The sequence below is a fragment of the Scleropages formosus genome, chromosome 23 (assembly GCF_900964775.1).
Source record: "Scleropages formosus chromosome 23, fSclFor1.1, whole genome shotgun sequence".
NCBI classification, from domain to species: domain Eukaryota; kingdom Metazoa; phylum Chordata; class Actinopteri; order Osteoglossiformes; family Osteoglossidae; genus Scleropages; species Scleropages formosus.
This window is the reverse complement of record NC_041828.1, coordinates 11,924,047-11,981,870: the sequence shown is the minus strand read 5'-3', so window position 1 is coordinate 11,981,870 and position 57,824 is coordinate 11,924,047. Positions and strand designations below refer to the sequence as shown.

At 42.0% G+C, this 57,824-nt stretch overlaps 3 protein-coding genes across 5 annotated transcripts; all 3 read right to left on the bottom strand.

Moving 5' to 3' along the window:
* Positions 1 to 8,961: 8,961 nt before the first annotated feature.
* med30 (mediator complex subunit 30) lies at positions 8,962 to 28,301 on the bottom strand. The gene is made up of 5 exons (XM_018731929.2): positions 28,206 to 28,301; positions 26,139 to 26,372; positions 25,756 to 25,914; positions 22,711 to 22,818; positions 8,962 to 11,005 (listed from the first exon to the last, which is right to left on the bottom strand). The coding sequence occupies exons 2-5, from the start codon at positions 26,352 to 26,354 to the stop codon at positions 10,910 to 10,912; spliced, it is 579 nt and encodes a 192-aa protein (XP_018587445.1). The 5' UTR covers positions 26,355 to 26,372; positions 28,206 to 28,301; the 3' UTR covers positions 8,962 to 10,909.
* A 3,024-nt stretch (positions 28,302 to 31,325) lies between these two features.
* Positions 31,326 to 37,241, bottom strand: LOC108922027 (zinc transporter 8-like). 3 transcript variants are annotated; one of them, XM_018731852.2, is made up of 8 exons: positions 36,748 to 37,241; positions 34,386 to 34,543; positions 34,049 to 34,195; positions 33,713 to 33,866; positions 33,140 to 33,383; positions 32,512 to 32,617; positions 31,947 to 32,081; positions 31,326 to 31,677 (listed from the first exon to the last, which is right to left on the bottom strand). In XM_018731852.2, the coding sequence occupies exons 1-8, from the start codon at positions 36,822 to 36,824 to the stop codon at positions 31,532 to 31,534; spliced, it is 1,167 nt and encodes a 388-aa protein (XP_018587368.2). In that variant the 5' UTR covers positions 36,825 to 37,241; the 3' UTR covers positions 31,326 to 31,531. The 3 variants fall into 3 exon arrangements, with proteins under 3 accessions (XP_018587368.2, XP_018587369.2, XP_018587370.2); XM_018731853.2 differs by lacking the exon at positions 36,748 to 37,241 and adding an exon at positions 36,090 to 36,207; XM_018731854.2 differs by lacking the exon at positions 36,748 to 37,241 and adding an exon at positions 34,679 to 34,749.
* Positions 37,242 to 51,293: 14,052 nt separating this feature from the next.
* aard (alanine and arginine rich domain containing protein) lies at positions 51,294 to 53,457 on the bottom strand. Its single transcript, XM_018731861.1, has 2 exons — positions 52,809 to 53,457; positions 51,294 to 52,388 (listed from the first exon to the last, which is right to left on the bottom strand). Exons 1-2 carry the CDS (start codon positions 53,025 to 53,027, stop codon positions 52,263 to 52,265), a joined length of 345 nt encoding a protein of 114 aa, XP_018587377.1. The 5' UTR covers positions 53,028 to 53,457; the 3' UTR covers positions 51,294 to 52,262.
* Between the last annotated feature and the right edge of the window lie 4,367 nt (positions 53,458 to 57,824).

Below are 57,824 nucleotides of genomic sequence, written 5' to 3'. Positions count from 1 at the left end.
CTACAGTATTGGGGGTTGAATCGTGTGTGTGACACTTTGTATTTGGCAGTTGTAAAATCTGAGATTTTCTTTGATAAATCTGAGGCAGTTACAAAACTAAAATTTCTTGACACATTCTTCAGAGGCATTTGAATATTTCTTTTGTCATTTTTCTTAAAAAAAATTGTTTTTCATAATTAAAAAGAAATGTACTCATTTTAGTAGATGAACAAAGCGGTTTTGTTTAGTTAAATATATTTGACATTTTTCCCAATCTATTAGTTCTTTTTAAATTACAGTCCAGTTATCTATGGTAACTGAAAGCGCATTAATTGAATCGCATAGCCACTAACTCATAAGACGTTCTCAAGTTTAGTCCCAATGCATTTGTCGTCATCCGGGGGTCCCGAAAAACTAACTTGCAGGAGATCGGTTAAATGGAATGTTCTACCGCCTTAAGACCAAACATCAACATTCTGTAGAGACAATGTACTTCTATGTGAAAATCAATTGCTGGAATGCACTACATTAGAAGGTTTGAACATCATTGACATACATATCTTACATTTCTTTTATGTGCAATCCTGTGGTCTAAAAATGTCTTTTTTTTTTTTTTTTTTTTTTTTAACTGGAATGGACGGCTGGAAGTGATTGCAACCACAGCTTATCATTGTCCTGGAGTTTTAGAAAAAACAAAACCATAGTCTCCAGTTCCCATTTAATGGTATCTGTGCTTTGCAGTGAGTGTAGGAGAGGGAGAGGGGGCTGCTGCTCTAAAGAGACTAATGGTAGATGGAAGAGCTGAGAGAGCAGACCGTCTACCTGCACGGGGGGGGGGGGTGGACTCGTTGCTCCCAACCTCCCGGCTGCAACGGTAGAACTGACCTGGACGCAGGTGCCAGCACCCTGCAGTTAACCCTACGCCCAAAACTTATCCTTCGCCTCCAGTGGAAGGCAAGGCTTCTCCTCTTGCTAGAAACATCCATCCATCCATCCATTCACTCATCCATCCATCCGACGCCAATCACTGCGTGCTCTAATCTACACGTGACTATTCTCATGACGGCATCATTGCTCTTTATTTTTCTGTGGTTTATTCATCAATGTCCAGGGAATGGCGCTTACACAAAGGGTAGTGGGGTTGGGGGGTGGGTGACGGGGCCACAGGCTTTTGTTACAATCCTTGATGAATCGAAAAAATGTAAGAGCGAGGGCTTTGTAAGTCTTGGCTCAGACAAGTACTTGAATGTCTGATGACTTGAAGGAGCGCCGTGTAAAGTGGCCTTTTTTGAAGGAGGCTGAACTTTAGTGTCAACCAGCTTTGAGCCAAAGTCAAGTGAAAAAACACAAAACAAAAAAAGCGCTGTTTTTACTGTCATCACCATGACAGAATCTGGAACATGCAAATTTGTTAAACCTCATTTAACTAGAAAGATCAAAACTTGGTCTTGGTGTGTTCTGTACCACAAAAAAACACTACTCATGTTTCAAGCATCACTAAAGAATAGTGACCCACATCAAGTAAGAGTACAGTTATTATTCATTAAAACTGGAATTATATTTATTCAGATTACAGTAGTCTCTCAGATGTTACAGAACCCATACTGCAATCGAGGGGTTTGTAAAAATGTCTGAGAATGTGAAAGTCTATTAAAGTTGATGCACATCAGTTATTAATGTTTCATTATTTCAAATTAATTCAGAAATGTGCTTTTCTTTGCATATAAAATGAGAGCCACAACATGAGTTTAACTGAGCTACTGAGAAATTTTCTTTATGAATAGTTTCAGAATTATATTGGGAAGTAAATGACAAACACTGCACTTCAGCTTGACCCCTCAGGATGTAAAGTAAATAATTTAACTTGACGTCTGGGTGCTCCAGGTTTAGTTTAGTGCAACGTCTCGCAGCAAACCAATAAAACGAGCTCTGGAACTGGATTAAGACATGTTGTCTCACAACTGGTTAACAGTGAAGTGCAGTCCTCCTTTAAATCACCATAGTTTCAGTAAAATCCAGCCTTTATAGCTGTAATTCTTCATTTAAATATTTGAAGCATCTCATATCAGAAGTTCCAGTCCTGCACAGTGATTTAGTACCTGAACTACAAAAGAAATTCAGAAAGCCTTGTTATTACTGTACATAGACTTGTATATTTATTTTCACATGGAACGAAACATAACAAGCGTGTATACGTACTATATGATTACTGAAAGCAATCTGGGGACTACTTGGAAGAGGGTAAAACTTGTGAAACAAAGAAGAGCATATCTTATTTTGTAAAAGATGTACATTTGTCACTTTTTTAAATTAACGATTTGTTTTCGTAGTTTCCGCATACAAATACGACATGCTAGACTCGTCACCGCCTCTGAACACGACCCATGCAGGTTGCGCTCAGGAGAGGTGAGGAAAGTCATATATTCAGAATAAATGGCAGTTTTGCTGCCTCCTGATGCTCTTCACCAGGGTATACTATTCATGTAGTAGTGTCACCAAAGATGATTGTCCTGAGAACATGTTCCTGCTATAACATATACAGTGTTATCAGTTATACTGCCAAGAAGACCACCTGCATTCATTTTTTTGGTCTGTTTGTGTTTTTTTTTTATTTTTTTGGGGGGGGTGGTGGTGTCACATGACCACTCCTGCGGTTGCCCTAATGAATGGTCTAGCGTTCAGTCGCATGTGTGCTGGGTCATACTGTCTTTCCCTTCTGCTTTCTACACAAGGTGATGTCCACCAAAGCCTGCCTGGGGTCCCTATGCTGATGGAAACGGCTACGTCCACTCGCAATCCACTGGTGTAAAAACGGCGTAATCTTGGCTGCTCTGGAGTAAACATTTTCTCAATGCGTGAAAGATTTAAAGGTATTATTGTAAGCATCCCAATGCAGGTATGAAAGATCTGGTTGGTTGAAATGTCAGATGCTCGTGATCAACTTGTAAATATGGTTATAAAAAGGAACAAAGCTCCTGTAAATTAACAAATACTTTGTGTCCTGACTTGCATCGCTTCCTCATCAGAATGGTGTATTTACATGTGGAGGGTCCCTTCGCATATTCAGGCAGGAACGCATGGATTCTGTTTTTTCTAGAATGATGTTTTTGTTTTGTTTTGGGAAGGAAGGGATGTGGCTGGAGGTCTTTTTTCTGTGAATGTGCCTTTAATGAAAGCCACTTCTGCGTTAGTTTGTAGTCTTGACACAAAGCTCCTCTCCCTCTGCTCAAATTAAAAGGAAAAATGAGATGAGTCCCAGAACACGTAACGGTGACTTGATTTATCTTGTCTAACACTGGAGTTCTACTACTTTGACAGGCAACATTTCTGCCCGTTTTCTTAGAATATGTTCTGTGGAATCTGTGGAACAGACAGTAAAACCTGCATGATGACTTTTTTTCTGGGGGGGTTAGGGTTAGGGCACTAATTGCAGTGACCTATCACACAGAATTTTGGTATTTTAACTTGTTTCTCTCCTCCCCATCCCCCCCCAAGTTCATTATCTGTTGTAATTAATAAATGACTTTTATAGTGGTAATAAAGAGAAATAGGAAAATTCCAATTTTGTAAGAATGATTTTATAAAAAAAATAAATCATATTTGTTAATAAACATGTTGTGGCATTGCTTTGTGTGCTCCTGCTAAGATCCCTGTTTGAAGTGCGTAAACAAATGAATTGCCTACAAAGAAATGGGTTTAGTACCAACAAGCTTAGCTAATTTAAGGTCCAAACCAGTGGTATGTTTTCAGCTTGGTTCCTATGATATTGCCACCATCCTGACAAATCTCCATTCCGTAGGCCTGGAGCATATTTTATAGTTTTTATCATGGAAATTAATTTTCATGGAGTCTTGTCAGCAACAGGCTGACACACACACACACACCAATCAGCCACAACATTAAAACCACCTGCCTAATATTGTATCCGTCCCCCTTGTGCCGTCAAAACAGCTCTGACCCGCCGAGGCGCTTTCGGCGGCGGACAAGGGTCAGCATGGACACTCTGACCGGTCTGCGATGCACTGTGTGTTGTGACACCTTTCTATCATGGCCAGCATTAAGGTTTTTAGGGTTAGGCTCCAGTTCACTGCAGCTCAGCTTGGGATAAGTGGTTTCAAACTGTGCGCGTGTGTACTTTAATGATGTACAAAACCCTTACTGTAGTGCTGAAATTTTTCGCTTGCTTGGAAATCTAAAATATGTTCTTTCCCACTGACACTAATGTACATGCTGTCTGAAGCCACTTGTCCAAAAGGGTCGCAGCGAACCGGAGGCAAACCCGACAACACGGGGCGTAAGGCTAGAGGGGACACGCCCAGGACAGGACGCCAGTCCATCGCAAGACACCCCAAGCGGGACCCAGCCAAACCCGTCGCGCCACCACATCCCCTGCCACTAATGCGGAAGACATTAAATAACCATCTAAAACATTTTTGTGAAACATCTAAGTGCCTAAGACTTTTGCACAGTATTGTACATCCAGGTCTCCTATAGACTCTCCAGAGGTGCACTGTGACCATTATTATACTGTAACCGTTTTAATAAAACTAGTACCACTATGCTACCAGCTTTTGCGGCCTTGCGGGCAGAAGGTTCGCGGTTGGAAGCGCGTGCGGCTACCCTGAGGTAAGCTGGCGTCTCGAACACACCGTGCCACACTTGGCCTTGCAGGAATAGCTCCGCAGCACTGTGACCCTGACTCGAGCAAGCGCTTCAGGAAACCGAGTGACTACTTTTACAGTATGTAGTGTGTAAATGTAATGTACATGTAAATTATGTAGTACTGCACAGCACTGATGGAAGGGACTACAGTATCGTATGTAGAGTACCATTACATTATAAACTGTGGTAATGAGGCAAAGAGCAAAGGAGCTGGAACTTTACTCTTTTGGCGAATTCCGTCCACTCCCATGATACCGAATGGGCTTTTGATTTGATTCTGGGGGAGCAGAAGAGAGCTTTATGACTAAGGAGTACGGAAATAAAGTTCCTCGCAGACTGGCGTCATGTCCAGAGAGTGTGTGTGTGCCGTTTGCCTCGCGCCCTGTGTTTCCGGGTTAGGTTCCGGCCGGCCGCGACCCCGCTCGGGACAACGACAAGGCCAGGGGTTGTAGACATTGGTTGGTTCCTTGCGTAAAATGTAGAAAAGTAACTTTGAAACAACTGTAACCCGAGTAGTGATGTCTTCCGCATCTCGTAGTATTCGGGTCCACGAGCCCGCCGCTCCTCGTGACACGTGTTTGCTGCACCCGCACATGTGTAGCACAAGGTGCGCGTGGGCAGTGCTGCTCGCGTGCCGGCGCCCTCCGCGGGGAAGCCCCCTGTCTTCGCGCGCGCGGTGGTGTCTGAGGTAAATGTACATAACGGAAAAAAAAAACCCTTCGTTAGTGACAGGTTACATTATAGGACTTACCCGTTGAGACGGTGGCGCAGCAGGTTTAACCGTGTCTTCCTCTCTGGTAGTAGGTCTCGGGTTCGAATTCCGCTTGGGGTGCCTTGCGACGACGGCCTGGTGCCCCGTCCTTCCTGGGTGTGTCCCCTCCAGTCTTGAGCCTGTGTTCCCGGGTTAGGCTCCGGCTCGCCGCAACCCTGCTCGGGAGAAGCGGTTTCAGGCAGTGTGTGTGATTGTAAAAAATAATTGAACAGAAATTAAAGGAAGCAAGTTCATCGGTTGTACAAGTACGGAATTGTTGGCATAAGGGCCACACCTAGTATTAGAGAAAGTATTGGGTTGCAGTTAAAATTTTTAAATACTTTTTCGAGGGAACTGTGTTGCGTACAGTTGACCGTGACTTCAGGTTTTCCTTTAAATATTTCTCAGTAGCCTAGTAGTAGTGGTTAAATTAAAGTATAAGCAAATGCAGTAACTTAATGTGGCGAAAGCTGAAGGCTCGCGCTGTTCACTGAGCAGGTGATCTCATTAACTAATCAGTGAATAATGAGCAAGTGAGACGTGCGGAACTAAGTGTTCGACGGGTTTCAACGACTGCATCATCTTGACAAGGTAAGACTAGCGCTGCCTTGCAACGTTTCTATATGTCATATGGGCAGGTTGTTCTGGTGTAAAAGTGTTTCGTTTTCCTCAGTTCAGGACTCGCAGAAGCTCCACTTACTCACTGTCCTACGTTCGTACTGTTTTGCGATTCTCAAGTCTTCAACAAAAGCAACAGAATTCTGTTATTCATCATGGATGGATAAACTTGTGAGAATCAATGCAGGGGACTGAACTTAAATCGTGTAAACATGTACGTAATTTTAATCTGTGCTGTAAGATTCGGAAGGTAGTAGTTATGGCAGTGTTGCAGCTCTTGCATTTCTGGACAGCCTTATTTTTATGATGAGGGGTTAATGTTTTATTTTCAGTTTAATTCCATACGTCTCGTTAGCAAATTTTATTTATTCGTTCCTGCACTTGAATGGCAAACCAGAGAGTGGAATGTCTTCCTGTTGGGCTTCTGGTGCTTTTCTTACAGTATACGTGCACAAAACTGTATGACTCACATTTATGATCAAAATGCAGTGTGTCCCCTACTTAGACATTTAAGAACAAACTTTCTGCCATTAAACTTTTTTGACAAGTATCTAGTTTTTTAAATAAAGCTAGCATACAATTCACATAGCATGCCAAAGCTTCAACTCATGTAGTGATACAGTAATTACAACTGGGAAGTCTGCCTTCTGTTTGTCAGCACAGAGACCTTTGCTCTGTTTCCATCCAAGGTACGTGTTGCTGATATTTACACTTATTCATTTAGCAAATGCTTTTTTTCCCCAAAGTGATGCACAACTCAAACAAAAGTGCATTTCAAAAAATACATGTACAGATAGACATGATTCTTAAAGTACAGTCATGGAATCCAATACCCCAGTTTTTGCTGGTACACATCACATACTTTGCTGCATATAGAATTGTACAATGAATCACAAGCCTGTGACCGGCTTCATGTTACATTCGACTAACACCTATCCAGGTAACAAAGGGATTTGGTAGCAGTTAAATTTGAAGTATCCAGTGTATTTATTAAGGCAATATTAATTTAACTTTACTCCATACAGCTTGTATATGAACTTCTGAATTCATTACATCCACATCACCCCTGTACAGGTATTTATCTGCAAAGGTATTTCAAAACTTTTCACACCAAGTCATCATTGCTATTTAAAGTCATACTAGTTCACCCACATACTGAGTTAGAACTGGCCTTTTATACACAGCTTATACTATAGTCTGTTTTGCTGTTTAATGAAAAATAAATTGAACACTGTGTAGAGGAAATAATACTTAAATTGGAATCATCCAGTAAGGACTACTTTTAAAATACTTTACTGTAAATTTGATTGGTCTCATTGATTTGTTGGAAATTAGAGTGCTGAAAAGGCTGAATCCCCTGTCCCTCCAGCTTTTAAAGTGACATGAGGGGGGTAGTCTGAACAAAAAACTGACATAAGGAACTATGGAATACCTACAGTATTGGTAGTGTAATATACTTTCTGTTGGGGAAACTTAGTTTTGCAGTTTGCTCTGTTGTAACAATTTGGCAGGAGGAAATACTTTAGTTTTTCTTCTTAGCAACCTTAAGATACAAATCTGATCATTACTTTTAGTGTCAGTGCAGAAGGTTATGAATACTTCATTGATAGACCTTGTTCTGTGTGAACAAGATGTCTAATTTATTTGAAACTTAGCATTTTTCAGCAAAATCTGGGCTGTTATCAAAACTTTCCTTTGCATCATTATTTCCTCTTATTTTAACATATGCTGTATTTTATAAAATCCAAATATTTGGTGTTTTGATAATGATACAAAAACAAATCATTTGTCTTATAAATGGCTGACCTTGGTCATGGAATAAATCCAGTGTATTCTTGTTTATGCTGTTTACTGGTTAATTGCAGTTATTGTGCCAATGAGATATCACTTCAGTTCATGTTTCAGGTGCTTAGTAAAGTCATCTCTGCAGGATTGTAGACCTCCAAAACGAGAGCTGGCCATCTGTAACTTAACTCATCAAATGCTTATTCAAAACAGTGGCTCAGTATATATGGATCATCAACAACCTTCCTTGATCAGTTGAATTCCATGTTTATACGTGGGTGGCCAGGAAGCGCTGTGCTGGTACTCAGATGCTTTTCTCTGGCTGCGTGACCTTATGTTTGAATCTTTGCACAAGTTGCAGTAGTGTGTAATTCTCATTATTAAGTACATATCAGCTTCACAAAGCTGTTTGTGAGTGCACTGAATCATCATCAGTTGTTGTTGCATAGTTCTGTGGTGAAGGAGGGATCTCAAATGGCGTGGTGAATTCCAGTGTAAACCCAGATGCCCCAGAAGCTGGAAGAATATTCCAGCCCATACCCTACTTTGCAGCTATTGTATGACTCTATATCTGAATAACTACTCTTTTTTTTTTTTTTTTTTTTTTTTTTTGGTATGAGGTGATGGAGATTACTGCATTTAAACTTCAGACTTGTTTTGTGGATACAAATTAAACCTGGCATTGTATTAAACTGGTGTCAATGGGTATTACAACTGATATTGTTTAGAACTGAGTATTTTAAAAGCATGTGTCAGTTGTTTTAATTGCAGTGATGAAGTAAAATGGGTGCATTTTCATGTCACACTTTGATCAGAATAAGGACCAGAGAATGTTTATTGCTATTGCATGTAGATATTTTAATGTTTCATTCAAATGAGTAACACACAAAATAAGAATGGAAAACAAAACACTCCCCTTTAATTAAAAAAAAAAAGGGGGAAAAAAGAAAAAGTAAATTCAGTAGATTATCTTCTTCCTTTACCAGTCATTGTTGTGCATCATTGTTTGGCTTAATCCAAGGACAGTAGGTCTCTTGTCTCTCTTGAATTTCAATGCAGCCTGACCACTCCACTGTCCTCTATCCACTTTCCTCAAGATCTCTCCCTTGGCTGCTGCCAGAGTGCCTTAAGGTGTTTCCAAGAATTACAAATGAACCTTTAATCCCCCGTTCAAGAGACCTCAATTACCTCTGTATTACCTTTATTTTTGATCTGAGAAACAAAACTTTGAATGGAATATTTTAGTTCTTTGTTTAAATGATTTATGCATTTATATATGAAATTAATGTTTTATTAGTTCAGGATTCTTGTACTCACCTTAAAATTATTTCTAATTTAAGTAGGCCAATGGACATTAATTGTAAATTACATTAGATTGAAATTTTTTAGGTCTTCTGCTGAGACCCAAGCCTCTTTTCCCCATCCAGCAGCTAAACCTCTTTCGAAGTTACGTAGGTCTCTTAGATCTATGGTAGATGTCAGTATATACAACTAAATCCGTTTAACACTTTTATACAAGGTCCTAAATACGCTGGGATTTCATCAATGACAGGAGGCTACAAGTGTTTACAAGGTCTGATTTTGATGTACTATCCCCAATACGTACAGTATGCTTTTGAAAGAAGACTTTTCTCAAGCAATGAAGGGCCTCCTTTCTTCAGGTTTCAGGAAGCTCTATACATGATCTGTGTACATCAATGAGGAAGTGGTGTAACAAGAAAACGGTCACTTCAAATGAGAACTTCCCAAGTAGAAAAAGCTTTTTCTAGCATTTCATAATTGATTTTCCATTCCTTCATGTACATTGAAACCTCACTCTTCTTTGCCCTTTTATGGCAAAGGGCATACTCTTTGTAAAAATATAATTCACTTGATCATGGAAGTTATGTAATAATTATTAATAATATCCATGTTGGATGTACAGCAGTACCCAGTGGTAGAAATTGCCGTTGTTGGAAAAAGCTTTGTCTCAGGGAACTCTAAAAAGTGCACAGTGCTGTGCTTTAATTCACCCATCTTCATGAGTTAACCAGGGAAGTGAAAATACTGCATTAAATGTAAAAATTCATATTAATGCTTAAATGGCTTACATGATGGCATTTGCAACATGTTGATGCTATACATCACACACTTAATCTGAATGCCCCTTCAATAAAAACTGTCTGCTTTTACAAAGTGTAACCTCTGAAATGTATGAACAAATGAATACCTTTGCATTTTAAACTCTTCTGAAACAAAATAATTTAGCTTTCAATACATAAGCCTCTTCCATTTAGCCAGCTTTACAATATATTATCCAATATATAAATAATAAAACTACTCTAGTAGCAAAGAGCACTTAAGATTTAAGGTTGCAAATTCACTGCACTGAATACATTAAATTCAAAGTCACTGCATTGTATTTTGTTGCATATATTTCCTTGCATGCTTTATATATAATTGAATAGACTTGATGCGTATTGTAAAATATGTTGTCTAGGATTGCAGGCCCCTTCTAAAAAGTTGTCAAGTCCAAAATTAGGTTCTTTTGCATTTATGTTACAATGATGAAACCATCTACAGGGAATTCTGTTAGTGGGGTTTTTTTTTTTTTTTTTTTTTTTTTTTTAACCTGGGGGATGGTTATCTTATCACTTACTGATATGAATAAGGTGGTAGAATATTTCTGCCAACATACATCATGTTGACTGCCCTGGGGAAATTTGATCCGATGACAAATGGACACTTAGTGGGATTTCCATCCCGGATTACTGTTATGCAGACATTTTCACAGACTAATGCCATGGAAAAATGAAAGAAGGTAAAGGACATTCTACACTAGATTTGATGTGATGCTGTAAACTGTGTATTTGAGGTTATGCACGACACTTAATATTTTGACACAAAATCTTAACTAAAAGATAGTTTGCTATTGTTAAAACATAACTGTCCCCCTTAATTCTTTTGACAGGCTACCCTTCTCCATTCTTACATAAATGTCATACACTGCAAAACTCTTCCCCTAAAGTGCTGCTTATGGGTCACAGGGCTACTGAAATCCTGAATGACAGCTGTGGTCTCCTTGCTGCCAGCCGTGTGAGTGTGCTCGAGTGTGTAGGCATTGTAGGGAATGGCTCAGTTCCTCATGGCAAGCATGGAGTTTATCTCCCAGATGAGATTCCGAAGCTGGTCCATTATTTGCTTCAGCTGTTGGTTCTTCTGTTTTAGCTTCTGCAATAAACACAACACACTGGAAATGAACATATTTACTTCAGGATTATCACCCACACCTCTGAAGTCCCCCCCAAACAGTTTGGTCAATATTTATGACATCTGTATTAGTATTTTTTCTGTGCATTGTAGCCACAGTCAGGTCTCCTAAACTCCTCAGGTGCTACTGAGGTTGCGTTCTTACAGACCCCATGCTTTATCATCAGGGACTTAAACATTCAGCTTGTGTTTATAATCTTTCAGCAAAGACAATCAAGTCTGGCCTCAGACTAAAATGTTTGTTGCTTGCAACATACTTAGCTATGGGATTTTCTTTCTAAAAAAAAGTAATTTTCTTGCCTGTTCCTCTGCTCATCTCAAATTCACATTTGCTGTTTACAGTAGTTCTTTATTTCACAGTTTATTCGTGCATAAATAACAATGTCTGCTCCAAGGCATTGTCCCCTAGTCTACTGTTATGTTTGTTTTAGCTGCAATATTATTAGAGTGCTGTGGTCATGCCCATCTCCCCATGGAGCAGTGGAGAAAAGGATACTGCACTTGGTATGTTACTTTGACGGATGATGAGTAATGGTGTTAGAAGAAACAATATTACACGGGCTAGCAGATATGGCAGTCACTCATTCATAGTGGTATCTACTGGGAATTAAATATAACATGGAAGTCATAAAGTTGTTAAACCCAAAATTTATTCCATTAAAGGGAAAAACTTGTTTTGAGTGTAGAGAGAAGTGAAGCTGTGTGGTTAATTCAGAATTTTTCATATACCTTCTTCTATAGACTGGTGTCAGAGAAACAGTTACTGAAAACTGAAGGATGGAGCTATCATGTGTAATGTACTAAACTTTCCTTTAGTCACGCCCCAAAATATGCCCATTTGTGATGAAAATTGGACTTTACTGTGAGTTTCATTTAATATCCTTATTTTGACTTGGGAGATGTTTCTTTGCATTTAAACGGACCAAATTTGGTTTGTGAGTATCCCAACCCCTCAGTGAAGCAATACTTTTAGTTACTTCTTCATTTAGCACATATTTTCTGTTACTTTGCAATGCTAAATACACTGCATTCCCTGTTAAAATTCACATATACCAGAGTACTCAGTACCAGAGCGTTGTGATGTGCGCCCAACACACACTGTACAATTAAGTTGTCATCAGTACACCTCAAATGCATGTCTCTGGGAGGAAATGAAAGGTAAACGTGGAAATTCCACACATACTAGGCCAAGGTAAAACCCATGTGGAATTTTGCATCTCGGGCACTGTGAGGCAACACGTAAACTTGTTTGGTGAATGTAAATTCATTGGCATTGTTTTCTTTTTTTGTTCATTAAAGGTTGAATTCATACATCAACGTTTTGAGTTTGTTGTGTGTTTGTGAGCATTTACATTTTATAAAAAAAAACAGGAAAGGAGCACAGGTAGACAGCCATACAGCATTATGGAGTAATGATGAGGAGACTGCCTTGCGTGTTTAAGATGAGTTTACTACAGTAACTGTTCATTTGAATGACATTTGATATTTTATCATAGATGGATGTCAATTTTGGAGCTCAGCAACACAAACTTTTACCATGGAAAATGACATTATGAGAATTTGCACTTTTCAGGAGCACATGATCTTCCTGAGGGATAACTGATACACTGAACAATGTTTACCAGAGAGGAATGTCTTTTTTTGCTGTGCAAGACCTGTCCTTGCTTGTTATGTAGTAATTTTTACAACTCCCATTTGCTTTGACAGATGCCCATATACTGCCTACTGTAATATCAAAATGTTAATCAGACACCTAAAGACAAGTGTAAGATTAAAGCAGTACACAGCCCTCACACCACCAAGGCCCTCTGACCCCGAATGCATGAAACCTCAGATTCCAGTAACCTTTTCTCTGCAAGACCACATTTTTGGTTAACTAAGAGTCATAGTATTGTAATGTTTTCTTCTATCCTAATTTTAAATCTTTTTGATGTCTATATACCCTGTATGATGTGACGGGGTTGTTTGAACTAAATTTGACATGACTGGATGGCCGACCTGTGAACAGTAAATGCTGAGCTGCCATAATCGCTTCAGCTCCTTAAGTGTTCTTTATCCAGAATAAACTTGCAATAAATAAGCAATTCTGTTTGGCTTGAGATTGGTTCTAAACAATTTCAGATTTAATCTGGTTCCTACTAACCCTGTATAGCACATTCGTGAATTTGTACGTGTCAATTCAAAGTGCACCTTTTGCATCGTTTAACTGACCTTTTCTAAACCTAATGAACACCTTGGTTGTAATAATCATTCTGGGTACCTGTGCAGAATGTATTTTTATTTATTCAAAAATCCCTTATAAGTAAAAATTCAGTTATGGATACTCCACCAATAAAATGCAAAGGCAGCAGAAGTAGTTGAGCTCTGCTCTGAGTTATGCTTCTCAACACTTACTAATTGGAAACAGAAATATAAAAACTACTTTTATATAGCTCCTCTGCCAAATAAATGAATTGAAACACAAATGGTACACATAATAAAGAGCAAGTAATCAAACAAAAATTGAATGGAAGGAGTGAGAAGTGGCTTGGAGCAAAGTGTAGCACAGAGCTGGGGCCATTTGAATTGTTGGGAGCTTTGGGCTTGCAGATGGGGAAAAATTCACCGTACAATCATGTGCCGCTTAATGGACTGCATATATGACAGTGGTTCCATAAGATTATAATGAAGCTGAAAAATTCTTATCGACTAGTGATGTCATAGCCGTCACAGCGCAACGTGTTACTCACGTGTTCGTGGTGGTTCAGGTGTAAACAAACCTACTGTGCTGCCAGTCATTTGAAAGTATAGCACATAAAACTATACAGTGCATAATACTTGATAATGATAAACGTTACTGGTTTATGTATTTACTATACTGTACTTTGTTATTTTACAGTACTCTTTTCTACTTTAAAAAAGTTTACTGTAAAACAGTACTGTGTTACGCCAGCAGCAGCATCTTAAATGTCGTGATTACCGCATCGCTTGACTGCATCGAGGCTATACCATCTAGGTTTGTATAAGTACACTCTATGATCTTCGCACGACGACAAAATCGCCTAACGACGCATTTCTCGGCATGCATCCCCGTCGTGAAGCAACTCATGTCTGTAACTGCCTCCTGACTTACACCTAAAACACTTCAATAAAGCATCAAACAGTTGAGATCAGGTGTAAACCAGCATGCCCTGCAGCTCTCTAGGTTTGGGGTTAAAACCTTTGCTATAATATATACTGTTAGTTGTTCTTCCTAGCTAAGTCAGGTGATTATGGTGGTTGTTGTCTCCTGGATTGCATAGGTAACTTTGCACTGGTACTAGAAGAGGTTCTGAATGTTAATGTGAAGTTTATCAATACACTGGATGTCTCCTCTTCATAGTGAACAGTTTCTCTACAGTTTATGCACCATTTGAAGTCATAAGGGACACTCTCTCACTTGTACACATTGTAAATTGTGGAGCAGCTCCTGAAGAGGCAACAAAAATGAAAGCCGACTGTCATAACACACGGCCCCACTCGGGATTCCGCTTGGCTAATCTGCAGTGCTCTGCCACTGGCAACTCGTCTTTCCTTTCATTCCCATGGATCTGGCTGAGAATTACAAGTGTTAGTGTCTGTGAGTGAAGCAACGTGATTAGGGAGATGTTGGGTGGGGGGTGCAGGGGTGCATTCATAATCCTGCTAAAGTGTCACCTGCATCATCCTTCACCTACCTCTCCGTCATGAGGTTTATTCTGTGTGTGCCCCCTCCCACATGTTAGCAGCCACTGAAGCAGACATTACTGAGTTCTTGCCATGAAATGTTGTCTGAGATGTGTTGCTGAGCAGAGGCCATCAACTGACTGCTTAGCACCACTGTCATCTGTAAGTAATATGAATGCCAGTGGTGCTAAGCATTTAAAATCTGTTTTTAAGGTGTTCATAACATTATAAATAGTGTTCTGTAGACAGGCCTTATGTTTATATAATAAAATCCTTATCTACCCAGAGGCCACCATTACTAACATTATATAGACCTCAGTGGCTTCCACATGGTTGTGATAAATCGCACAGTTGGTGCCAAAGACTAATTTATCCAATGTCTGTCCAACCATTAGTCTGCCTAGGACATCATGCACCCAAAGACCCTCTCAGCAAAGTAGCAAGAGGAAGATTGATTGCTTCTTTGTGAGAAGGTCAAGGTTTTGACACTGGCAAAGGAAATGAGGCAAGGAGCAGGGTTTCAATGATGTCCCCCTGTGAGTGTGCACAACCCTAAGAGAGTAATGGTCCTTTTCAGAAACTTCATCAACACAGTAATTAGAGAGGATGCAATCAAAAACACTGTCAAATTTCCATAATTAAAAAAATAACATACGTTATCAATACGCAATTTACAATTTCTAGTGACATCGGGTACTTGTCCTTATGAATCTGCAAGCCAGTTATCCAGGCTTATGGACTCCTTCATGCACTCACGAGAACTGTAAAGGTGGAAACAAAAAGGTAAATGGGGGCCCCTGTAAGAAGTCAGTGTCCAAATGCTAGTTCGTAATGCTGGTTCAGTGATTCCCCCCTCCCCGATTACTCCCTCTTTAAGGATAATTCTAAGTTGTTTAAGAAGCGTATTAATGTCTGTCTGTACTGTGGTCCTTTTACATGCTTTTAAGCTTCTGCAATTTGGAATTGGGGAAAAAAGATCATGTTGTATAACAACCATACTTGTTCATCAAAAAGTGAACAGGTATATGTACTTTGCCTTGTAGATTATCTTTATTATGAAGTGGGGGGGGGGGGGGACATTCCTTTACAACCCTACATATGTTTTAAGACCTTTTTAATATAACACCCTTCCTACTGAACTAATTTGTTGATTGTCAGTATATTATATACGTTTAGAGCACATCATTAACAAAGGCATATTCATATTATTTCAGGAAATATTTATACACACACACACACACATTTTCAGAACCGCTTGTCCCATACGGGGTCGCGGGGAACCAGAGCCTACCCGGTAATGCAGGGCGTAAGGCCGGAGGGGGAGGGGACACACCCAGGACGGGACGCCAGTCCGTCGTAAGGTACCCCAAGCGGGACTCGAACCCCAGACCCACTGGAGAGCAGGACTGTGGTTCAACCCACTGCGCCACCGCACCCCATATTTATTTATTTATTTTTATATATATATATATATGAGTGTGTATATATTATATAAAATGTAACAATTTGACAGTTGTTTTAAATTAAACAGATATAGATAGCTACAGCTACTCCACATGTTGATTCCATCAGCTTGTTTACACGAGAATCCATTTAAACCATTTTTAATTTATACTTTCTTAAGGTAGCAAGGACAAGCACAAGGACAACCTGTTACCACAAACCTTCGTTCACAGATCGAATATAAAGCAGCTTTGAATCCCAAGATTTCTTAGAACAGGTGAGCTAGAGTACAAGGGCTGTGTGAGATTGGTGAGCTGACCACAGGCACTCATATTCATTTGTGGAAAGCCAATTTCTTCAGGAAAACAAGCTGAGAAAACGCTGGCAAACAAAACCTACGCTCACTTCTAAACAAACTTTCACAAAATTGGGTCTTTTTTTGGTAACTACTTGAGACTGACCTGTGTACATTGCTGAGGAATCCAAAATCTGTTATGAAATTTATGAAGAACAGCTGTACTGTCAGTTCATTCAGGTGAGTCCACATTACTGCCCCAAAATACATTAAATCGGCATGCAGTCACTGATCAGTGCTGTGATTCTCTGCTTTAAGAATGCATCAGCAGAACTAAGATAAAACCAGTGGCAACAGAGAATTCACAGAAGTAAAATGCAAATACTTCATCACCTTATCAAAATATTGCAAATGGAAATTGCTTTAATCTCTTTAACTGAGGTATCTTAAGATATCTTGATGGCTTCAGTACAATTTCAGCTTGCATTTTGTATGTGCTTGATATAATTTAAATGTGTATATATAAAAGGTTTTCTTAAAGGTTTCTGTTTAACATATATTGACAATTCTGTCACAGCTCAGTGTCACTTGGGGGGGGAATCCAAACTGCTTGAACTAAATATCATATTGGGGTCAGACCACTTATTGTTTCGTTTTATTTTTTAGATACTTCTTTTTTCAAAGAGCTATATTAACTGCAAAGATTGTCTAAAAAATTTGGCAGGACTGAAATGGCCTTGAATCAAATGGTTTTTAGTGTGCTTGGAATCAGTTAATCACCACTTCCAGTTGTATTTACTGTTAAACACTGGCCAAATTAGTATTGTATTAAGCTGCTCCCAGTTGGAACGTAGCAGTCAATTAGCAATAGAAGGAGCAATCATTTTATGTTTAATACTTAATATGTAATTATTCTGTTTAAAAATAACAACCTGCATTCCTAAAATGTCTCTGAGAAAAAAAAACTGTGAATTTAGAGGTTCCAAGGAAATTCTACACTCTTGCAGACTATAGTCATGTTTCATGAATATATTTTTCTGAGACGTAAAAGGGCTGCTGTATCACTCTGCTGTTGGCACTTTTCTCGCCACTTTTACATTTTCTCATGCAAATTTTCTTTAAAAAAAAAAAAAAAAAAAAGTGAAATTACTGCATTATCCTTGTGAAAACCAAACTGTCAGTGTTCAAGATCAGTAAACGGCTCTCCTGTTAGACCAAACTGTGATTTTAAAGAATAAATAATAAATATATCAAAAATACTGTGAGTTGAAAAGTCCAAGAAATCTTCAAAGCAACATTTTGGGCCCTGGATTGAAATGTTTTCATAACTGTGAAGGCAAAGCAATAGATGCCCAAGAGCTGGGGAATTAAGTGTATTAGATAAAACCAAAGCCACTGTGATCATGTAGGAAGGGAATGGGGCATGTGTGGAGTGGGTGGGGCTTCGAGACTTGGAGAGTGCCGCTGTACTGGCTGAACCCCTCTGCGTGTCAACACGAGTGAGCCTACAACGCTTTCATCTCCCCATCATCGTTCTAGGTTTAAAAATGTCAGGTTCCACTTTTCATTTGTACTGACAAAGCACAGACATAAGAAAATTTGAGAAGAGCCTATCGAATTCTGCTTGAAAGTGCTGCATGACTCCGAAGCTTTTATTTTGATTGTTCTGCAAGAGGAAAAAGCTGCTGTTTTGTCAGTTTAGTGCATTTCATGCCATCATTTCAATTTAACTCCAAAAACTTTTCTGTTCGTTAGAAGCCTTCGGATTTTTTTTCACAAGGCTACATTATGCTTGCGTCTAATGGCCTTTTGTTATTTGGAAACATTCGTGGGCCTGCTTTCACAAGGGATGCCCCCTGTACTGTGTCCCCTGTAGTTTCCACTGTGCACTTTGTACATGTGCTGCAGAACACATTTACAAATTTAAACCCCACAATCCAGGGAAAAGGGGGGCTTTTGCTGTACACTGACGGTGGTGTTGACACACTTTTCAATTTTCCCAGTCTAACCAGCCCCAACCCGTCTGTCTGGGATCGCAACCAAACTGTCTTTCACTTCCAAACATGACTGGTTCAATGGGCTCAGCACAGGAAAATGGCCATGAATATGGATGGTGTGTGGGGGGGCCCTCGAACCCACATCCCTTTCGGAAAGTGATTAAGAATTTGCTGTTTATAATCATGCCACCAAAAAGCCACAGCCGAAGCCTGGGCTCCTGATAGCAGTAACTACACTACCACAGTAATCAATTATGCATGTGGCCCAACTAGGAAGGCTAATTTGAAATTATAAACATTCCTTTCTTTAATTTCTCACTTTTTCAGTTGAATAAATAGGATGCATGCTGTAATTAACAGTGTATTAAAATGCAAGGAGGGAATGATGAGGAGAGCTTGGCAGAATTTATAACATTGAAGAACTCCTTTTTTTTTCCTTTAAATTTTTTTTCCTTAATGGGCTGTGGCAGGAATTTATTCACACTCAGACTGGTATTAAATCAAAACTATGACCCTTCTGCTAATCAAGTACTACAACCCTGGCACAGTGGCTTATTAATAAATCCAAGAGGTACTTGGTTTAATCGCCAAGCAAGTAATTGTGCGAATGACTCAGGTGCACAGCAATCAGAGCTTCAATCCAGGGGCAGGTATTCGGAGAGCGAATATTGCGTCAGGTTGAATTCAAGGAAGCGGACGGGACTGAAGTAAGCCTGCATAGATAACACTGCCTCATAGGAAGATGTTATTGTAAGAATTTAGCAACCCGACATAAGGTTTAGTGTCACACCCACAAAGGAACAACAAAGGGCTGACTTTCTTGTGTGTTGCGGTTTACAATACGTTGAGAAACATTAATACAGAAGAATAGCATTTCAGTGTAATTACATATATGCTGTACCCACTGTACTGTAGCACACTAATTACAACATGTTCAGTGACAAAGGAGTGTGTGAGCAGTGAAATTTCCAGAACAGCATTCTGATCCTCCCTCCCTTCATTACAATGTGCTCATTCATTGCGTAGAATTATGCATAATGCTTGTCCTTGTTTTACATTAAAAGGAATAATGCCTAGTACAAAGCAAATTCTTAAAACTGTTCTTTGGCAAGTTAAAACAGTCACCATTGTACAAGTAAGTGATTATACAAATTAAACCCTTATTTTAACTTTCTACTGTGCTGTTTTTAGTGCTTAATTAGTTATATACAACGATCAGCCACAATATTAAAATCACCTGCCTGAGATTGTATAGGTCCCCTTCGTACCACCAAAACAGTTCTGACCCATCGAGGCATGGACCCCACAAGACCTCTGAAGGTATCCTGTAGTATCTGGCACCAAGACATTAGCAGCATATTCTTTATTCCTCTAAGTTGCGAGGTGGGGCCTCCATGGATCGGATTTGTTTTTCTAGTACATCCCACAGATGCTCAATCAGATTGAGATCTGGGGAATCTGGAGGCTAAGTCGACACCTTGAACTCTTTGTCATGTTCCTCAAACCATTCCTGACCAATTTTTGCAGTGTGGCAGGGCGCATTATCCTGCTGAAAGAAGCCACTGCCATCAGGGAATACCATTGCCATGAAGGGGTGGACATGGTCTGCAACAATCTTGAGGTAGGTGGTACATATCAAAGTAACATCCACATGAATGCCAGGTCCCAAGGTTTCCCAGCAGAACACTGGCCAGAGCATCACACTGCCTCTGCCAGCTGGCCTTCTTCCCATAGTGCTACCCTGGTGCCATCTCTTCCCCAGGTAAACGACAAACACACACCTGGCCATCCACATGATCTAAAAGAAAACATGATTCATCTAGACCAGGCCACCTTCTTCCATTGCTCCATGGTTCAGTTCTGATGCTCACATGCCCATTGTAGGCGCTTTCGGCAGTGGACAGAGGTCAGCATGGATACTCCGACTGGTCTGCGGCTACGCGGCAAACTGCGATGCACTGTGTTGTGACACCTTTCTATCATAGCTAGCATTAAAGTTTTTTTTTTTTTAGCAATTTATGCTACAGTAGCTCTTCTGTGGGATCGGACCAGACGGGCTAGCGTGCACTCCCCACGCGCATCAGTGAGCCTTGGGTGCCCATGACCCTGTTGCCAGTTCACTGGTTGTCCTTCCTTGGACCACTTTTGCTAAGTACTAACCACTGCATACCGGGAACACCCCACAAGACCTGCCGTTTTGGAGATGCTCTGACCCAGTCGTCTAGCCATCATAATTTGGCCCTTGTCAAAATCGCTCAGATCCTTACGCTTGCCCCTTTTCCCGCTTCCAGCACATCAAATTCAAGAACTGAATGTTCGCTTGCTGCCTAATATATCCCACCCCTTGACGGGTGCCATTGTAAAAAGATAATGTTATTCACTTGACCTGGCAGTGGTTTTAATGTGGCTGATTGGTGTATATTTCTGTTATATGCACACATCATGTAACAGCTTGATTATAATCCCCAGCCTTGCCCGAACAACATTAAAAAAAAACGTTCATGTATATTACTAGTTATATTTCAAAAACAATAAAAAGGTCACGGGTTCAAATCACACCTCCACCTGTGGTAGCCTTGAGCAAGGGTACTTACCTGAAATTGCCGCAGTAAAATTACCCAGCTGTAAAAATGAGTAAATAACTGTAGGTTGCGTACCATTGTGAGTTGCTTTGGAGAGAAGCCTCAAGTAAATGAATCAATGTAAGTGGTATACAAAAATGACACAAAACTATGAAATGCAAAGAAATCAATATTCCAGCTAAACAACTGGGCAACGTGAAAACACAGTGCCTTACCAAACAACAGATTCTGAATAAATAACTGATGTATATAAGAAATTGGTGACAGTGAAGCTCACAATTATTCATTTCCTGTAAATATGCAATATCATCACTTCAGCCCACATTGAGGATGCATTCAACCCAGCAGGAAGGGGAAAGGAAATCTGTTTTGGTCTAGGGACAGCACCCCCATACAGCAGGGAAAACTTATTAATCTGTGTAGAGAATGTAGTGCAACAAGCTGCAAAATGCTATATCGGTTGTCCTGAGTCAGTGGGTGTCTCCTGAATAAAAGCACTTTTTTCTGAATCACAAATGTGCTGAAAAACAAAAAGAACTGGACCCCCTGATAACAGGGCATTTTAAAGAGGCTTGTCAACGTTATATAGCATTTCAGGTAAGGACATAAAGGTGATGATTAGCAGATGAAAAATGACTGAAATTCCAGAAAACTTTAACACAATTAAACGGCCGATGTTTCCACCATGACTGATCCTTTTGTGAAGTTCTGGAATTGAATGCATTACTTTTTTATGTGTGAAAGACTTCACGTGTTTAGCAGAGAAAACAGAACAGAAGCTTCCTGAAAATCTTTTTTCTTCACATTTGTGATTTTTATTATGAAGCAGTAGTCATTTACTAGTACATTGTTCTGTATCAGCTAGAAGCCCTTAGTAATAAGATGTGTATTTTGAAATGGCTAAGGTTTTGGCAAATGGCTGTGCCCAGAGCATTGCTATATATATAATTCAGATGAGGCACAGTTAAGTAGTGGAGCAAAACAGAGCAGAGCCACAGCTGTGCATCCATATGTGCGAGAAATGCTGCGTGTCCATCAGTGACACACTTCACATTACAGCTCAGTGTCCCTTTACGCTTCACGCAGAGAGGCCAGAGCAAACCATAATCATATCTGGCTGCACAACTGCAGCAGATGCTGTCCAGTTCCTAAACATCTGTTCTCAGCATTTGGATTTACCACTGCAGTTCCAGATGTGTCAGCAATTCCCCCCCTCCCCTTTTCCATTTCTTTTGATTTGAATATGTAGCTAGGCAGTTGAGGCTCAGATTATTGTATTTTGTGAGCCACGGTCCCAGGGACCAGCCTGGTCTGTGACGGAAAGGATTCTTCCAAATGTGTTCCTTCGATTCAGACTGTGTAGTGTCTGACTGTGCCAAGTTCTGACTTCAGCATTAGAAATTCACATTTGCATGGGGCAAAAGGGAAAAAAGGGGCAGGATGGGATGGGGTAGAGTCTTAAGAGTGAGACCAACCGTGTGAAACAAATCCCAGGGCTCTATCCCTGTCAAGGATACAGAGCTCCAGTCCCAGGCAGATAAATACAGCGTTCTTCACTGAGTAACCTTGAGCCATATGTATGCTTTTTAATGAGTATCTTTGTATTCAGGCGTTAAACAAGCATACAAGCGAAGAGTAAACAAACTCTAGACTCTCTCTTTTTACCTTGTTGACCTCCAGCACCTCCCTCCTTTCCTCACCGGCATAGCGCATCTGATTGGCCAAATGATCATCATGTTTGGAGACCTCCTGCTCTGCGTACGGGATGAGTTGCTATAATAGAAAAATGTGCAAGAAATATTTTAAACGTGCTGGAAAACTATGTGCAATTACACCTCGTGTTATAAACATCAGAGTTAAGACTTTTCAATGATATGAACATTTCCCAGTTTACTGTTAATTACATTTTCTTCACCGCTTTACTTTCTAAAGTTTCTCTGTTGTGCAGTGAAAATGGCCACCATTAGACGGCAGTGAAATGCTCTCAAACTCCAAATAGCACCATGAAGGAAATGGGTGCAGTGTCTGAGCTGTACAGGTGTAATTTCACACAGCGTGTTTTTATGTATTAATGGCTGTATTCAAGATTTGCACAAAATACTCAGCAAATAAATGTAGGAATGTGTCTGTTACATTTTTTATTACCGATTATTATGTTTTCTGACTGGAAAGGGAAAAATGACTAGACATTGACAGACATATTCATGTTTCTCTTCCTCATGGCCACTTTTATAGAAGGTGAAATTAAGGTGAAACACTTTATAGTTTCTTCTATTTCAATGCAGCAGATTGTCCTTTGTTTCATTCTCATCTGCCACATGCAACATTTTGCATGTGTAAAGCAGAACAACATAGTGAAGAGGAGGTTGTTCAGTTTTTATTTTATTTTCAGGCATATTAGGTCTAAGATGAAACAAACTGGTGTCTAGTTTACACTGTACCGTTTCTAACATACAGGGAAACTGACCCTGCATTTTATGAGCTGCTGATGAAAATATAATGTTGTACAGCTAATTTAATAATAGCTTTAAGTTTTTAACAGAACCTAAGCCACTTCTCATCCCAACTTTTTATGTGCAAGTGGAATCTGGTGAGTGATCTGGTTTTATTTTTCACTTTAAACTCTGTGTGGCTCACCAGGTTGCTGCAGAGAGGTTACATTATAAAACATGCGAACTGTAACTGAAGTTGTCTATCAAAATGCATCCATCATACGACACTTGACAGAAGCCAGTGACAGCATCTGACAGTAAATGCTGCATGGAGATTCTTCTTGGGGGACCCAGAAGCTCCTGGTCCTGAATGGCACTAAAAGTAAGCAACCTGTCAGTCATACTGTACACAAATGCGTTCTTTTAACCCAAATGTTGTTAAACTATTGTTGTTTTGTATAAATTCCCCACTTCAAGCAAACGGTCACCAATGCTAGTTACATTTTTTTTTTTAAATGGTGATACTATTCTTCAAGTTCCCAGCATCCTATTTTTAAAGTGTCAAAGAGAAATGTGTGACACTTCATAAAATCTCCCCAGCCTGTCCTTGCAAAAGTGACATTAAACCGACAGTCCAATCCTATCCCGCCTCTCCGGCTCAACGCCATCAGCCGCCAGCAGATCCTTGAATTGCTTTTGCTTTGAATCACACTGACACCTGCTGGTGTGGCTGATGTCTTCAGGCTCATACGCCACTTTCTGCTTTAGGACTCGCATCTCTCTGTTACATGCTGAAAACAATTATCATTAATGTTAGTTCCGCATTTCCTATGGATTTCCTTATGTTCAAAAAAGTATTAATGTACTTAAAGTATTCATTACTGGAGCAGACTCTTCTGTCTAAATAGACAACAGGTCAAAGCAACTATTAGATACTTGCAGTACTCCTGCTATCAGGATGTAACAATCTACGACACTACTAAATAGGTTCTGATGTATCGCTACTGCTATGAGGAGTTTGCATTCTGCTTGGCTGAACTACACTGTATCCAAATGCCACAACAGAGAACTGAGCCACTCGGCCAAGATGGTGGGAGCTTAGTTGGGCATATGTGCAAAACCACAGGGTCTTGATTTGCTATTGTTTACAAGAGAAAACACATACTCAAGGCTGTATCAACTTTACGCTAATTTTGGCAAAACTCAAAGCACATAAGAGGGAAGCTCATTTTCAGTGTAAAGCCAAACAAGGGAAATACTGAATCTGAAAAGCTGGAAGTTTCTCTTGGCAGCCAGAAGGGAAAATGAGCTCCACAGAATCGAGCTTGTGACTCATGACCTCATCTCTCCTGCTTATAGACGAATGTGGTTCCCTGATAGAAAAAGAACGGTGCAGATATTTTCTCCAGGTTCCCTAGGAAAATAAATGAAATGACTTGGTCATTTTTCAGCGTGGGAAATGCCCAAAGCACTTAGGAGTCTGTCACTGCCTCCTTGGAAAATGCTGACATCAGTAACTTTACCAGCTGTTCACTTACCAACACTGAGGCTAACAAGGCAACTGTGAGGTAATGCTGGCTGGCTCACTCATCTGATTTCTCTCCCTGAACAGCTTCCATACCTTCCCGAGACCCATCATTTATTTTGTCCACCGCACAGGACACATTGTAAGTGTTTCTCCAAAGCTTTACATGCTACAGTACTACACTATCTTAACGCACCTTAAGGATATTGTGTGATTTTAAGGGATACCGTGTTTCAGGGTGCAGTTTGGAAAAGTTCCTATAAAATCCTAGAAATAATATATTCAAAACCTTCTGGGTTTCAGATAGATATTCATAGAATGACACAAGTACTGGGAGTGCATGTCTCATCATTTGTGACATCTGATCAATATTCTTCAGACAAACACAAACTGTTACAGCAACCATTTTTTATGCTGAAAGAAAATTCTTTGGATTTCCAAAAAAAGAACATTTGAACAAAATGCCAAATAGCAGGAAAAGGAAACTTTACCTCCATAAAGCAACTACAAAAACCCCAGGAACTGGTGACAATTCCTGTATCTGAAGCCCCTTGAAATCCACACTTTAGCCTGCCCCCCCTGCCTTTTTTTTTTTTCTCTTTTTTAAAAAAAAAAAAAAAAAAAAAAAAAGGGAGAAATTTTTTTAGGAGATGAGACATCTTATGTGGAAATGCATCACTGACCTTAACCTGTTGAGACAACACATTTTGTAAGTGTCAGAGTGCAAGTGTGTATGCCTGCTTTTCGACTAACCTCGGTAGGCACAGGGTCCAGGCCAGCGCAATTCTCATTGCACTTGTCGTAGACCAGGCGCAACTTTCGGAAAAGCACAGACAGCTGCCTGAGGTGTTCCTGCAGCTTGCCCAGTCTGTCCTGGTGCGTGTTGGGGTGGTACGTCACCCCGTTTGGCAGCTGTGGAAGAGTAAGAAAATTGCAGTGCAGGGAACCTGAAAACGGTTTCTGTGTTAGCTATGTTTCAAGGTCCGCTCGGCTTTAGACTCCCTACCACGGCAAGATGTCTGGTTGTGCAGACCGGACAGCAGAAATGTGTAAAATTTGTGCATTTAAAAATCCAAAATCACAATGCAAGTTTATTCACCGAGTCATGGGGAAAGATCACAGCTCCTTCGCTCTACCTGCATATTCCTGAGCAGCTGAAAGATCTCCATTGTCCTGAAGACAATGTCTTGCACGGTCTCCTGGCCAATCCGGCACAGCGATGCCGTATTGACCTCCCGCGCCGCTTGTGCCTGCTGGCCAGGGAAAGGAGCCGATGTCATGCAGGCTCCAGCAATGGGAGGCGTAGTCATGGAGACGGCCAAGGAATTTCTCTGCTGGAAACTACCCTGCATAGGTACCGAGCAGCATTCCTGAACACACAAAGGCAAAGGGAGTGGAGCACTGATTCACACATTTGACTTACAGGTGTAGGTGACATCAACAAATTAATTTGCTCTTACAAATACAGCTCTAAAAGCCTGTACAACAGGGAAATAAAAAGTTTGTTGGAGAAGTTGCACACTATGCATATACTGTAAAAGCTGTATATTACGTGTTGGCTTGTGGCATTCTTTTCTAGTAACCATTATTCACACTGACAGTTTGACATTTTAAGTCAACAAGTGGTATAGTAGTTAGTTGTCACCTTGCAACTCAAAAGTTGCCAGTTTGAATCCCAGTCCTGCTGTAGTGCCCTTGATTTAAGGTTTTTACCCTAAACTGATGCAAAAAGAAAACCCTACTGTACAAACGGACAAATCATTTGAAAATTGACTATCATGTTAGAGACGTCAGCTAAATGAAGCTGACTAATAAGTCAAGTGCCTTTACCACTATACTACTGGGACTAAGTTTATTTATTCATTTATTGGAAATGGTATTTTGAAATTCAGAGAAGAGTTTGGACCACAAGTTGACAGATCTGAAGGTGTTTTTAGCGGCATGTGTAGTTTCCAGTATCCGATATTCTCAAAATCCTACGTTTCGACAAATAAAATGATATAATCATTGATTTGCAAGTTTTTTTAAAAAATGAGCTATGTTTTGTTACACATTTCTGTGACTTGTAAAATGTTTAATTTTTGCAGGTCGTTTGCTTTCCTTTATATATATATAGAGGGTTAACAGAATTTTAGTAAATAACGAGACATGTCACATGATCATCAATTGATGCATTTCAAACTCCCACATTTTGACATGCCCGCCGCAGTTGATCTTTCACAACAGCAGAAAATGTTTAGTACATGAGAACAACTCCAGTAAGTTATATTCTAGAAGCGGGTCGGGTGTAACTAATAATTCTCTCCAAACAAAGACTAGAGAGCTGTAATGTGCTGTACAGTTACACTATACGTTATTAGCCATTTCAAATATAAGCCGAAATGTTAGAAATGTTTAAAAAGTCAACCTTTTGTTTAACTTCATTAATGTCGTTCATCATCGCAGGACTTAATTCGTTTTTGTCCCCTTTTTTTTTTTTTTTTTTTTTTTTTTTTTTTTTTTTACGGGTAGTGGGCCTCTCTGCTGCGTTTCGGTGAGGGGATCATGATGAAGTAGCTTTCCAAGAGTCCAAGACTGAGGTAAAAATGTGGACGGACAGGTGTTCGTTCCGGACCCAGCGAGCACACGGGCCTCTCGAAGGTCAACGCTGCAGCCACGAACGCACGACACGCTTCTTTCCATTTTATTTCCGTTCTGTTACCCACCCGCGCAGGCAGTGAAAATGTAAATCATGTCGCCTCAGCCGGACATCACGGCAGAAGGAGCTCGATGGAGACGACGTGTCGTCGTCCCCCTAACACACACACACACACAGCCTAGTCCGCTTCCATAAGAAAAAACGTCCCGTTAAAATTACTGACATGCCGTTTTTTTCTTACTACCTGAGAGAAACGGATATAAAATAAAAATGCCCCCCTAACTATCGTTCTGTGTATTCACGAGATCATGCAGTAAAAAAAAAATACACATTAATCGTATCTCGACAACTAACGAAGCAGCTGCCAGCTGGTGACTCACGCGGTGTGCGGACTAGTACTACTACTACTAGTCTACGCGGTGGACTGTTTTCGCTGTACACAGACAGTGCATTATGATTACGATATTTTTTTTCTCATCAGTACAGTGAAATGAATTGTAATTTCAGTGCGTTCGCCAGTAAACGGACCACGAACGAACGTGTCCCACTAACGGTCACTCGTTACCTGGACGCGTGCGACAGTCGCGCGGGCTCCGGGTCTCGACTGTTAGCGTCCCTGTCACTACTGTATGCGTCTCGTGCTTTCACTGCGTCCCGAGATCTCGGCCTACCGCGCACAATATCGCGAAGCTGGACCTCAGACTTTTGTACCGTAAACATAGCAAAAAGGGCGCGCACTTAAATGCTTTCGTCCCGTAGCGCTGTCCACACATGGTATTTTTCTATCTTGATCCAGCTTTGTGTTCAAGTGGGCTCATAGTACAGTACGATCATTTTAAAGTACTCTACAGTGGCGTCCCGAGGTGAGACATAATTCCCTCCTCTTCCTGACTTTACGGTGCCTGTCGATGGCGTCTTTAGAATAGACAAAGCGACATCTGGTGCTGAAAGTTATGAACTACGAATAATCCGATGTTTAATAAACAGTCGTGGAAAACTTGACTTTGTCTTTCATTTTCAGTTGTTTGTTGCTTATCTGGAGCTTTTATTGCATAGTCGAAGAGTATGAAGGAGTGTTACATATTTATAAAGCTGCTTATTTTTTATCTAAATCAGGTTTTTCAGGAACCATACTTAATCTTTTGTTAACCACAAACAACAGTTTGAGATGTTTTAACTTGTAATTACTTCTAACTTGTAATTGTCGTAAACTTTTTCTGAATCTGAACCTAATTTAAGTAGCAAATTGACCAGAGCACCCTAGTCTAGTGTTTTAGAATACATTTTAGTGTTTGCCTTCCTTCTTGCAAAGGTACTTTGAGTGGCAGACAATAAAATCGTAGTGGTGACGATGATGATGATGATGATCATCATCATCATCATAATATTGGATAGCATGATGGTGCAGAAGGTAGAACAGGTGCCATGCTACATCTGGATCTTGGATATAGGCTCAAATCTGGATCAGCCTGTATGGAGTTTGTTTTCCCCCATTTTCAGAGGTTTCCTAAAGGTCCTCTGGTTTCCTCCCACAGTCCAAAGACATGGGTTTCTGATGAACTGATAAATCTAAAATGCCATGAATACGTGTATGTGTGAATGAGAGTGTGTGATTACCCTGTGTCCAGGATGTACCCTGCCTCACACCCTAGGCTCTGGACCACCATAATATTACCTTAGACAAGAAGTGATGGATGGATGGATGGATGGATGGATGGATGGATAATGAATAGTATGTCTGGCTTAGCGGCTTCTCTTATTATATATTTAAACTGACTGTTATACGCTCAAGATGGATTTCACTGCATCTTATGGCCTTAAATATTTAAGTAAGAAGCTTCTATGATTAGTGAAATAAAGTGATACAATCATGTTTCTTTCGCTCTCTGAAATGGTCAGTTTAAGTCAAGTCACTCTTTAACATCTTCCCAGCTGTTACACAATGAGTTGTTCTCGGTCTGTGATGGTCTAAACCTGGGGCCAGCATGTGCGTATCACACAGTGCATCATGTGATTTTTTTTTTTTTTTTTTTTTCCCCCCCAAAAAATGGAAAGCCTACTTCAGCCCAGAAGTAAAATATTCCTCCAGCGCACTAACATGTATCACATGACAACATGTTTTTATGTTGAGTCTCAATTAAGAGTGTCAATTCCGAGCTCAAAAAATCACCTCCTGTTCCAACTTTTGCATAGTTAGAGAGGCACAGGGGACCAAGCTCAAATCTCAGTGGTGGAAGTATAAAGCATGTAATACCTCCATACGGGAGTATCACTTTGAGTTGTATTATCTGCAGCGTCCATTGAGCCAGAGCTTTAATTAAAAGGGCCATTATCTTCTTCCTGGGTCAAGGGGAACAGGTGTGGTTATCCCCCTCCCTAGGTACGCTCTCAGCTGCGACTCAGACGCAACAAGGCCATCTTTACCTGCTTATTTGCCTTTGAAAGTGGGGAAGATAAAGGACTGAGATGGAGATATGATGACGTTATTATGTCTTACGCATGAAATAATATTTGCTGAGTGCCCCCCCCATTGAACCCTGCTCTCATGTAACACATTCCTGTGAGAATTACAACAGTGTTAACTGCAAGAGTAGTAGCAGCAGGATCAAGGGCTTAGCTATGTGTCAGTGGAGTGGAGTGCAGTGCAGTGCTGCCTGGAGGGGGATGGGAGGCATGGGGATACCACAATAGCAGCTGGAGTCCTGCAACACAAGAGGCCTGTATCACATGTACACAATACATATGTGCCTATTTACAAGCCTTTGTCTGACTGTCTCAGAAGACAGAATAGCAGTGAGAGGCGGCGAGGGCTAACAGGGCTTGCGCGTCTCAAGATACACAAATTCCAAGCTGATGGCCCACTAACACCATTGCGACTTTGGTTTTTATTGTATAGTTGGTTTTAGCCTCTAGACAGGAGGTGCACTTTGATTCTCTGCTTTGTCAAACGCTGGAGTCCTGTATGTGCAGTTTCCATAGTGTCAGGTTTGCTGTTATAAGCACACCAGTGAAAAATGAGCCAAAAGAAAACTTATCAAGAAAAACAGCCTGAGGTCCCTCATACTAGGAAGCGCACACAGAATATGAATATTTTCATCATGCGCAGCACCACTGAGAAGTTTGTGTACACTTGCTGGAAGCAGGTTTTTTATGAGGTGGTCAACTTTCCCACACATTTCATGTGTTAACAACCAAAATACTTGGGTGCCTAAATTCACAGCCATGCATACTTAATGCCGACAGTTCATATTTACATCAAACTTTCATGGACTACAGACCATTAAAGTGGGAAGTGAACATTTTTGAAGGTGGCTCAATATTCTTTGTGTCTTCCTAGATAAGACCTCTTACACAAAACTGAAGTATCACAAAAACTATATCATCCTATTTTTTTTTTTTTTTAATAATACCACATGGAAAGTCATACAGTACAGTAAAAATATCAAGTGCAGCTATGTTTTACCTTGTCACATCTTGTACTTCCATTACACAAGCAGTTATTTTCTATCATTCTTAAAGCATTACACCATTTAAAGTGTACTTTCAGTGTTTAATGTTTCAATACCAAATATAAAATAAATCTTATTTTCAGTTATAAAATTCAATTTGAGATACTTTCTCACAGCAACAATGCATAATGGCCGAACACCACCATCATGCTTTAGTTGACTGAGGTTTATGTTATAAAGAAAGCCCGTATTCTAAAGCGGAGCAGCTGTGCTGACAAACGAAATGAGGAACCAGCAGCACATTCACATCCCCAGAAAGGGAAGCTACCCCAAGGTTCATTTCTTAAAAAGGAATTGCAATGGGAGGTATGAGCACTCAGAGCAGGTGGATCCTGGCCTGCAGCTCTCTGCTTCTGGGTCGGGTTTTTCTTCTGGGGAGGAGCTACTGCTTGGGAGTCTCACAGAGGCTACAGCCTGGCCTCTGGTCAGACTGCTGCTCCAGCTGGATGGTGACAGAGTGGAAGCTGTAGATTGTGAAGCAGGCCTGGGTGATCTCCTTCAGCATAGACTGGGAATCTACAGCATCTCCTATGTGGAGAGAGGCATACAGATCAGGTGAACCATCCATCCACTGTCAGTGACTGCCTGTACATTATAGGGTTGCAGCAGTGCAGAGCCTATCCCGAAAATATAGGGTATAAGGCACCTTGGAGAGGATGCCAGTCCACTGCAGGACAATTTCATACTCTCAAGTCCTTTCGAGCTCATGTTTAATCACAAACCATATACAAAAGCAAAAGACAAATGTGAACAAAAAGAACAATGTTGGTGTAGTGAAAACTTCAGTGCTTCCTTACCGACAGCCACGTGTGCAGAGAGCACAGCCTGGTTCATAGTCAGAGCCCAGATGTGCAAGCTGTGCACCGCTTCGACACCCTTCACTGCAAGAATCTTGTCCCTCACATCACTGTACCTCACCCCAGCAGGTACCCCTGTACGTCAACAAAAACAAGACATTAGGAACAGCAAATCTGCACACTCTGTCATACCAGCTGAGGAATACTATCATTAAAAATGCATCTTATCTCTCAAAAAAAAAAATCTTTCCATGGCTTGTGTTAAATTTCATCTGGAGATTCTCTAAAGTGTGTTTTGTGTTACAGTTAGAACTTGGCACTTCTAATTCTGGGCTCATATTTCAGATACATTTAACTCCTTAATCAGACCCAGAAAAACTGGAGTGACTCATTTTTTGTCATGGTTGACCCACAGATTGCGCTAGAAATAGTGTAAACATCATGTGACGTTCCTGTAGCAGAAAACGTAGCCTTGCTGCTCATTGTACAAAGTGACACATACAATAAAACTGTAATCATGAGAGGTAGCTCACTGCAACATCAAATGCAAAAAGTGTAGGCTTACCTTCCATTAAAACTAGTAGGATGTCCCTCATAATGGTGAGCGTGGTAGCCAGCACAAAAATGGAGAAGAGGAATGTGCAGATAGGGTCTGCTATCTTGTATTCAGGCTAAAGGGGAAAAAATACTATATTAATTTGCTCTTTATTCACTTGCTATTTTGTGTAGAGGTCATGGTCTTTCTTCATAACACATGATGTATATATGGCTATAGTATATTGTATGTAGGGCTCATCATCAGCAGATTACAAATGAATAGGATCAGGGCTTTGTGTATTGGCTTCAACCAATAATGGCAATGTTTCTACAATCAGTTGCAAGCTGCACACAGTAACAGGTGGCACACATGGACTCAAAGACGAAAAGGAGAGACAGAAGGCATTGTCAAACAAGGCTTCAGTGCAATGATTCCATCTCTGCTGTGTTGATGGACAACAAGTACTAGGTTCCCTAATGCTTCACATGTGTATCTTAACTCCAGTGTTAGTGGTCTTTACTGGACCTACTCACTCATCTGGAACATTAGCAGGTCCTCTGATGTGTTTTCAAGGCATCTACAATAGAGCTTCAAATTCTGAAAGGATTACGAATACTACTAGAACACTTCCCAGTCAGCTTGCTAACCAACTGACCTTGAAGAAGATGATGGCGGCACTGATCAGCACGCTGACACTCTGCAACAGGTCTCCCACCACGTGCACAAAGGCTGCCCGTACGCTGGCGTTGGCCTGAGGCTGCCCCCTTGTAGACCCCCGTGTATGCGAGCCATGCCCATGGCTGTGGCCGTGACCGTGGCTGTGGCTGTGACCATGACCGTGAGAGCTCAGGCCCCCATGGCTGTGCCCATGCCCTGACTGGTGCAAGATGACAGCCATTCTGTACAGAAAATGAAGAACTTTCATTCAAAATGTTTTGTCTATTTTCATCACACAGCAGCATGTCTGTACATGTCTGTATATTTTACCATCAAGGTGATTAAAAGGTTCCCAAAAACCACAGAGCGTTTTGATACTGTGCACAGAACAGCTAACGGCACTCTTTGTGGCCCAGACATATTTGTTTTTGTTCCTCTTATGGAGTCCTGTAGTTTAGACTGTAATCTGAGATTCAAAACACTGAAAACAACCTTCTCAAGTTAAAACTGAGAATAAACTATTGTAAATGTGATATAATTATTGAGAGCCATGAAGTGAAATGATGCTCACATGATGTTGGCGATGACCGCACAGCCTGAAGTGATTAACATGACAGTGCCTTCGATACTATAGTCATCATCAATGAGTCGCTTAACAGCGAGGTACACCAGCACGCCCGTAACCAGCCAGATGGTGAAGACTGACAACAGCGCACCTAAGATTTCTGTGGTAAATGAAGAAGGTAAATGAGCGACAGGGAATCATGATTCGATACGCTGCGTTTTTTGCTACACGTTGTTCCCCCAGGTGATCTGTGTGGGCGTGACAAGTCATCCAGTGCAGAAGAACTTGAGCAGAACAGAATTACAAGGTGAATTTAAACAATGCCACAGCAGCCTAATTCACCTGCCCGGTGCCAGCCATAGCTGAGTGCATATGTGGGACGCCTGGAGGACAGCCACAGGGAGCACAGGCTGATGATGAAGCTGGTGAAGTCCACCATCAAGTGGGCAGCATCCGTCATCACCGCTAAGCTGCCTGCAAAGTACCCACCTGGGGACAGAGGGAAGAGTGTCTGTAAAAAGCTATGGAAACAGAGATGGCATGTGGGAGAAGAAAATAACTGAGCTTGTGTCAAATACAAACAATATTGCCCCCCCTCCTGATGATAGAGAAAGAGTTTTTGTTTTTTTTTTTCAGTGGATTGCAAAATAGCTTGATGGTGAGACTTGCTGTTGGATACCAAGGATTTCCCCGATCATGAAGACCAGGCAGACAGCAGCCACAATGTAGAGTCTCTTCCTGGCTTGCTGCTTTTCCAGCTCCCTGTCCTCAAGTGCACGGCTGTTGTCATGACAATGGTTGCCACCGTTTTTCTTCCCTGTTTCATCCATCAACACACTGCGAAAGAAAAAGGGGGACAGATGGTAAGAATTCAGGAAGTAGTGAACTAGGCTGCCAAATTAACAAAAATCCTGACTAATAAGCAATAAATAATAAGCTTATTGGGGAAAAAAGCAGTCTGGAACCACAAACCTCCAGTTCTTTGCTTCCTTCAGCAGAGGTGAATGGTTTTACCAAGGTAATTCACGTCCACATTTAATAAGGCAGTTTAAGTCTCATGAAATTTTACTCTCTTGCTGCTGGGGGTAAAAATGGATTTAATTGCTTGAACAACAACAAGAACAAAAAGTATTTCATCATTGACTCGTCAAATGGCAGAGGCACGTAAGGGTCTCGTCTTCATTCTCTCACAAAGATTCCTTTACATGTGTCTTCAGCCGTTTCCCACGTATTTCTCCCAACTACAACAATGCTGTAGTTTTACACATCCGGGGTGGCTAAGAAGCCGTGCGTGTGTGCCCGTGTCCGTAGATGACTGCTGCAGATGCGTTTCCACCCCCTTCCCCCGTGATTGTGCCAAGGGACATTTCTTCTGAAGAGTCATTGATCTTGGAGCCATAAGATGTTCAAACATATGACCCTTTTTCTTGCTTCCAGTCAAACAATGGATTCCCTCAAAGTGCTGAATAAGTATGTGTTCCGCAAATAAATCTCATAATTGACCTACGTTTGGCAACGTGCTAAAAATGTACCACTGAGGATATGCTTTACAAAAAACAGTAACATTGTATAAATATTGACATACAATAAATAGTTATGCCATACAGTGTAAAAATTATTATTGTAAATAATTAGCCTAAAAGTAAGAACTCTGCATGGACGTTATACATGATGAAAAGCTGTAGAACTTTTATTATTATTGGTTAAGAATTTCCGAATTCTCGAGAATCGCGGAGATAAATTCAACACGTGAAATCCGCCTGGTTCCCGACCAACACCGCAGAGCGGGAGAGTGTCGCGTGCTCCAGAATTCCGCGTGCCGCGAGCCTCGTCTCGGGAGGGTGGAGGCCTCTCGAGCGCATCACACGGCGCGCGCGCGCGCGCTGCGCAGGGTCGTGCGGAGAGCGGCCGAATCGATCGCCTCAGTTGTGCACTCAGGCAAGGGGCGCGTGCAGTGCCGTGTGTAACGGCAGCGGGAAACGATGCCGTGAAGAAAAAGATCTGGTTAAATTATCTCTTATCTCGGCAAAATATGTTCTTTAAAGGCCGTAAAAAATAAAACCCGTGCAATACAAGTTAAACAGTTACACGCGAGAGCAGTATCTGCGACTTTTTTTTAAAAGGGAACAGCATGATAAATGACATTGTTGTAAACAAGTGTGAAATAAAGTTCTATGAACTCTTGTCACAATTTCAGACATGCAATTAAATGGAGGAATTCGCCGGAGACGGGGGGATACAGTTTGATGCACAAACAGTTATTCTTATGCAATACCTTTCAAATTATAACACACACTGGCCGTAACTTAGTTATTTCAGGACTTACTCAAAAATCCGATCCATATCCCCCCCGCCCCATTCAACTTTTTTTTACAGTTCTCACTTTTTAAGAGAAGAGAGTGTTTGCAACACATCCCCTGTCTTCAATCCATAGCCAAGGTGAAAAATGATCCGTCTGTGTTATGAAAATAAGAGGAGCCGCAAAAGGGAACCGTTGCGGATTATTGACTGTTTCTGGGGGTCCTGTAATATCCTGCGCACCACGCGCTGGAAAACACCTCAGCAGAACCCCGTTACGTAACGAGACGGTTGGTTGTAGATACGCTTGCCTGCTAGACGCCGGACGGAGAGACCCCGCTGGCGGCTGCGCTGCGCTGCGCAGTGCAACTCAGTCCAACTCAGCCCAACTCAGTCAGTCCAGCTGAGTAGTTAAACTGACCCCCAGCACGAGGGAGGCGGTCAGGGCGAGAATTCCAGAAAAATCTCGGGGAAACACTGCCTTTATTAATTGTATCACTAAGTAATGTACCGAATAACGTATTCCATTACATCTTTATAATTTGATTGAACCAAAATACACAGTCCATAATGCTGAAGTCAGACACACCCGCTTTAAGTTTAAAATTGATTGTAATACAGGTCGTTTTAGACCCAGTCATGGAAGAGCGGGAGTTATGAATATGAATGTTACTGTTAACAAGCGTTCAGTTACACGAACCAAGGCGCAGCCCTAACTAAGAAACACATGATGGATGTTTTACCTGGACATGGTGATGGTGTACATCCTGGGCTCTTCGTCGGACACCAGATGAATTTTCTCCGAGTCCTTTTTGAACATCTTGGGAGAAACTTAGTTAGAACAACTATACAGCGGAGCTCGGCTTCTTGTGCAGCCCGTACTTTTACACGTTAAATAACTCCTGAATACGTCTTGGCTTGTTCTGAAGAATGAGCAGTTATAATGATGTTGTACGTGTATTTTTAGGAATGAAACGGTATAGAGGATGCGTCACTCCGTGTGAGAAGGAAGTGCTGAGCGCGCCGTCTTCTAGTTACTCTGCTGTGTGTGTGGAGCGTCGCAGCGCTGCTGCCTAGTGGACCTTTTTCTCTCATATGTTGTGAAACGGACGAGCCGACACTCTTGAAGCCGTGTGACTCCGCACCGTGTGCAAACTTTTAGGCCGCTTGCAGCACCTTGTTCAACTAGTATTAGACAGTGGAACGGGAGGGAGGGAGGCAGGGAGACCGCCATGGAGCGCTCTGTGTGTGTGTATGTGTGTGTGTGTGTGTCTGACGAGATGGGTTACGGAACGTCCCCGCCTTCGCTGAGGTCACGCAGCGTTTTCTAGCTGTATTTTCATTTAAAAAGTACATAATAATAAACAATTATAGAAATTGGAAAAATGTGTTCCGTTTACTCACGATGAATTCATCTTATGTGAATTTAAGTTGTCGGTCTATTGCGGTGCCATCGGATTTGAGACTAATGTGGAAGAGAAAACATTTTTAATTCTGTTTGTTTTGAAGCGTAATATGGCGAGAACATTACAAGAAATAAGCGCTTAAAGTAAATACTACAGACAGCCCAGACTGATGATGGGGAACATTGGGGCCTCATCATGGCTCCTGGGCTGCCCGGGCGATGAGGCGTTGGAGACACACGGATGACAGAGATGCACAGGCCTACTGATGCAACTGATCTTTTTTTTTGGTTATTCCTGCTTCTTTGCAGACTCTGTGATGAGGCACAATAAGGCTGTAAGATCATTTATTTCTGCAAAGTTTCTCTCCGGATTATGTTAGCTAGGAGGAGGCTTCCTCAGTTCTATCAAGCTCCATCTTCTCTCGTGCCGGATGATCGGGTCGTTTTTCGCTCTCAGACTTTCTATGACAACACAATTCCCAGTGCGTACAGAAGAAATAAACTAGAGAATATCAGAGCAGACGAAGGCGCCCTATTCCGCTTGGTACTGAAGCCACCACTGAACTCCTCAAATTTTTAGGCTTCCAGAAAAGTTGATCACACAGCTTATGACTGATAGATCGTATGACAGAATGTGTCTGTGAAGCTCATCAGTTTCTTATAATCCTACTCATACTTCTTCAGACAGCGTTGTATCCTCCCGTTACTGTCAGTCCGCAGATCTTCTGAAACGGATAAATAGAGGAGTTCTTCCTTGTGCTCGGAAAGGGCCGTCCACATAGGGCAGTCCTTCAGGTCCAGATTCTGTCAACGGTCCTGTTGGTGACACCAGTATGCTCCTAGCAGGCACCGACACACACTCTCACTCCCTCACCCTTGTCAAGCTTTGTCCAAAGTTCTTTTACTATCGTACATTCGTCGGTAACCGGTGACAGGTGTCGAGTGTATCCGTCGATATTTGGATAAAGTGTTATGCAGCTACTCGTGTGATGAACATTGGTTCATATGGTGGAAAGAAACAAACTAACTGTACTTAAGAATCACACGTCTGTATCTAAGTGTCTCTTTCTGCTAATGTAATGAACACATTGTATTTTCTACGAGATGTACGTCGCTTTGGAGAAAAGCATCCGCTAACCGGATAAATTTAAACGTACATTGTTCCTCACCTTTTAGGGCACAGTGGTGCACAGTCACATAGAACAGCAATGTGCAGACTAAGTAAAATAATTAAACGGTACAAAAAGGAAACATGTTTATAATATGGCAGATAATGAAATATACACATACAGTACAGAGAGAGAGCGATAATAGATACATACAGAGACAAACAACTGATACATGCACACATATGCATTGATTTTGTCAATTTGAGTTCTTAAATAGCAGCTCATTTCACTGAAGCTGTCAGTGACTTGAAGAAAAATAATAGGCTGATAAGACTGAATGGTTGATTGATTGATTGATTCTCTGACCTGATCAGAGGTTTTCGGTTAAGATTTAACTCACAAGGGGCTGAACTGTGACTTGTAACTGCCATGAATAATTTATCCTTTCTTACTACCAGATCATTTCTTTGTATCATGTTACTTGTAAATTCCAGTAGTAATTGTCTGGTTTTCTGTTGATGTGTTGTTTACAGTAAAACGAATCCAGACGTAAAGTGTTTTTAAAACAGCAACAACAACAAAAAAAGGTTAAACCCAATAAATAATAAAAAAATGTAAAAAAAACTTTTTTTATACAGTAATGCATTTTAAATAACCAGAAAAACTTGTATATGAACATGTTTACCAGTAGAAGTAAATATTTAAAACCTTCAGGAAAGTCATGAGAAAAGATGTTGAAATGGAAACGATTGTTCTTTCGTCAACATTAGAGAATTAGACAAGTGTCTTGTGTAGGATATCAGAGCATAGATTCTATGTCTTGTCTCCTGACATCCTCATACCTGTACATGTACTCAAAAACAAAAAAAGACTGTTTATGCTTTTAGTTGTGAGTCTTTTTCCTGTAACTCACTGGACAGCTTCTCTTCATTAATAAAGCTCAAGTTGCATGGTCTCCATAATACCCTCATTGAATCAACAAATTGATGATTAGTTATTCTCAAGTAGGATTTAATTTTAAACACTGAAAACATCCTACAACCTCTGCACTACATTATACACTTCTGAGGCAATCTTTGCAGTATTGAGCATTGCTTATTAAGGTCTGATTCAAGGGGTTAAAATATATCCCATTGTCCATAGCCATATTTATAACACTAGGTGACACGATAAACTGGGAAGCTGGCCATGTATTTTGTCCTACATTCATCCGTAATGGTTTCTCTTTACCCTTGACTCAACTAATCCTCTTTCCGAAAACTCACAAGAACGTGTCCATGCGGCACACGTTACACTGTAGGTTTTGTATCTTTTTATTGTATGAATTTATTTATTTATTTGTAATAGAGCACTCTTCTTAGCAGAATGACGCAGAGCGCTGAACAATAGATATAAAGCAGACAGTCGCAGAAATAGTGATGACGTATGGCTGGGGTGAACAAGTACGTCAGCTGGCTGCTGAGGAGAGGAGAGCAAAAAAGTCCGAACTAATACAGAGGGGACAGAAATAAACCTGTGGGAGTCCCAGTGCCAATGACTGCCCACCCCTTCTGGACATTGTGCTTACAGAAGACCTGTGTAGATATGTCTGTAGCTAAAGGACCAGTGTGGCAGCCAGCACTGCTAGATTCAGCTCATGGTCCAGTCCCTGGCAGCTGATCCAGTGAGAGCAGCGAATGGTCTTTTCTTCCCGTCTTCCGGTCATACATTGGTACGCCGGTTTGGCCGTGGGCTTCCCAGGTGACTCAGTGGTTCCCAAGGGTGTCACGATGCTCTGGGAGAAATAAGAGGAGACAGGACAACTGGTGAGCACTGCATCGATAGGCACCTACTGGGTTTGAAAATAATTTCTAACCTTTATTTGAAAAGAGCAACGGGGGGTATCTTTCACAGAAGCAGGCAGCGTGTCCCGTAGTTTTGCTGCCCTGTACTCGAAACTTTGCCGCCTCCCATTTTCAGAGGGATCTGTGGAACTGCAAACAGATCGGCCCTTTGTGCACAAAACACACACAGTCTGGTGTGTAGTAGGAGAGGAGATCAGGAAGGTAAGATACAGATGGACCCGTCAATGCCTTGTAGGTGATGAATATATTTATGAAGCAAAGTTCCTGGATGCATGTCTCTACTCATCTTTGTATTTTAGATCTGTCTGAGAAAGACTTTGCAATTGCTGCTCAACCTGGCATAGTTTGAATTCTTGATGTCACTTCTTTATTCTCTTATTCATCTGTGACTTGTTCTCAGACCCAGAGTCTGTTATTGCACCATTAATATTCACACGGTACGTTTCCTGGTCCTCCTTGCCTTCATGTAGAAACTCAGTGTGCGGTGACACATACTGTATCTGTTCCTTCTTCTGAACAGTAAAATTGTCATCAGAGGTCAACTGCAGCTTGTGCTGCTTTTCCTTATTTCATTTTATTCAGCTGGGCCATTGGTGCTCACATTACATTTTCCTTCTCACCATCTGTTCCATTTCAGTCCACAGAGCACTTTTCTCTGACTGTCGCGCATTCTTGTCGTATTCTGGATGTTCAAATGCTGCTGTGCCTTTCTGCTGCGAACTGGTGTTTGTTGTGTGTATACAGTACATACAGTATGTGGGTGAACATGTGTCTCATTGCTCTGTGATGGACAGGTGCCCTGTCCAGGGTGTACCCTCCCTTGTGCTCTCGAGTTTTTGCACTTGCTCCTTTCACCTTTAATTATACTATGGAATGGAAAACAAACATTTGAACTTGACTTTAGCTGGATACCTAGGAATTCATACAGGGGTTAAACAGCACTTCCAGCGATAACCTTCTGCACTTCATAGTAAGAATACTAGAGCTTGAAAGTTAAATTTATCACCTGCTAAATAAGGTCATGGTATAAGTGGAATGAACCCATCTCTGTTCCTCCCTTGACCTGCCTTGAAAACCACCCGAGTGGTCACTACGGATCAGGTTTGACTCGGCACCTTGCACGCATGCATAAGTGGAATGAACCGATACAGGTTGTGCAACTATTAGCAAACAGATTGCTAAAGCCCTGGGGTTCGGTTGTGTTCTTTAAAGCCATTATGTGATTCAATTTTACCTGAATGAACAACCTCATCAATTCACCAAGTCAGTATTTTGTTTACTAGAGTCCTTTTTTTATCCAGGTGGCAAATATTACATTTACATTTATATTTACTTACTTAGTAGATGCTTTTCTCCAAAGCGACTTCCAATGAACTCTATGTAGTGTTATGAGCCCACACACCTTATTCACCATGGTGACTTACACTGCTAGATACACTTACATCAGTGGAACACACTCTCTCTGTCACTCACACACTATGGAGGAACCTGAAGAGCATGTCTTCGAACTGTGGGAGGAAACGGAGCACCCGGAGGAAACCCACGCAGACACGGGAAGAACATGCAAACTCCACACAGACTGAGCAGGGATCGAACCCACATCCTCTCGCACCACCCAGGCGTTGTGAGATAGCAGCGCTACTCTTGACCTGAGTAATGAAAGTTCTGTGTGGCAAGTGAGGATGCCACACCAGTGTACACCAGCCTCTGCAGCTGTTTACCATGCCTATTACCATGCCTTTCTAACAAATGCACCTAGGTAGAATAAACAAGCATCTAATTGCTAGGGGTTCCCACAGCCTGCCTATCGGACCACTACTTCACAGTGAGACGGGGCTGAAGAAATGAAAATGACCAAAATCACAGATCTTAAGATCTCATTGATTTTAATATGAGATCATCTCAAATTTGAGTTTGTCCTTTATTTTGACTTTTCCCTGAACCTCGTTCCGGTCCCCCGTTTGTACAAATAAAGCCTGCTATTGAGTCCAAGCATCATCCTGCGAGAAGGATCAAGGATTTACACTTGATATCCCTTTTACGACACCTCTGTGTGTCACACTCTTTCCAGGAGTGACCTCACATTCCAAAACAGGTGTGCTCTCTTTGCTTTGGCACACCAACGTGCTGACACGAAACTGAGGATCTGAACATGGCTTTGTGTACTAGGGACTATCCTATATTAGGTGTCAAGGGATGAAGGGAACAGAGTAAAACCAAAGAAAGGTCTTCACCTCATCTTTTGTAGTATGTTTAAGAGTTTCCTGAAAGCTGAACCTCATAGCAGTTAACGTAGTTCATTGTTTCCTCACATAGTGGTCATGTGAAATCCTGAATGGGATGTCTGTCACTCCTGGATAAGGTTTCACAGAACTAAGCTGGAGGTGTTTTTATCAACGAACGTAATGTCACAGGAAAAGAAAGAAAAGCTGTTTTTTAAATCTGAAACAACCCTTTTTTTGAATTCGTGAAATTTACTCATCAACGATATTTTTGTAGAAAAAAGAAGCAGAATCACAGACGTCATATTGTATATATATATATATATATATATATATATATATATATATATATATGTATATGGGCTCTGGTGTGTATTAGAACCCTAAGACAGTGGTTCTCAGATCTGGACCTGGATTTGTCCAGTGTATCCTGGTTTTTGTTTGAACTGACCTTGTAATAAGTGTCGACTGCATTAATTATTATATTTCCGTCACAAATTCTATAAAACTGAAAGCAAAGGGTGAAAACAGGTTCTAATTTTTTCGATTTGCAGGATATAGCAAGTGTAAAAATGTGCCAATGTCTTCGCTGTAAAGGCTCTTCAGAAACATTTATAAACTGTACTGAAAACTTTTGAAGCATTTTAAATCTAGATATTCAGAGCAATACCTCCACTATGGTTGGTGCTTACAGACAATAAGTAACAGGTTTCCAGGACAGCAGGATGCCTGGACATAAACTTGTTGGTTCAAGTCCCACTTCACTGCCCACTCCCTGCATGGCCCTTCATAAAGGAACTTTGAACTTCTACAATAAGAATAACTCCTTTATAAACGAGTCAGTCATTGTGAACGTGTTTTGGGGGAAAAGCTTCTACTGGGAAACAAACTGAGAAAACCTGCTGAACTGAACTGAGCTATAGCAACTATCTAAGCCTGTTTCACTTTGTTGAAATATAAAGTTTAGGATATCCCTCCATTTTGGGTGATCATCAGGGCAAATTTTTATTCACTGTTTTCAACAGAAAAATAATGAAGTAAGAATTTTTTAAAGATTTTTTTTTTGCTTTTTGTATTATTTATGTGTCACTGCTGAAGCCAGGAGAGGTAGGGATTGGACCCAAGTGCGGGTGCGTTCATAGGGACAGGCAAAAACAGAGGTGGTGGACAGGTGTGGGTTTTCGAGGCGCGGACGTTGTTTCCGGGGGCGAAGCAAAATTCAGTAACCAGAAGATCAAGCCAGGGTCAGAAACCAGGAGAGTCAAACACGAAACAGGGAACTGGGTACAGGGAGAAGAACGCTGAATGTCACAAAGCCACACAGGGAGGCGTTTGCTAGATTCTGCACCCGGTACCAGGACGGCACCTCCTTTATACCTGGCTGGGCTGATTGGCGTTGCCGTTGTGCTTGCAGGTGTGGGCTGACATTATGATTATGCTTACACCAGAGAACACAAAGAATTACTGCTAAAGCTCTGCAAAACACTTTCATTGGGGTTTATGGAATAAATGAGGGGCCACGAGGTGGAGCCAAAGTACATGATACAAACTGTACCTTCAGAGTTTGCTTAAAGAGTGTGTGTGTGTGTGTGTGTGTGTGTGTGTGTCCGTGTCCGTCCAGTGCAGGATCCTGGTTGTCCAGAGCGTATCCAAGAGACTCAGGGCATGAGGTACAGGTCACCCTGGATAGGATGCCAGTCCATTGCAGGACAGTATTACATCATGGTAAAAATGAAAGAGTAAGTTAAATTAATCTTTGCTTCATGCATGGCCTTCCTGTGAAATCTTTTATTTCATTGTTTCACCCTTTAGTTTTGCTTGGCCACCAGGGCACAGACTTTTGGGGCAGAAGAATGACTTTTTAGGAAAAACGAGGGAAGCTTTGCATGTTCTGTGCTGGGTTCCTATTTTGTTTAATTCTGTTTTATTTTATTGTTCAAATGACAAGAACATTAAAAATCCTATAATCATTCCAAAATGATGTCAAGATGTTAAATTGGTTTTGAATTCACACATAAGTAAACGTGTTATAATGAGTGGACATTAATTTTTACAGGATGGTCAAAAATCGGTTGTCTTCTAAAAATTCAAAATGCATATATATACAGTACATAGAAATAGTGATGACCAAGCAATCCTAGAGCAAGAAGAAGAGGTGATAATGTAAATGGAGTTAAAAGCAGCAGAACACAGCTGAAGTGAGGAATAAGAATAAACTCCGGGATTATAAATATCTATAGTGTATGGCGTGTCCCTGGATCCCCTGTAACTCAGCACTTAGTACGTGAAGGGACTCACTCACAGACAAGTGAGAGGAAGCTCAATCCAAGGCGAAGCCAAAGCTTCACCGAAGACAATTCAGCACCAGGAGCTTTAACCCAAATACGTAATCTGGCTCCTACAATCAAAGGTCTTCTTTATCTGCAAAACAGTTATTTGCGAATAGACACATCCAAACCCTTTTTTCTCCATCTTGGTATAGTCTCTCGATCAAACGTGGGTCTGTGTTTAGACAATGACTGTTGTTGAGATGAAGTACGCAACGGCATCCTGCACTGCACCGCTACCTTCTCTACTTTGAATGATGCAAAAAAAAAAAAAAAAATGCATGCATTCGAAAAACTGTATTTAGCTGATCTTTTTATTAGTGGAATATTCCTTGTGATGGAGAAAAGTTGGCAGTCCAGAAGGTCGTTTTTATTTCCTCTCTGAACATTTGCAATAAATTTCTTAAGCAAAGGTGGTTTTATGGATGTATGTGCCAGCATAATTTTTATTCCCCCAAGAGTGAATAATGAAAAAGCAAAAGAACATTTGTTGGGTGGTTCGTGCTGGAAGTTAGTGTCACCCTAGGCACGTATGTGGACAGTCGATATGAACCCAGGAGCTACAGCCCCAAGAGCTCCTTCTGGGCAGGGGCTCCATCTTTGCCATTAATGGATGTCCCACGAAAAGTTGAATTAATTGGGTCTAAATATAGCCTTGGCTCCAAATGTGACCGAGCTATTTTTATCCTTCCCAGGACCATGTATTGTGCAGGTTGCTAGGTGCAAAGCTGGGGGAGTGTGGTGACAAGGGATGGATTAGTCACAAACAAGCACTGACAGGAGCCCAAGTGAGACGGACCCCCGGTGGAGGGAAGGACGCCGAGAGCTCCGTTGCGTACAACTCTGCATTCTGGTGAAATGTGGTGTTTCCTCATGCTGATGCCATTTGGCAGAGCTGCTGAAGGAAAATGAAACAATATTTCCCCAAAATCACAAGGAAGCTAGAGTTCCATTGGTACTGGCCAACCAACCCCCCGCAACCCCCATCCATCAGATGTCGATGGTCACAAGGCATCCACTCCCTCTTGTGTCTTTGTTACCCGCTGTGACATGACGTCAAGCAGAGGCCATCGCTTTTAGAACCTGCATCACCATCAGCAGCAGTCCTGCATCTGTCCATCCACTGCCCCCCTACTCCAGCGGGTGGGAGGCGGGAGTGGGCTGTGTTCTTAAAAATGGGAAGGAGAGGGAGATCCGTGGTCCGACAGTTGGCGATGCTGCGTAACAAGTTACGTCATTCACACACGCATCTCTTGACAATGTTCAGAAAAAAAAAAGTTTGTTGACTTAAGTTGCCAGTGTAGTGCAGAACCAACGCTAGTAGGTCGGCGAGCGCTCTGCGGGAGGGTAACAGCTCCTGAAAGGGAGAGACTTTGCAACAGTGCGTTGATTTTCTTGACAAAGCTGTGTCTCGGTACGGCTGAAAACAGCTCGGACCGATCCAGTCGGGAGACGCGAGCGGTGGACCGGAAAGCTGCGTGCCGCAATGGAATTTGTCCTGACTAGACTGAGAGACTTCTCCCGCAAGGCTGCCACCTTCGACAGCTGCCCACCCGTTGGGGTCGTGAGCCGCAGGGAGCCCCCGAGACAGATCAGCGAGGCGAGGAGAGGCCAGAGAGAGAAGTGTGCGGCCGGAGAAGGCGGCTCCTGCCAGTGGGACATCGAGAGCGCCCTGGCCTGGCTGCGGAAAGAGCTGGTAGGACGCCTCCGAGAGGGTCTCCCAACCAGAAAGGGGCTTCATTCTTATCATACTATAAATAGTCGAGTCAACTGGGACAGGTCGCATACGTGAAATTACTGGCATCGGATTCATACTCTCGCTACGTTTCGTGAAATAATTTACTTCCGAGGCCCAGTTTTGGAATAAATTTGTTTATTGCTGCTGCTACATGTTTATTTTTTTCTCTTCTGAGTTTTTTTTTCTGTGCCTATTAGGTTGAACCTTAGAATGAATCTAGGATTCTTGCTGACAACTTTTAGTGAACGAAGCAGAATGATGTAAGCATGTGCAAAGGAATGCTTATATATAAACACACACACACACACACAGTGATGCTGGAAAGGTTGTGAACTGTACACGGATGCTCTTTATTTTTATGTAAAATATTAAAATACCTATAAAACCTAGGTCTCACAACTTATAAAATGAATAAATGATTGTGATTTACACATGTGATTCTGCTTACCTAGTTAGTGTAACCAATACATGGTAATGCCGTATGTTCACTTATTTTTGCACCTGCACTACTTCCATTTTTCAGCCACACACGAGCTCCTTGAAAGCAACATATGGAATTGGTCATTACACACATATTATATCAGAGGAGATAGACTGCTTCCCATTTAATAATGATATCATGACGAAGGTAAGGGACGCAAGGGATCCACATACTTTCAAGCACCACTGTTTACAAACTATACACACACACACACACAATTGTTGGACTTGTTCAGAATCGAGCCTGAGAAATGTTAAATCACCAAAACACACATTTTGGGGGAAAGGTTTGTTGCGTAGGTGTGTGTAATGTTCTTTTTGTATTTTTCCTGCACTTGTAGCGTAATTACGGCTGAAGGGTAGCTTTATCTCGGGTGTTTTACAGCCCTAGTACTTTGCTTTCACATTTTAACTAAATGGAGCCTTTTCGGTCACACCAAAAGTTATTTTGTGCAGGCCTGAATGGCAGCCCTATTAGTGATGTGAGTGGTTAATGTTATGCTTATTGCTTTTGCCCTACTACAGAAAATGTCAAGATGGTCTATTGTCAATGATTAATATGTCACATGTTATTTAAAGTCCTTTCCCAGCAGTTTTGTCATGGCAACCGTGTGCCTGTGGCACACAGTCAAAACACATGCCACGGTTAGTGAGGTGCTAAGACAATGAAACGCAGTCGGGACGAGAAAGCGCTGGCGAAAATTCTTCTTTTTCTTAGCAGGCAAAGGGACATGTGCGGTAATTTGTCTGCAGTGCATCACTGTGTGCACGGGAAGTGACCATTGTTCTGGGCTGCCCACAACCCTCCTCTCTGCGCTTTCAACATTTATGGCATTATTTATGATCCTGTAACTGCAGGGACCTTTCATGATGCTTTAAAGAACTTTTTTCCCCATTTTCTAAGAGAGATCCACCCACACTACAGGGGTGCTTTCGCACGAGAGCAGCGTTCAAGGTGCAGCGTTACATCCTCCAGAACAATTACCAGAACATCAGATCTTCTGCCGTGGTCCACCTTCTAGAGAATACTGCTGAAGTCAAGCCAAATCCAACCAAGACTCTCTCTGACAGGCATATTGGGTTAGCGCCACCTCACCCAGGATACTTGTTTAGACAAAAATCACGTTCCCCTGATCTCTGCAGTCATCTTATATCTAGTGATGATTTGCATATATTGTTTTTAATGCAGGGGGGTGCGGTGGCGCAGTGGGTTGGACCGCAGTTCTGCTCTCCGGTGGGTCTGGGGTTCAAGTCCCGCTTGGGGTGCCTTGCGGCGGACTGGCGTCCCGTCCTGGGTGTGTCCCCTTCCCCCTCTGGCCTTACGCCCTGTGTTGCCGGGTAGGCTCCGGTTCCCCGTGACCCCGTAAGGGACAAGCGGTTCTGAAAATGTGTGTGTGTGTTTTTAATGCGTCATTCTGTGTAAGCTCTGTCATGCTCTTTTATATTGTAAGTCTCAGGGAATCCAGCCGGGTGTCATATCAAGACAAAATAATAGTCGATGACAGCAATTAGAGCCATTGCTTCTAATCAAGTTTCATGGTTCGACTTTGAGAGGCCGACACAGAAAAAGAAGCAACAGCAATGTAACTAAGAGGAATTTCTTTAGGTTTCCCCCCTACAGAAGCCTGTCATGATGTGATCCGCTGTCACATGCACGCTTACAATCGTGTCTGAGGCGGTCTCACCCCCCAGGAAGCTCACAGCAAGCCGGAGCTCAAATTTTTTCTCTCGACAGTCTGTGTTTCCTTCTCGGTTTTACTCCTTGCCAAAACTTCGACGGCAGCAGCCTGGAGTCTAATGCCGACTTCGGCCCCTACAAAGTAATTAGTGTATAAAAAGATTCAGATCCTCAAAGAACTGTGTCTTGTGCTTTTGTTCAGTGCCTGGGACTAACTTGGGTCTGGCTTTGCTGGAATTTAGAACATTTTATTCTCACAGTGTAAGTAATTAGACTGCCTCTGACTTCCATAAAAAGAGAAGAAAGGAGAAAAGGAATTTGCATTTGAATGAAGCACTGCTCCGCCAAAATGCTCTAAAACCTTGTTTTGTCAAAGAAGGGACACAAAGTTGATAAACTAAATCAAATCTAACGTGTCCTCATTAGGAGATACGTCCAACGGTAGAACCTGCTTTGTCACATTTAGAGAAGAGGGGACACAAAACCTTAAAATCCTTCAATAAGTGTCTGTACAGGAAGTCTTTTCACCCTCCAAATGTATCAACATTAATTTCAGTAACGGTATAAAAGAAGAGAAAGTAAACACAGTAGTTTAAGGCAGCGGCTGCTGGGACCTGGGATCACTGCAGCTAGGAATTTTTGGAGGGAAGCTGGTGTGCAGCAATGCTGAACAACCGGACTCTTTGGTACCAAAAAGAAAGAAAACATCTTAGTCCAACAGGAGTCAAACTTGAACTAGAAATAGAAATCAACTAGAGAAACAGCCAGTGCTGTGTAACCCTAACCCAACACAAAGCATCTTCCCAATGCAAAGGAGCAAAAGAAATATTCCAGAAAAGACAAGGCCATGTTTTTTGTCATCACAATGCTGCATTGCAGAAAGCAGAGCGTCTCCTTTCTCAGTCCCTGGTCTCCGGCATAAAACCTCTACGTGTTCCCGTTTCCTGGTTGAAATCTCAAATGTTTGCCCTCACACACTATTTTGAGCAGGTGAGAACAGTTATGAACTGTTGTACAGCTGAACACCCAGCGGTCCGTTGTTTGTGCTTGTGCTGCAGATGGAGATGCGCTCTCAGGACCAGGCTCTGGTGCGGCAGCTGATGGACCTCCATGCTGGCATCCAGGAGCTGAGACTAGAGTGTGCCGAGGGGGAGGAGAATGGGGATGAAGGCCAGGGCTGGGATTGTGGGAGTGACTCCGGCAGCCCCAGTGTGTACTCCAGCTCCGGGGAGGTGGGCTATTCTGGCCCCTTTTCCTTCACCGGCATGGCCCCGCTCCGCAGGGGGTACTCGCCTGGCCGGGTTTTCAGCCGGAGGAGCTCCGTGCCATGAGCACGGGACTCCCCTGCCTTAGGTTTGTGCTCAACAGCCCGGAATGTAACATGCTCATCTCACAAGGAGCACTCGTCTGGGATGATCTGTTTCATTCTACCTGTTGAACTAAACCCAGGACTGAGGTTACAGCAACCTTGTTTTCGTCACCAGTCTCACGTCATGCTTTATTGCAGGCTACAATCCTCAATAGATGTGACTGATTTCCTAACGACAATTTAAACGCATGGCCTTTTTCGCAGTTTTGGTATTTTGTGGTCAGAATTACCTAAAAAGGCTTTAATTTCCTCTTCCACTGTAGCTAGTTGCTCAGTTTTCAAATGACTCTCTGTAGAGCAGTCTAACTAAAATGATTTATTTCCAGTAACACTGTTGCTAAATACCATTAAGGAATGAAAATTCAGAAGGAGTCATAACTGCTGTAACATTAGTCAAATGACAACAAACACAGTGAATGTTACCGTGAAAGATAAATCGTAAGGTAGGCAGGGCAGTAGAACATTAAAAAGACCAGTGTCAGATTTCCACTATTGGACCATACACATTACCGCCTGCATGGTTGGGAGCTTCACTATTGTACTGTTGTGATTTTCTTTAACAAAGCCCTGCTTTGTCTGGGTGTCTATAGTCAGGATCCTAGCAATTGTCTCAGAGTGAATGGACTTCCAAGTGAAAAGTGGAACATAACTCGATATCATTGTTTATTGCGACCTAGCAAGCCCCGCGACAAAGCATCGGGTCATCTGCCGAAAGCAAGTTCGTACAAAGAAGGTCTTGTGTCAATCACATGGCGCCCCCTTGAAAAATGATTTAAAACCCAGTGCAGAAGAAGCTAGACTTCCTTTCTGTAGGTTGACAAAGCAGAAATACCCTCTAGACGGGAAGAGGTGGTTAATGAAACCACCCTGCAGCATGAAATGGCGCCACTTTTGAAGTGCAGGTGTAATTTTACACGGAAGGGGAGATTTTCGAGAGTGGAAAAGAATTTCGAGTCACATCAACCAAGATCCAAAAACCTTTATCATGTTCAAATATTAATTGCCCGTTTAAAATACGAAAGGTATAAGTCTTGCATGAACCACACCATTTTAGTTTAACATGTAATTATACAATATTACATCCCTTAGATTTTGCCAGGATATGGATATACAGTATATACAGTATACACAGTGTATGTATATATATATATATATATGTATATGTATATACAGCACGTCTACATCTTCATCCTTTGTATCCCAGAACTTCTAAAAATGTATTGTAGTATTAATTTTATCACGGCCCCGTGAAAACTGGCAGTCCCACGGTACTTTTGTGTGACTGGAGACGCCATCAGTCGAGCCCATGGGGCACTTTTGTTGATCTGACCCCCTTGAAATCCTCCTCTCCCACCCTGACAAGTGGACCTGTGTCCACAGCCTTGTGTAACCCTGTAGCAGACAAGTGCTCCTTTGTGGTACGCCTCACCTCTGTAATAAAGACTGCGAAACTCGGCTGTGTCACTGCGGGAACTCCCCGCGAGCTGTCTTTTATTAACCTTTATTTCGTCACAGTGCACCGGACGGCCGCGGCCAACGGACAATGTGCAAATACATCTCATTATACAACTGTGCGCAAGTCCCAATAACGTGGTAACATTGAAACTCTTCTACACTTTTCAATGAAATACTGAATTTAAATATACATGATTTTCAGCATCACCACGAAATAAAATGTGTCCGGAGAAAAGCACCATTTCATATGTGTTTGGACATTTTTGGACGTTTTTACTATTAGCACTCAAGTGCTAGAACAGAGAAAGGATTTGGCATGCTTTTATTTGCAGTACAAACTTTGAATTAAGTGACATCTTCATAGCAGACAAGTCTTTAAGTAAGTACGTGAAGGGAAACCGCCGGAGTTTTGTTCAGGACAGCAGGAAGAGAGGAGTCTTTTTCGGAAAGTCGACATCAGTCATGTGTCCGTGCGGCTGCTGTAAAGTGAGGAAACTCCTCTGGCCTAGGGTGCAACTCATCACATGGCAGTAGAGTACCGTGGGGAAAGCGTTGATGCCGGTGCAGACCGCCGCCGGGACAGTTGCGGGGCTTCGTTGCGCCAGACTTTCCTGAATGGTCCTGCTGGAGGTCAGACCTGGTCTCTTCCATCAGCCTGCAGGGCTATTGGCCCGCTCTCCCTGCGAAGCCTCTGAATTTCGCTGTTCAGACCCAGCAGAGTCCTGGCCAGCTGTTGGTCCTGAGATCGCATCTCCAGCTGTGTGGCAAGGGCACAAGATCAGTCGAACCGAGAGCCTTGTGTACAGTGACTGCTGAAGTGCTTGGTATTCATAAGGAGTTCAGGCTTTTACTGTATCACTATTTCTAGTGAAATTTGCTATTTATATTTCTGTATGTATATTTATATATCTGTACATTCTATATATTATGCTCTCTATACATATACAGTATATATATTATTTTCTGTTTCTCTGAATTTCAGCTTGTCTGCTGCATGGCTGACACACATAACAGACACACATCTCTGTTCAGTAAGCTACACTGCTGGAAACAATCTGTCCACTTAAATGCGTTAAAGGCTACAAAAGTACCTATGATGGTTGCCCCTGGTGAAACAAAATGTAATTTTACAGGAGTACTGAAACGCACAGGCCTGAATGAGTAAGTTTTCACTCACCAGCTCTGACCTTAGCCAGGTTATGGCTCCATCTATCTTTGCTCTGCGGAGTTCTTCATTGGCTTGGAAGTTCTTGTTAATGTTGCTTACGGCGTCCGCCCCCGGTGCAGAAGGGGCCAGAGGCTCTCCGTTAGCCCTGAAAGCATGGATCAGCTTGTTCTTGATGTTCTCCAGCATCATGGTGGACACGGTGTCGTCGTATGGAGTTTCAGGGTTCATGCTGCCGTCTCTGGGGAAATGAGCGTTGACCGGGGTCCAGCAGCTGGCACAGCCCTGTGCAGGCAGGTAAATTCTTGTGTATACGTGTGTAAGTCAAAAATTCCCGCTCCTCTGCACTTTTTTTGAGGGACCCGTTCAGGATGGGTCATTCGTCCCACTTCTCCAGCAGTTTCTCCTCTCCTTTCTCCTTCAAAAAGCTCTTCTTCTCCTTCTGCTGCAGCTACCTCATTTGCCTGGACCCCCGTGGGCTGTCTCAGAATATATTCAAATCAGTTTGTTTGTGCTGTCTCTTCGTTCCTCTGCCTTCTCCTCTCTCTCCAAGGCTGTCCTTGAGGAGATATGTACCTTTTTATCTGGCGCATAAGTTTCTCTGCCTTTTTTTTTGTAACTTCACTCATCCCCATGTGTTTTGTCACTGTTACTATGGAGAAGCAGCCCTCCGCCCCCTTCTTTCGGGTAACCCCAATGAGAATGGTGGGAGATCTCGGACAAAGGCCATTGTTGCCTCCGGAGCAGTGAAAAGCCCAGTCCCTCCCTCTCCCCCTCTAGTCCCCTCCTGTTTCAATAAGACCGATGTGGAATGAGAGAGCTCCCAACACAGCAGTGGGTCTGTCATCAAGCACAAGAGCTTCCTGGAAGGGGGTGCATAAAGAAGCTGAGAAACTGAGAAAAACCAAGGCAACAGTAGGGCTTTTACCTTGCACCAGGTGTGCAAGCAGTGGCCACCCATGAAAGACCCGTTTTTCTGTCCGGCACATTGGTCAGTGTGGTTGCATATATAGTTTTGGTGTTGCTCAACTGACAGAGCAGCGAATAAACGCAGGGTATTGAAATATAATTAGTGTTTGAGCGCAGTCCCACTGGGCCAGAAGCCTTGCTGGTTTACTGGATCTCATTACAGAGCCGCCCTGAAAAAGCTGTAGAAGGACCTGACAAATCACTTCAGAATGTGTGAAGGATACGGTATCACATAATCTTGACAAAAAATTTGGCAGCAGGCTGAAGCATTTCAAGCCCCACGCTAGCGAATTTAAATGTGTTTCATAGCAAACCTAGTTTGCATTTCAGTTGCAAAATACAGAAGCAGGATTCAAAACCTGGTGACTGGGTGATCCTTGAAAGGTTGATAAGCTGTCCTCTACATTTATTCTCTGGGTGAAACACAGTGAAACTGTCATTTCATGCTGTGTCAGGTGGGTGGTGTCACGTCCACGCCCACAACACAAGCAACAACACCTGACTCCGCACTAGCTCATGAGTAATCGCTCACCCTATAAAGACCCTCTGCAGCTCCCGTACCGTTGCGGAATCTCGTTTGGGGCAACCGCCCTTCCTCGTGTTACTACACTCTTGCTCTGTCCACGATCTCCGTTTTTTTTTGACTCCTTGTTTCGTTCTCCGACCACGTCCATGGATCCTCGTTCCTGTCCTGTTCGCCGATCGACCGACCCTTCGCCTGCCTCTGGTTTTGAGACCTTGCCTCTTCCCTCAATGTCTAACGAACAACGCTGCACTTGGGTTCAGCCGTCTCGGCTCCGTGTTCCACGTGACAGGTGGTGTAGTGGTTTGTGTCATTGCCTTGAACTCAAAGAACCTAGGTTCAGAACCCTTATCCTGCTATAGTACTCTTGATTATGGCACTTACCCTGAACTTATACAGCTAAAGTTACCCTGAGGTATACACGGGTAAACTTTTTGTTGCACGATGGTGTGAACGAACATCGGTGCATATGGTGAAGGAAACAAATTAACTGTAGGCCTACTTAGGACTCAGACATCTGCAGCTCTCTCAGTCTCTTTCTCCTAATGTGATGCACACGTTGTATTTTCTATGAGATGTACGTCGCTCTGGAGAAAAGCGTCTGCTGAACGAATGAATGTAAATGTAATGTACGTAAAGGTGTAATTCTTCCTTCTTCAGCCCAGATGGCTATTTCCAGAACTAGGTGAGTCACTGGCAAAAGCAAATGCAACACAAGAGTTTGAGTAGTTCTCAGGAACAATTGGCAGGTTCCTACAAGAAAAAAAAAAAAACACATGCTGAGACCTCAGAAGATCCCACTTCTCAGGACTGCCACAGCAATCTAAAATATGCCACATTTACACTGCCTGGAAATCGCGTATGAGGATGAGCCTTGAGTCTCGAAGGCCAGACAAGTCAAGCGAGATACAGGTTCAGCAATAGATTAATGGCCCCTGTCTCTTATCCTTTAGCCCAGCAAGGCCACTCGCTTCTACAGAGAGTCGAGGAATCATCTGTCCCTCAACTAAACCGTTGCTGGTGTTCATGGCACAAACAGGCCTTGGTGCTCTGCATGTGCAGACTGCATGGTCAGCAGGCTGAAACTGTCTGGACCCTGGTATTGGACAGAGAATGAAACAGGCTCACAAAGACCGCATGCTGATCTGAGTCATGGTGCTGAGTTTGTAGTCTGAGAACAATATTACCACCGTATGCGGCACCACGTGGAACACCATGCCTTTCACTTTTACTGACTGACGGAGTGGAACTCCAGCCTCAGGGGATTATGCTAACCTGCACCCTTAAGACAATTTACCTTACTAGATTTATACGGTGTGTCAAAAATGTATATACATTTTAATTAACTTGTTAATGTTACCCCGTCCTGGGTGTGTCCCCTTCCCCCTCTGGCCTTATGCCCTGTGTTGCCGGGTAGGCTCCGGTTCCCCGTGACCTCGTAAGAGACAAGCGGTTCTGAAAATGTGTGTGTGTGTGTGTGTGTGTGTTAATGTTACTTGTTAATGTTAATGGTGAACTTTTGTCCAAGTTTAGCCTGTTACAAACCTTTCTGTTTTTTTACACTGAATATGTACTTCCAAGGTATATATCTAAGGAGCATTTTTTGTGCATTGTCTGTACTCATTTTTGCAGAACGTCTGCAAAAATTTTTCCATGCAAAAATTGCACCTTTCTGTTCATCGTTTCAGTAATGTGCTCTTAAATGAAACACACACATTTTCAGAACCGCTTGTCCCATACGGGGTCACGGGGAACCGGAGCCTACCCGGCAACACAGGGCGTAAGGCCGGAGGGGGAGGGGACACACCCAGGACAGGACGCCAGTCCATCGCAAGGCACCCCAAGCGGGACTCGAACCCCAGACCCACCGGACAGCAGGACTGCGGTCCAACCCACTGTGCCACCGCACCCCCATCTTAAATGAAACAGATTAACTGTATTTAGCCAACAGCAGGGTGTGCATTAGAAAAGTTAGACTATCCATGAGAAAAGTTTTGTCTCAAAACTTCTGTTAATGTAATGTAATGCACTTTTTGCACTGTACTCAGAGATGTACCTCGTTCTGGAACAAAGCGTCTAGTAAATGCAAACGTAAAACCCAAACATGACCAGAAGAAGAAAATAGCTCCTGTTGGTCGAGACGTCAGTGAATGGATGCACTCCATCGAGTGTTATACGAAAGGTCATATGCTAAATACGAGGAGGGAACAGAACGGGCTGCTCAGGGCTAAAACCTTTATATATTCTCAACCCGTCGTACGAGCATGATTCCCAAAGAAGCGTCCTGGCAGTTAATGAGAGAAAAGATACAAGATAGACTGTAAAAAACAGACAGTTAATGGGCTTTATTCATCTCGGTGCAGTTTCCATCCTTTCTCTCGCTCTCACGCACGCACACACACACACACACACACACACACACACACACACACACACAGAGAAACACACACAATGGAAACCCAAGCAGGAGATGAAATGCGCTCTTGAATGTCTACAGCTGGACTTGGCCTTTTACACAGCTCACTCTGTTGCCAGGGGGTGCTGCTCTTTCTGCTTAAGGGAGAAGAATCCACAGCATTCTGCAGGACTCTTATAAATCCTCTTTATTGCGAAAGAACTCGCAGATGTCAGAGTCTTATCTTCCAACAATGCGCTTCGGCTGGATACAAAGGGGAGCAAAGGAGGAGCAAAGCTTGTTTAACTGAACACTTAGAGAGATCACATGTCTACTTTTGCATGTATGAATATCCCACCAAGGAGTTAAAATTTAAACACTAAATTCTGATTGTGATTTACAGACATACATAGTAGAGAATTACTTGTTGTTTTCAATTAATAATAAATTTGTATCATTCAAAGTTGCAGAATGACAGTTTTTTTTTCTTCTGGTTATTTGGATTATTATCCAGATTTATGCATCTCTTAAATTGAGATTTACGTCATTTTATAATCTTACACTGCATATCATCGCTCTATAATCTGAATATATAATGTAAATGGGGAAAAATGTACCATAGTCTGTCAAGATGAGATGCACATGTAGTTGCAACTTCTTTTAAAGCTGCAAATATCAGAAAAAATTGTTTGAAATTTAATTTCACTCTTCTGCTGGTGGCACTTTCTTTGCTGATGTGTGAGAGATGTCACCTTTTCATGCTGCCTCTGCTAAAATTAGAACGTAGTTATTTTTGTAATGTAAGTTGAATCGCACTGTTCAACCGTTGTATCTCCTGCTGCTATTATGATCAAGGTAAACATGGAAAAAAAAAAAGTACCGGTTGCTGAGAAAAGGATGTTTTAGTAACAACAAAGGCCCAATGTAAGCAGAAATGAAATGAAAAAGAATTGTGTTTGAAAAGACCCTCATTATTACAAGTAAAACTAAATACATCGCAAATCTACATGTAGTTCTAAATTATTTTTAATGTGTAATCGAATATAAAATTAAGCAGCAAAAGCAATGAAAGACAAAGTCGAGTAAAGTTCATGGTGACACTTTTCGTTTTCCGGCTGCACTTGACGGTGAGTCCGAGGTG

Excerpts from the sequence above, each read along its gene's own strand:
- aard (XM_018731861.1), bottom strand. The coding sequence starts at position 53,027 with ATGAACCCTGAAACTCCATACGACGACACCGTGTCCACCATGATGCTG. Across the intron at positions 52,389-52,808 it reads CCTGGCTAAGGTCAGAGCTG|CTGGAGATGCGATCTCAGGA; the intron begins GTGAGTGAAAAC and ends CTTGCCACACAG.
- LOC108922027 (XM_018731852.2), bottom strand. The coding sequence starts at position 36,824 with ATGTTCAAAAAGGACTCGGAGAAAATTCATCTGGTGTCCGACGAAGAG. Across the intron at positions 34,544-36,747 it reads TACACCATCACCATGTCCAG|TGTGTTGATGGATGAAACAG; the intron begins GTAAAACATCCA and ends TTTCTTTCGCAG. Across the intron at positions 31,678-31,946 it reads CTCTGCACACGTGGCTGTCG|GAGATGCTGTAGATTCCCAG; the intron begins GTAAGGAAGCAC and ends CTCTCCACATAG.
- med30 (XM_018731929.2), bottom strand. The coding sequence starts at position 26,354 with ATGCAGGGTAGTTTCCAGCAGAGAAATTCCTTGGCCGTCTCCATGACT. Across the intron at positions 25,915-26,138 it reads AGCTGCTCAGGAATATGCAG|CTGCCAAACGGGGTGACGTA; the intron begins GTAGAGCGAAGG and ends ACTCTTCCACAG. Across the intron at positions 22,819-25,755 it reads TGGACCCTGTGCCTACCGAG|CAACTCATCCCGTACGCAGA; the intron begins GTTAGTCGAAAA and ends TTTCTATTATAG.